This window comes from Callorhinchus milii, unplaced genomic scaffold, assembly GCF_018977255.1.
Source record: "Callorhinchus milii isolate IMCB2004 unplaced genomic scaffold, IMCB_Cmil_1.0 Scaffold2, whole genome shotgun sequence".
Lineage (NCBI taxonomy): Eukaryota > Metazoa > Chordata > Chondrichthyes > Chimaeriformes > Callorhinchidae > Callorhinchus > Callorhinchus milii.
Window position 1 is genome coordinate 59,899,044 of NW_024704743.1, and position 71,374 is coordinate 59,970,417.

Consider the following 71,374-nt stretch of genomic DNA (forward strand, 5'->3'; position numbering starts at 1 on the left):
AAGAAACTATAAGCATGTATATTGTTTGTTTCATTTCTTTTTACACTCAAACAAACACCACAAACACCAACAATAATAATTTGCATTTATTTAGCGCCCTTCACACAAGTTAACATATTGGAGCAATTTATAGAGACACTGAGCCAGCAGGGAGGGACTATGTGTGTGTGTGGGGGGTGGTGGGGTGGGGTTGTGGTGCCGGTGGTAGGGGTGACTATAGGCATGGTTGAAGAGGAAGCTTTTTAGGTAATTTAGGAGACAGAGAGGAGTATATGAGAGTGGTTCCTAAGGTTGGGGGCATAATGACTGAAGGCTCGGCCATTGATGTTGGTGTGGAGCAACAGGCCCAAGTTTGCTGAATCGAGTGAGCCGAAAAGTGAAGTAGAAGATCACCTAGGTATGGAGGTGCAAGACCTTGAATTTAATCTACTGGGGAGCCAGTGGAGCCTAGCAAGGATGGGGGTGAAAAGCATATGACGTTTTGTGTGGGTAAGGATATAGGCAGCAGAGTTTTGCATGAGCTGGTTGCACATTGATTCTGTGAGTTGGAGAGAGTGGCAAGGAAAGTTAAGGATGTCAGTGCTGGAAGCAGGGAGGCATTGATGGGAACTGAGGAGAATGTCTTCTGTCTTGTCCAGGTTAAACTGAAGGAAGTTGAAGTTCATCCAGACCTTGATGTCTGTCAGAAAAGCGATCAGAACATCAGTATACCTGGAATCAAGGGCAGAAGTAGAGAGATAGATTTGTGTGTCATCTGCACACATGTCGAAACTAACCCTATGTTTGTGGATGATGTTGCCAAGGGGGAGCATGTAGATGAGGCAAAGGAGGCAACTGAGGATAGAGCCCTGAGCTACCCATGGTGACCTTGTGATGACAAGAGGAAAATCCATTGGAAGAAACAAAGTGGAAGTGATGGGAGGATTGGGACCAGAAAGCAGGGTGCTACCGAGGTGGATGAGAGAGGAAAGGCAATCAAAGAGGATGGAGTGGTTGCCAGTGTTGCAGGCAGCGTGGAGAGAATGAGGTAGCTAAGGGGGCACAGGGAGCCCTGGTTACAGGGAGAGAGAGAGAACATCAATTGTGACTGACAAAGGCTGTCTCATTGCTGTGAGCAGGACAGAAATTGCATTATAGGGGCTCAAGTGGAGGGTGATGTGAGGAGCAATGATATATTTCTGAACTTTGGATAGGAAGAACAGGTTGGAGATAAACAAGTAGCTGGAGAGTTTTGAAGAATGGGGTGATGACAACAACTTTGAATGTGATGGGCCAATCCCAGAATATAGGGATAGGTTGACAGCATCTACAAGCAGAGGAGACAATTGAGTAATCTTCAGATGAGTGGGAAACGGTCAAGGAAGCAGATGGTATGTTTCTTGTGGGAGATAAGGCAAAGAGCATTGAAGAAGAAATTGGGCCAAAAGTGTGCAAGGTAGAGGCAGTGGGAGGGAGCATGGGTGGAGTTTGGGACAGATGGATTTTGTTGATTTTGTTCACAATGAAGCCCATAACCTCTTTGCATTTGGAGGCAGAGGTAAGGATGAAGGGAACTTGCGTAGATGAGGTGATTGGCTGTGGAAAATTACCTTGCCTTGGTCTCCAGGATGTATGTGGAGTAGAATGAGGTTTTCTCTTTAGAGTTGCTCAAACCAGATTTAATGAATGACCAAAGGCTGGATTTAGCCTAGGTGCATTTGAGTGTGCACGTTTGGGATTGGAGATGGCTGATATAACTGGGGGAATGGCTAAGGACAATAAAATATTTGTTTCCCTTGTAAATCTACTTCCTTTTTCTCGACATTACTAATTTTCTTCCCTATAAAACACTCGCTTTCTGTTGTGCGAATCAAAGAAGTCTGACGAAACTCAGTGACCATAATGGTAACACTTAGCCTCAGTGAATGAAAATTCAGTGCTGAAAACAGAGGCATCAAACTGAATGGGAAAGTTGTTGACCAAGTTTGAACAAAATGAACGTGCATCTTTATAACCACTGAATATAAATGTATATTTTAAAGAACAAATGACTAAGAAGCTCCCATTATCTAAATTATCTTCATAGACACCACACATATTTCTTATTCGTGTATTTCAGGAGTGGGAGAGGATATTCTTTGCTCATCTGGTAAGGATTGGTGAATTTGTTAGCCATGGAACAATCATACTCATAATTTCTTCCAAAACCTTTATGAATGCACAACCTTGTAAAACACTGTTAGGTATCGAGAATCCTAAATGTAGTCCAGAATACAGAATTTTCTATAACTATTTATAAATTGGATTAGAAATTCCTGCCTATTCTGATGAAGAGGAATAGCTGTAAAATTAATCTATTTCTCTTTCTGATGTTAATCCACCTGCTGTGCATTTGCATCACTTTCTGTTTTTATTTTAACATTTCACAAACTTTACTGCAACCAACGCTGGTTAAAAGTTTCAAATTGATAATCAACAAAATATTCTTCCTATATTTCCTCAATAACCAATTTATACTGTACTTAAATGCGGCATAAATTTCAGAAGGTCGTTTTACCAGGAAATTGCTTCATACTATAAGTACAGATAGTGCATATTGATTTGGTAGCCACTCTAGAAATAGCTTGCCCAAAAATGTCCACGCTTAATTTTTTTAATGTTCTTCAAGAACTGGTTCTGCAGACTGTCGGGTTAAGAATATTTAATAAATGAACATTGTCAAATCCTTCTGTTTACTTCATTGCACATCCTCAGAATTCTCACAATGGCCAGTGAATGAACAATAAACAAACATGTTGTTCCTTACTCTTAATCCTCTTAGAAAGCATTGCAAATCACTTCCAGTAGTATAGGTTAGCACAATTAACAAAAGCAACATTTCACTTTCTTGAATTTGGTGATGTTTTGATCTTAAATACTAGAACTTGTTTTCTCCTCAATTGTAATGTAACTCTTTTTGCATTTCCATCCATAATCCTGGGACATAAGGGTCTTCAGGGTGTGGAGAAGAGGCAGGGAAATGGGATGAAAAGATCTGCCAATATCTAATAAACTGCTGGAGCAGGCTCGACAGACTGAATGATTTCCCCCTATTCCTATGTTGTAAAGACAAAGTTGTATTCTCCTTCCAGTTGAGTACTATTAGGGGAAATGAGGGGAATGGAGTTCATTTTTGACAATGTGAAATGGTACATTTTGAAAGGATAGGTAATGAAATTATGCAGGTCTCTGGTCAGGTCACGCCTACAACAACAACAACAACTTGCATTTATATAGCGCCCTTCATGGTTAGAGTACGACATACAGTTTTGGTTGCCACGACATAAGATGACAGCCCAGGCACTAGCGACAATGCAGAGAAGAGCAATAAAGTTATTAGAGGAGTAAACTATGAGCAATGATTAAACAAGTTAGGGCTCTTCAGTGTTAAAATAAGTCATCTCAAAGGACGACTTTGAGGAATATAACATTTTAAATGGAATTGAAAAATTAAACCCAGAACAAAACTTATGAATGTACTGATACAGAAACACAACAAGAGGACACGGGTTTAGAATTGCAAAAAGCAATTCCAAGACAGACACCAGGAAATATCCCTTTTCTCAGAGGATACAAGGAATGGTAGTTAAGGCCTGAACATTGGACTCATTTGAAAAACAGCTTGATTCTGTTCTGCGAAGACTCCAAAGAAAGTATAATGAAAGGTTAAGATCCAATGGGTCAATGGGCCTTCTTCATCTGAACCAATTTTGTGAGTATACTTACTTCCCCGGACCAAACTCCATACCCACATCTCATCAGTTCTGGCCAGGCTCCACTGGCTCCCCATGACCGAACGGATCGACTTCAAGATCCTCACTCGCATTCAAATTCATTCACTCCCTGCACCTCCCTACCCCTCCAACCTTCTCACTCCCCAATCCACCACCCGGCGCCTCTGCTCAACTGACACCGGCCTCCTGCTCGTCCCTTGAACACTCCTCCCCACCATCGGAGGTTGCGCTTTCAATCACTATGCCTTGAAACTCTGGAAAGCTCTCCCTCAGACCCTCTACCTTACCCCTCTCTCCCTTTTTCAAGTCCCGAAACAAAATTTTCCTCTTGAACTGTGCTTATGGCCACCTCCCACCGCCACCCCACCACCCGGCTCAGAGTCAGTCTCCGCCACTGTTAAGCGTTCTGAGACTCTTCCCTGCGTGGATGGCGCTATACAAGTACAAGTTGTTGTTATTGTTATACAGGAGACCTGCATTAAAAGTGAATTCATGTTCTAACAAGTTACTTGATAATAGGGTTGACCAAAAATTCTAAATAATAATAATAATAAACCTTGCATTGGATATAGCAAATTGAGATGTCTCAAGCACTTCCTGGAATACACTGTAAAGTGAGTTGACTGTATATTTTGTAAGCAAAACACAGTAACCAATCGCACACAGCAGTGTCCCACAAACAGTAGTGGAATGAATGATCAAATTATTTTTATTTATTTTGAAGGAATTATTACCCCTGGAAAAGCGATCCGCCTTTCAACTAACAACCAGGTTCCTACTTACTGCTAGGTAAACAGAGGCATGTGGAGTAAGGAAACTTGCCCAACATTTCATCCTGCCCAGGAATTAAACCTAGGTCCTCTTGTTTGCGAGGTGAGTGCTCTAACCACTGAGCTACAGGACTCCACAAGTTAATGTAGTGAAGGTGTCAGTTCATGTTGATAGTTGGTTCCATGAGTTCCAGATGCACTCTAGTTCTTCAGTCTATTGCTAATTCATCTAGTAAATGAATTGAGCTCAGCTGTGCTACCGTCCTCTCCCCCCTCCATTTGTCAAATTGACACTCAGCATACTGACTCACACATCCAGTTAATCACGTGGGTCAGATCTGGAGGACTGCCACGCTTGTGGAGCTGTGGCCCCAACAGAAGTTATTGTCCTCAGGAGAATAAGAGAGAAAAATGGACAGACAAAATAAATTTGAAAAATTTGGACTCAAGTGGCAAATAATCCAGAACAATCTTTTGGTACTTTGATGGTGTCCACAGTGAGGAACTGGTCCTATTATCAGTCCATAGGAGAGGACAGCACTAGGCACATCCATCCTGACAAGCATTTGAATCTCATCAAATTGGCAGGACGGTGAGGTGGGATTGTCAGAGCTGGGAGTAAAGTAGGCCAGCAGTAAATCTATAAACTGACTGAAAATTGAAATATGCTTGTTTGCAACTTGGCCTTATCCTGTAATATTAGATTGTAACAATCATGAATGCATGCCTCATTAAAATCAGGCATGATATCGTTTTTCTTAATAATGAGAAAAGATGGAGTATATCAGTATGTCAGATTTATGCTCTATTGTTGGCTGCTAGTTCCTAAGATCAATAAACAATTGAAGAGTAATATCCACGTGCTTTTTAATTGCAGCAGCACATCCCAAAATAACTACTTAATTATGATGGTATTTTTAGTAAGGAAAGCCTCTGCTTAGTTCTTCAATGGATTCAACAGGAAGGCGATTGTTTATCTAGCCACACTGACACCCAGCTATTTTTGCACCTCAGCTCCAGCTCAAGCAGTGGAAATAATATTCTTGTTGATGTCCATTTAATTTGTTGCCTGTTCTCCCAACCTCTTCAAATCGCACTTTTAACAGAATTAGATTATTTTAGTGATTGCGTGTGTCCGGGTTGGTTGGGTTGGGGGGGGAGGGTGGAGGATGGTGAGGGGAGGATTACACTACCTATCACTAAATGAAATGAACCTATTTTACAGCTAGGGGTCTCTGAGATGAACAATACAACACAAGCCAACCCTATATTCCTTCAGCAGATGTTGAGAAGTCCAGACGTTAGACATTGCTTCACAGACTTTGCAAGGATATGTATGAAAAAATTGTTTTTCTTAACATTTTATCACATTGTAAATCTAAAAGTGATCAACAAATAATTACTGTCAAGTGTAGTGACTGCCCTTTTGTAAACAAATGTGGCAGCCATTTGCTCCACAGCCATGTGTGCTCTGGGACACTATCCCGCATGAAGATCGTTTTATAAATGGAAGTTTTTGTTGCTGCTGTTGTTGTTGAATGATTAATTTGTATTAAGGATTTGCCTAGGACACCAGGTAAAGTTTTGTATTCTTTCTGAAGTGTCATAGGATCTTGGAAAACCATCTGAACAGACAGGTAGGATGTTGTCTTAATTTTTCAGCTGAAAGACAACACCTTCAACAATGCAATTCACCCTCAATTACACTCGAATCTCATCCTCGACTATGAGCTCAAAACCCAATTTGATATTGAACAAACAATCTTCTGACTCAGAGGTGAGAGTATTACTAACTAAACCAAGTTGACATCTTCACAAAGATAACCTCTGGGCTAGGTGATCCCTTCACTTTCCAGTTCTTGAACATCCAAAAGAAAATCTTATCCAGCTATATTCTGATTTGGCAAATCAATAGAAATCCATCTGGTTTGAGAGACCTTAGGGGCTATTCTTCTTCATTCAATAAGTGTCGTCAATCTTTTGACATGCGCTTAAAATACCCCCAACACTGTCCTTAAGTCTTTTTTCCAGACTGGATTTGATCATCTTCTGTTGGGCTCCATCCAGACTAGATAAGAGTACCTTCAGGGGAGCTGTCTATGAGCATTGGACAACTCTATCCAGCCTGAACTGGCAGAAACACACCAGCATTTAGCCAGATTGAATCAATATAGGTCAGTATAGGTCTCTTTGACAGTGCCTTCAGCTCCCCTCTCGACTCTCTACCCCTCCTCGCTCCCTCCCTTCCCTCCCCTCACCCTGACCATTTCCCCCTTGCTCGGGTCCTGACTCAACTGTACAGCGCCTTGGGGCGTCCTCCTGACGTGAAAGGCGCTCAATAAATGGAACCTTATTGTTGTTGTTGTAGGAGAAGGGGAGAGAAACATAGTACATAACTGTACATAACTGATCAGAAATTGATATAAAATTGGCATCTCTTTCATTGAGGCCCACAAGGATCGCTGGTTTGGCAAATTAAAAAAATTGCATTGGAAAGAGAGTTTGATTCGAAGTTCAGGTACATTGTTGGACTGAATAGGGAATTTTGCTGTAATATTAATTGTTACAATAACCACTGATCAAGATGAGAAGGAGGGGTTCAGAGAAAAGACAACAAGTGGTTTAGAAGACACATAGAGAGAATACAAGGTGAACGGATTTACCAAGGGAGCTCCACAGAGTTAGGTATAGTGAGTGAAATTTTGGCCATCAAGATGGGTATCCACCAATGGCAGTAGAAATTTCTTCCATTTCCCTACACTGATATCTCTCATTCTGAAAAAGGGATTGAAAAAATCTTGAAAAGGAAAATTTCAGCATAATTCAGTCAGCATAGAAAATATCACCTAGGTGAAGCAAGTCTTGTGCAGGGAAACACATATATGCAACACTAACCCAAAATAACTATTTTTGATTTAAAGTCTTGGGTCAGAGCCAAGTCCTGGCAAGTTTCAGCATTGTGTACATGGAATTCCCTGCAGAAAATGCATTTTGTAAACAAAGGGGCTTTTCTGGCTGATACAATTCCTTTTTCAACTTTAAGAGTAAAACAAACCACTAAAAGTGTAAATTTAACTTAAGTCAGCTCAATTTTACTCTTGTTGATGCATTGTCCCTTGTTGGCTAACCCTTCATTCAAAGAGCACTAGTCACTTTAAACCTAAAGCCATTTGGTTTCAGTCCTCAACAACAACTTGCATTTATATAGTGCCCTTCTTGTGGGGTAGCGTCCTGGAGCACTTGACCTCAGACCTCAATACTCTGAGCTCAAAGGTTAATGAAACAACTGTACATGCTCTGCAAAGCTAGAATATATCTGGCCTAAACACAAAATATTGCAGATGCTGAAAATCTGAAACAAAAACAGAAAGAGCTGGGAAAATTCAGCCAGTCAGGCAGCATCTATGGAGAAAAGAAAGTGAGTCAACGTTTTGGGTCCACGACCCTTCGTCAGAACATATCTGGCCGATCTTGAAAGGGGAAAATAAAAGAAGTAATAATTTTGCCTGCCTGTATGTGCGACTGACTTAACAACAACAAAATTACATTTGTATAGCCCCTTTCACGTCAGCAGGACGTCCAAAGGCACTGGACAATCAGTGTTTCGGACCCGAGCTGGGGCTCAGGAAAGGAGAGTGGAAAGCAGTGGGGAAACAAGGGTGACCAAAGGCATGATCGAAGAGGAGGGTCTTGAGACGGGTCTTGAAGGGAGGCAAGGGAGGGGGCGAAGCAGAGGGACTGTGGGATGGAAGTTGACCCCATGTCTGTGGATGATGTCACCAAGAGGAAACATACAGATATTGAAGAGGAGGGAACCAAGGACAAAGCCCTGAGGAATGCCGCACAAGATGGTACGGGAGCTAGAGGAGAAGCCATTTGTGGAGAGCAAGTGGAGACTGTGTGAGAGGTAGGATCAGAACCGTTCAAGGACAGACCCATGAAGGTTGAGGTGAGAGGAGGGGTGGTGTAGGAGGATAGCGTGGTCAACAGTATCGAAGGCAGCAGAGAGGTCAAGGAGGGCAAGGAGGCAGAGGAAGCCCTGGTCGCAGATGAGCAAAATGTCATTTGTCACTTTAACCAAAGCTGGTTCTGTGTTGTGGGCGGCACAACTTGATTCATGTGGATTTACCAAAAAGGGAGAAAACAGCAAAGTTCAGCAGTCCGATGAATCGAAGGAAGGTTATTATTTATAATAACTTAATTATTTAGAATATTAGCAATAATCCTTGCATTTAATATAATGCCTTTCACATGAGGAGCATGTCTCAAAGTGCTTCACTGGATTTGCTGTAAAGTGTTGTGACTGTGTCATTTGAAGGCAAACACAGCAGCCAATTTGCAAACGGTATTGTCCCACAAATAGCCACAAAATGAATGATCAATTTAGGCAGGTAGGGACATTTGGTCAAAATAGGAAATATAGTGAGAAAGTGCCTCAAAGATCTGTGCTTGGGCCCCTCCTGTTCCAAGTCTATATGAACAAGCCAGATTCACAAACTCAGTGCACAGTGAAAAAAATTCTCGAAATATTGGCAACAATGGCCAAGAAGAATATAATTGATTGAGACTAATGTGTAGTTTAGTGAATACTGTATTTGGATTTGAAAACAATGCAAATATTCAAAACTACCTGAAGCAATGGCATTATACTGTAGAGATTACCTCACAAAATTACAACAGTTTGCATTTATATAATGTCATATCTAAAACACATGCCGCAAAGCATTTTAGAAAATATAATTGCTAATATTGCTAAGAAATGGAGTGCAAACTGTTGTGTACACAAATGTGTCAGCTAATCAGTGCCAGCAATATCCCATTAACAACAATACAATAAACAGCTGATTAATATGAATTTGGAGTATTTGGCACTGTACAAAAAGAGAAGGGAGTTTCTCCTGGTGTCCTGGCCTACAATTCCCCTGATAAAAATCCCCCTGTTTTGTAGGACATTGTTGTGCACAAATTGTCTGCTGCATTCCCCTACAAAATCCATAGACGTTTACAATGTTACAGTAAACAGTAATCCTGCACTTTGAGACATCTCAACTATGTGATAAGGTACTAAATCAAATGAAAGGTTTATTATTTTATACATTCCATACATTTTATTCTGAGATGTCTCTTTTCAAGACAATCTGAGGGCTCATTAACATTGGTGATCAGCCCCATTGCTCTTCCCATTGTTTCTAAAACCTGGATGTTAATGATGACAAAACCAAATGCAATAATCCAGGGGTGGCTTGACCAGACCACAGTATCCTTGAGCATCATTTCTGGCGATCTGAAATCCACTGATTGTAGCCCAGCAATGTGGCCCAGCCTTTTTGCCTTGTTTATTGCTGCCTCACATTGTTTGGACATGGTGAGTGAAGAAGGAACTCACACCACTGATGTGAGTTGATTCAACTTCCCCCTTAAAGTTGAAGTCGTAGCTCTCTTTCAACTTCCCCCTTGACTAGCTCTGTCCTGCACATGGAATATATGTGCCTCTTATTTTTACTTCACCTTACAATATCCATACTGAACTCCAATTGCCAGTGATTAACTCAACAATCCTTTTGAACTATTTTTGTAAGATCTTGACTCCTTCCTCCACTTCCACTGTTCATCTTAGTTGATGTAAATATACCTACCATGCCCTAAGTATGTGAATTTAGGTAACGTATGCATACTTGGATCAGGACAGTTCCTAGCACATAGCCCTGAAGCACCCTCTCAATATCTTTCCTATTTTGACCTCTCTTCCCTTACTAAGTAAAGAGACATGAACATGATGCAAATAGAACTTGTACTTCATCCAAATGTTTTTTGAAGTACTTGGCACAAGGCAAACCACATGCATGCAATAAGGCAAAATGGACTCAGAGGATAAACTTGCCAATTCTTCAGTAGAAAAAATCTGGAACAAGAGGTAGTGATTGCCAAGAAAACACTAACAATAGCTTAAAGGAAAATGCAGTATTTTTTTCGGTACAAAGAGCTTGCCGGATCAAGTCATGGCTCTGTTATTCCCTTCAGATATTGGATGTTCAATGCCAGGAAAGTTCATCTCCTTTCTTCTGAATCTTCCTTCTCTTCTTTTTAGGCAGAGAGAAACATTTTGAAATGAAGTTTACAACTGGGCAGAGGAGGATATAGCTGAATTGTAAATGTGTATCATTTTTCAAAATGTACCTTTACACTGTGCATGACTTGATCCTATTGATTAAAAAAAGTTTCATTCAATTTTGTGTTTCATTCCCCAAATCTAACATCCTCTCCTCAGGGGGAGGAATGAGGAATGAAACACTTTTCCATTCCAGTGTTAGTATCAAGCACTTTCAGGTCCCATGGTCCCAGAAAGCTTTGATGTAAAGCCCCTCAGCTCTCCTTAAATCATATGTCTTAGCCTTAGCCTCAGTAGAGCACATTCCACCGTGGCAGTGAGACATTTTCTGTTTCTAGCTTTGACAACCAGGCTCTATGAGTGAGGCTGCCGATTTTACCCTGAAGTAAGGCAATTTTGTGCAATGGGTCCGTTAGGATTGAGTTGAGATAGAATCCATCACTCAATTTCACTCAAGACCCTTAAAGCTAGCAAACAGAAGGGTTTGTCATCCTATTAGTCCCTGGATTCAAAAACTAAGCCGTAAAGGTAAAAATCCTGTCTCAGCATGCCACCCAATCACCAACACTTATTTATTTTTAACCACAATAACGTTTAAAACATGTTGATTTTGACTGAGATTCCTGAATTGAATAATCTAATTGGGAGATTGCTTCCTTTCATGTCACATTGACTCCAGGAATTCCACTCCCAAACTAGATTACACTGGAGAGACATTTCCCGTACGTCAAACACGGCGACTTCTGGTCTGTCTTATTCAGGGATCCCATTTGAAATCCCTGTTTTACACCCCAATATTATTTTAATCAAATGTAAAGTAAAACACTGATAAAACCAAGTAGTGGAGTAAAAGTTGTGGAGTATTCGGGTGACCATATTTTGTAAACCAAATTCGGGAACACATGTATAACAAATTGAACCCCAATTGCTGATGCTGGCAGTACTGGAGAAGATTGCTGGATTAATGATAATTAATAGCTGCATTTCTCCGATGAGTGTTTCTGTTTTAGAATGTTATTTCTCAGTTTGTTGCTAAACTCAAAACAGGGCAAATTTGGCTAAGGACATAATACCTCAACCGGGGCAATCATCAGCCTATATTATAACACTTTGATGTGATAGTCATTGCATTAGAACTAAGAATTCCCCACCACCAATATTAATAATTATCACATTGAACACTCAGTATTTCCTTTCCTTTTTTTAGAACTAACAACACTTTCTCTTTTTTAAAAAAAACTTTAACTGGGATATCAAACGTTTTCTTTCTGGTCTGTTTTGAACCTATTTCCCTTTGTTAACCACCAATGGAAATTTAGTCACCCTCACTAAAAGGCAAATTGAGAAGTTCTCAGCTATTAATCTGTTTAATTTACATGATTTCGTCAAATTTTTCATTGCACGCCTTAACTTCACCATCTCCAGCAACATGTTAGTGGTATGGTTTATAACTTTGCATGTTTAATGGATAGATACCATCCACACATCCACTTGTGTGACTCTTCTTAAGCTAATCTTGAAGCAAAGAATTATTGAACAAAATCATTGTGCAATTTTTTTAAAAATCTACTTTACATTTAGAAGCACTTGTTGTATCTTACTAATGTGAAATAGTGCTAATTCCCTTCACCACCAATCAAACATTATAATATTATAATTATTATATGAGCAACAATAAAAACAGAAAATGGATTTATTTGGGGGCAGTGAATGGTGCAGATTCTCTGGGGCAGCAATCCATTGTAACAATCTTTACATCTGGTCTAGCACATTTCAAAGCGCTTCACCCTATATACTGTAAAGTTGAGTGACTGTGTTTTTGTGGAAAACATGGCAGCCAATTTACTCACAGCAATGTCCCATGTGAGACAGAAATAGTGCGGGCAAAATTGCCAGATCAGTTGAGTTCAGAACCCCAGAAGTGAAGTGGCACAGTACTTTGGTCAGGACATACTCAGAGTGCTTTTGCAGTTCTAGTCACTACAACATAAAGGAAATTTCCAGGCTATAGAAGGAGTGCATAGGAGAGTAACAAAGATGATCCCCAGTGTAAGAGGAATGAGATATGAGCAACGATTAGACAAGTTAACGCTCTTCAGCCTTGAAGGGAGCGAGGTGAAGGGAATGTGGGATGGAGTTCCAGAGTGTGGGGGCTGAGAGGCTGAAGGCCCGATTACCAATGGTGGGGAGAGCTGGGCGGGGGATATGGAGCAGGCCGGAGCCTGCTGAGCAGAGGGAGCGGACAGGTTGATAAGGTCTTAGCAGGTCGAAGAGGTAGCAGGGGGCAAGGTCATGGAGCGCCTTGAAGGTGAGGATGAAGATTTTGAACTCAATCCTCTAAGGGATGCGGAGCCAGTGGAACCGGGTGAGGGTGGGTGTGATGGGGTCACGGAGCCGGGAGGACATGAGCTGCAGGGTTCTGGATGATCTGCAGCTTGTGGAGGGAAGAGTTGTGAAGGCCGACAAGCAGGGTGTTGGCATGGATGTGGGGGAGAAAGGACAGTTGAGGGTCGAACAAAATGCCTAAGTTACTGACTGGCTTGGTGAGGTGGAGTGTGCAACTATGGATGCTGATGATGCCAGTGCCTGAGGTGCTGAGGCACTGGCGTGAGCCAATCAGGAGGGCCTTGGTCTTGCTTATGTTCAATTGTAGAAAGTTAGCCCTCATCCAGTACTTGATATCTGACAGGCAGTCTGTCAGGACAGCAGTGATCCTGGAGTCAAGGGTGGAGGCAGAGATAGAGTTGGGTGTCATCCACATACATATGGAAATTGACCCCATGTCTGCGGATGATGACACCAAGAGGGAGCATGTACAGGTTGAAGAGGAGAGGACCGAGGACAGAGCCCTGAGGAACACCACACAGGACGGTGCGGGGGCTGGAGGAGAAGCCATTTGTGGAGACAAACTGGAGCCGGTGTGAGAGATAGGATCTGAAACAGCCAAGGACAGAACCTTGAAGGTTGAGGTGAGAGGAGAGGCCGTGGAGGAGGATAGAGTGGTCCACAGTGTCAAAGGCAGCAGAGAGGTTGAGAAGTACGAGGAGACAGAAGGACATAATGTCATTTGTCACCTTGACCAGGGCTGTTTCCAGGAGGGGTTCATAAAGGGGATGGCAGGAGAGAAAGGAGTGAAGCTGGGAAACAACAACTCTTTCAAGGACCTTGGAAAAGAAAGGGAGGTCAGAGACTCAAAACTTAGTGAGAGGTAAATAAGATTTTAAATGGGATTGAAAAAGTAAACCCAAAATACTTTCAGATATGCTGAGACAGCAGAACAAAACTGCACAGATTCAGGGTAGCAAAGGCCAGTTTCAGGGCAGATACCCAGAAGTACTCCTCTACCCAGAGGGTAACTAACCACTGGAACAAGTCACCTAGAAGGTGGTTGAGACCAGAATGATGGTTCCATTTAAGAACAGCGTGATATTGTGATGGGAGAATGGGAGGGTATTCAATCTGCAAGGATGAGATCAAATGGGCCGAAGGGCCTTCTTCATCTAAACCAATCTTGTGATCGTGTGATCTTGCAATTAAAATGTCTAAGGCTGCTGCAATTAAGACTGAAGTGACCTTCCCGGTTAAATTAGAACATGGGGTCCAGCACGATTCACTTCACCGCAGTGGTACTCATTCCTGTGTTAAACTGTGCTTTTAGGGAAGATTTGGCACCATGTTTGTATCAAATCAATGTGAAAAATACAGTATATGTAATGCATGAAACTGCGGTAACATGTCAGTTTTTAGATAAATTGACTTGATTATTTTTAATACAGCATTTCATTTTTCATTTTACATCCAGGGATCAAATGAAACAGTAGCAAGCATGTGTTGGCTACCTGCCAAATCGCCAGTACAGTGGAAGGCTGCCTTTCCAAACCCACTAGGACACCAGCATGAAGGGATAGGTGACAAGGTCGGATAATTCAACATATGCAATTTCCGAAAGTAAAGAGCAGTATAAAAGCCCCAGTCACAGTAACATCACACTAAAACAACTGGTTTTGATTAAATCAATGGGGTGTGCAGTATAATACACTAGTAGTACTGTATGTGTATCCCTGAAGGCATGTTGTGTGTGGGAGCATTTCATATTTAAAAAATGGGTGCACTATATATACTGACTCTGATATGATTGAGGTGGATAAATGATCGAGGTGGGCATGTGACAGTCGGATATTTGGCGTCTCACTGTAGCTAAAATGGACTAACTGTTGAACATAATAACAGCTAAACTGGGGTTAACAGCCATAAAGTAACTACAAAAAGTGACAACTCTGAGGGGCATAAATTTCTAAGTGCATATAGTGCAAATGCCATGGACTGAGTATGGTGTCTAAAGCAAGTTAGTTGATTGCTGCTCACTGCCACATTCACAGCAAGTAACGTTGTAAAATGGATAGTTGGTAGTGATTAAGCTACTTTTAATTAATATAGATATTGTACAATACAAAGTAATTTAATTATTTCAAATAATATGCAAACAGTACAGATTACGGCAGAAATATTCAACCAATATACACAGCACAAAACCATTCAATGAACAGAGATAATTATCTGATACCACAAAATCATCACTCGAGCCAAATCCCTCTTTGGTTTCACTGACTAACTGACAATGAGTCTGGACATCTGTGGGAAAACGTTTGATGTATCTATAAGTATTCGAATACATTAATGCTCAGAGACAAAAACTGATGTGTGATAATCGCTCAGAGTTAAACTGGTATCCGTGAGCCACACTAAAATGCTATTCTTCATGGCTGGCAGCTTCAATGGCTTCGAGCCAGACTTGGACCTAACTAATAGTGCCCAATTCAGTAGGCGTCACATCCACTTGTTGCCTTTAGTTGTCAGCTGGCTTGACCGTAATATTCACCAGCGTGATAATAATAATCCTTACATTTCGAATAACGACTTTCACATTGACAGGACTTCACAGGATGTACAGTAAAGGGGAGTGGCCATGCTTTTTGTGTGCATTTTGTGTGATAAGCGTCACATGATAGATTTTCATCCAATTTTAGATTGTGTGCCAACCTGCACACTTTCCACCTCCTTGCAACCTCAATGAAATGTTCAAATCAATACTTGCAATACTTGCACAATGTTCTATTTGAGAACATTCTACCAAGGCTCAATACCATGAAACACCTTACTTCTCTCGCATTTCCTTCAACTTGCAACTTTCAAAATCGCAAGATCAGAATCACTTAACCACTGCTTCAATTATCTTATTTTCTCACTTTTTCTCTGGTAACGCTCGGTGGAGTCCTGTACTATGGGCCATGGTCCTTTGATAAGGTGTTTCACTATAGAAATGTACATTTTTAAAGCAGTTGTGAAAAATTATACAAGTTATTTTCATTACATCCAATAAAAGCGTAAATTTGCAGTAAAATGGTGAAGAATAGATCACATTCAGTAAAGTATTGTACTATGGAAAAAAATCACAGTAATCACTAACCATTAACAATGAATTATTAAAACTTGCAACTGTCTGTAGGCTGTGAAGTTATAGTGATTCTGGATGTATTTGTTCCTGAATCTCTTCCAACTTTTAAAATGTAAAAGGTAACCTAAAGGAACATTTCCTTTTTAAGAATTTCACAAGTTTGAAACGAAGAAGATAAGCCTACAGTTTAGAGCCTTAACCACCCATCCCACACCCCTTTCAAGAGGGATAAGTTTGGTAAGTCACCCCTCAACCCTTGTACAATCTTGAAGCTGGAATACACATTCTGAAAACATCCCAAATTTGCTAAGTATTTCCATAGCTTTCAGCTTTGTCATGAAATCTTCATGAGGCACGGGATCAAAAGCCTTACATAAATAATAATAATAATAATAATCCTTGGGCCTTATGATGTTCCACAATCTCATAGAAAGTGCCAACATGCTCCACACACTCCTTGCAAGAACAGAATCCATGTTTCTTCCTGATGGAACCATATGTCTCTTTTGCATCTGATAAACACACTAATTACTGAAACCACCATCTAAGAGACACTAAAATCAGTGAGATTCATCGGTAATTCTTCGTCTCACTGGTGTCATCATTTGTTCTATAGAATATTGTTGTTGTGTTTAACCAGTGAAAACAATTTCCTGAAAATATTTAACCTTATTCCCTCTCTTTTTTTCAGTCTGTCTAGATAATTGAAAGGAAGCAGCAGCTGTTTAGCCCTCACTTTTATATCTATCCTCTATCTAGATCATAAAATCTAGGCTACAGCCTAACTCAATGATAGCACTCTCATCTCTGAGTCAGAAGGTTGTGGGTTCAAATCCAACGTCAGGACTTGAACTCACATAGTCTAAGATGACACTCCAATGCAGTGCTTGCCCTGTGTTGCATTGTCGGAGGTACCATCCTTCAGATGAGACATTAAACCGAGGTCCTATCTGGCTCTCAGGTGGACATTAAAGATCCTGCGGAAACAGTTCGAAAAGATAAGGGAGTTTCCCCCGGTATTCTGGCCAACAAGCTCCCAAATAAAATTGGCCATTCACTCTATGGCTGTTTGTGGGACATTGCTGTGCACAATTGAGCTGCCCACAAACAATCACTTAATTTCATTGTAATACCTGTGAAGAGCTTCGAGACGTCCTTCCGACATAATAAGGTGCTATACCAAATGCAATTATTATTATTTAATATAATTTATTATAATATACTTTGAAAAATAAATACAATATAAATTTACATTCATAGCTGCAGCTGTCTTTCACGTAGGGAGGTGCTAAACAGGCTATCTGAGCTTGGGGTGGGACCCATGAGCCAAGAGTAGGACACAAAGTAGGAAGCAATTGTCAGTATCAATTACCTACAGTTGATGATTACTCACTGTACAAATCTTCTTATATTTAAACACAGCCTATATAATTGTTGTTGCTGCAGTTGCATATAATCCAATTGAAAAGGTTCAACATTAGTTATATTTTCAGTTTTTTTTTAAAAAATGATGGAAAATGTGAGCCGACGAATTAGAAGTGAGGTCTGAGAATTGTAAGTTTATTGTAATCGAATACAACTGGACAGTTTTGGATCGGAAACCCTTATTGAAAATTCCAGCTGGATTGATCTTTATGGACGGTGGGTTTGAAATATGAGCACCTGTCATTAAAGCACAGCTATTAGCTGCAGTGCACCATGCATTACATCGACCCCTTTGCAGGGAATTCAGCTGCCTGATTATCCTCAACTGCAGCTGTGAAATCAAAAAAATGTATACGATGATTTAAATGGGCTCTGTTGGTAAAGTGTCTCCTTATTGGCCTTTGCAAGCTCACTCCTTCATATGGTTATTTTCTTTTTATTCCCATTTGGTAACAGGAGCCCTGAAGTGAAGGGGCATGTCTTTGAGTAAAAGCTTGTATCCATCTCGTGGAGTGTCTTATGATGACCTGATTTCAGTTGTGATTATCCTTCAGAGATCAAAGCAGGATTAATGTAACTCAGTACTATTTTTGTAGGACACTACAAAGCTCCATCACCTTCTTCATGTGTATACAGCAGTCCAATACACGGTACTAATCAGAGAAGAGTGAAAGGGCTGAAAATTTGAGCTTCAAGGGGCAAACTAGAATATATGTCAGTGTAGTTATTTGGAAAAAAAGCACAAAAGTAGAACATTTCAACTGAATTTCATCACATATATTTTATTTTATGCATATGGTAAAAATAAAAACTACTGTGGAGATTGATAGCCACAAATTCATGCTCCGAGTGGTTTTACAAAAAGATGTTTTTGATTTGTAATCCATCAAAGAATAAAATGATGATCCACACTGTCTAAACAAAACAATTGACTGGATTTAACTTAAAACTTAAATGTAACAGCAGCTAGTACAGTTTCAGTTAATGACATGCATGATTCACATAAACTCTTTCCATGTAATTGGGTAATCTGAAGTGAACGCATTCATACAGCTCAATGCCGTGTGGGTATGATACATGAAACAGACTTGTGCCTGAGGTATGGTGCCACTGTTCTGTGTTACTATTCCAGTTCTGATTGAGGCCTTATTCATGTTGGTACAACATTAGTGGATAATCTATAAGAATCAGGTTGACAGAAATTATTCTGTGCATCCTGTAACTAAGGCTGTTAGAAGTGTAGATTCTGGATGCTAATGCTAAATATGAGAAGGCTCAGGGGGTATTGTTAAAGTATTCAAGATCCTAAGGGACAAAGGACATGGGAACCCTAATACAGTAAAATGTTTAATATCGTCAAAAAATCTAGGACAGGGGGGAGGGGGGGCCTTGACTCAAACGCAGAAGAGGGAAAATGAACAGGCAGTGCAGATTGAATTAGTTTACATAGAAAGTGGTGAATACAATATGTGGAATAAACATTGAGCGGTGGAGCCAAATTGTATCCGAAAATTCATTATGGAGTTAGATCGTTTTTTAGTGGAAAAAATCTATCCAGGAACGTGGGATTATTAGCATGGGGGTGGACAGCCAGCTGGATCATATTGCTCCTTGCCTGTTCTGTGCATTCCTATCTTCCAATGTAAATTAGATTGTTTAACAGCAGAAAACATGGGAAACATGTGGCGAATGTGATTTTTGATCCATGGTTTATTGTTATTGTTTTATTTTCTTCTCTTTGAGGAGTGCTGCAGCCAAACAGCCAAAAATTTTACAGTGTTTCCTGATCTCATTCACCATGTTGACAGTCAGTTAATAGGACACTGACTTCTATATATAAAAGAAAACCTTGATATTTCACACAAAAGATGGCCTCCTTTCGTATAATCCTTCAGACCTCCCTGGATCAATTATTCATCATTGAGTCCGACACAAATTTTCCGAGTGAATGGAATGCCATTTTCTATTCACTTGGAACAACTGATTCTCAAAGAAACTTTTTTTTATTTTCCTCTCCCCCTGATCTTAAGAATTCTCATAGGTGGACATTAGCCATCTAACAAGCATGGGTTTAGGCTCCTTCTAATTAATTACAGTAGTTAGTAATAGGAGGAACTCATCCTGAGGGGCACAATGTGTGAACATTTCCTCCTCACTTAAGAATGAAAATGTAGTGCACGATGTGATCATTATCACCAGTGATATTGGACACATTACAAACGATGGTCATCTTATTGATAACCCCCTTAATTGATAAGTTTTCCCCTTCTGGAATGTCTCACAATATGATGAGCATCACTGATGATATGTTCAATTCCCCATTCCCCTCAGCGATAACAGAATCAGTGGAGGGAAACAATCCCACACCCAGGTTTTCGATAAAATTGTTTCACTCAAAATTGGTTGCTGTAGCCATGTTCTGAGTTTGAGCATACAGTACAATTTTCCTGTTGATATAATAATAATCCTTGCATTTGATATAATGCTTTTCACGTCTTCCAGACGTCACAAACATATGACTTATTGCTGCACTGTGTGGTGCCTTGACCCACTAAACTATCGGGGAACACTTCTTCTTTGTTAAAAAAAAATGCTGCAGGTTATTTTTCAACTGCTATATTTAATGATTTCATAATTTATTAATTTCATTGGATCTATTATTTGCAAACTAGAAAATATAATGACATATTTAAATTTGTCTTTAAATGTACATCGACATTGTATGTTAACTGCTAACTGGAGAGACATTTTTGATCATAAATGTGTCAAGTGCAGATGACGCTACTGTGAGCAAATACTGCTACCAGTTGTGGTAACCCATGTGGTTTCAGTTTGGATCAACAAGTGGAGAAATCGAAAAGCATTTTTTTCGATCAGTTGCGAAATTTCTTCTGGAATACGCAGTTAAATTCAGAATTAAAACAAAAAGAAAAGTCACGTTATTATATCACACAGTTTCACCTGGGTACATTGCCCAAATAACAGAATTGATGGATCTGTCACTATCAATTGCTCCATCTTGGTGCTACAGTGCAGTGTTGCATATGGGTGTTTTACAGAATTAAAAGAATATTCACGAGTAAGAGTCTCCAGTATTTGCACATTCATATGAAATATTACTCATTATCTAATATAGAAGCATAGAAATTATAACACAAGAGGAAAATACTCAGCTTATCAAGCCTAAACTGGAGTTTGCCTGTTCACAGGAGCTCATTACTCTAATCCCAATTCCTTGCTTTTTCTCCATGTCGTTATCCTTTTTAAAAAAGATTTTTTTTTAAGGATATTTTTCCTTTTAAAATGTTTATCCATTTCCCTTTTAAATATTGTTATGATGTCAACCTAAATAGCCACTTGTGGCAAACTCATCTGCATGAGAACATTGCATGTAACATCCTCCTTAACTCTTACAATAAAAATTCAGAATTTTGCTCTGAATTAACAAGCTATATGAATAATCTTTACTATCCTCTTCGGTATGTTGAAGAGCTCTATTAGATTGCTTTTTACCCTTATAAGTTCCAGTGAAATGAGATCCAATTTTTAAAATCAAATCTCATAACTATAATTTCCGTATCTGGCACCATCTGTGTGAACCTACGCTGTACTCTTTCCATGGTTTTGATATCCTTTTTGTGTAACTGGTTGCAAAAACTGCACAAAGCTCTCAGGCTATGGCCTAACTGCTGTCTTGTAAAAATTTAATGCCATGTTGTATAAATTTAACATCATTATTAAAAATAATATTTATATGTGATATTTCGTCTTTAAAGTTACCACATGGGCATCTCCCTCACTCAGAAACAGACATTTCAGCACAGAAGGAAACCATATGGCCTATCACGCTGGAACCTCACTGAAGCTGGCTATTAATCCCATACCGCTGCTCACTCTATTTCCTTTTAAATATCATAATTCACTCTTTCTGGTGTTTCCAATGCTGGCTACTGAAAGATGTTTACTTAGTCTTGGCTCCCAGCACTTGCCACTGATCATTGCTTTCAGAGGATGACCTGAGAGTGGAGTGTTGAAAGTTGGTTGGGCATCTGGGGGTAAGAATCCCTTTTTTCAAAAAAAATTTGGTCACTCAATCCACAACTGTCCAGTTTTGGTCTCCTTATTTAAGGAAGGATGTACTTGCCTTGGAGGGGGTGCAGTGTAGATTTACTAGGTTAGTGCCAGGGATGAAGGGGATGAGTTACGAGGATAGGCTGACCAATTTGGGCCTATATTCTCTAAAATATAGGAGAATTAGAGGGGATCTTATAGAAACCTATAAGATCATCAAAGGGCATGATAGAGTACATAGTGGGAGATTGTTTCCCCTGGTTGGAGAAACCAGGGGAAACAATCCCCTGATCGAAGGGCCGAATGGCCTACTCCTGCTCCTACATGTTATGTTATGTGACGCTGCTGTGCGCATTTGCCTGTCACCTTTCACCCACAAAAATATACAGTCAATTCACTTTACAGTATAATCTGTGAAGCACTTTGAGACATCTGGATGACGTGAAAAAGCACTATAACAAATAGAAAGATTATTATTATGTTTGCATCCCAAATTTCGGAAACATGGTAAAGATAGCCAACCCCATTAGAAGACTAATAATAATAATAATAATAATCCTTGCATTTGATATAGCGCTTTTCACGTCGGGAGGATGTCCCAAAGCGCTTCACAGAACACACTGTAAAGTGAATTGACTGTATATTTGTGGGCGAACGCGGCAGCCAATTGCGCACAGCAATGTCTCACAAACAGTCGTGGATTGAAAATGACCAATGTATTATTGTTTTGTTTTTTGGAGGGATTATTATTAGGCAATTGATGTCAAGTTAAAAATAATATGAGTTTTCAGTTTGCATCCATTACTTGAGCCTTTAAGGACATTTTGCTCTTAAAATTTAAGAGTATGCATAATTGTGGAAAATTCTTAAATTCAGTCTTAATTTGAAAGATGTTTTTCCATATTTCTTAAAAAGAACCATCTGTCAAATTAAGATTAAATTTAAGAAAATTCCACATTTATGCATAATCTCAGCATGTAAAACATAAACTGCTCTTACAGGCTAGCACTTGGTAGAATTTCAGGCTTTATTTGTTTTCAACAATTGATGCAGAGGGATATTTCAAGGAATCATAAAAAGATTACAGCACAGGAGGTCACATTGTGTCTATACTGGTGCTGGCACCCCAAGAGTGACTCTTAGATGAACATTTTAGGTTAACGCTTTATAATAATAATAATAATAATATTATAATAATAATATTATTATTATTATTAACGCTTTAGAGTATTACTTCAACGATGCTTTGCCATATAACTATGTTTATTTAGGAGTTGTTGGATACATTAACACATTGTTCTATTACTTTGAGGATCCAGATTCACATCATTTCTTCTCCTCAACTGCTGGAAGCTCCTATTTTAAATTAGTTTAAGTTGCCTCAACATAGTTAAGTACACGTGTATATAGCACACAACTGCCATCAAGACTCACTCAAAGAGGGCTTAAGGACACTGTAGTTGGTGAAAATACTGCAAAATACAACAACAACAAGATTTCATTTATAGAGCGCCTTTCACGTCGGGAGGACGTCCCAAGGCGCTGGACAGTTGGGTCAGGATCCGAGCAGGGGGGAAATAGTCAGGGTTAAGGGAGGGAAGGGAGGGAGCGAGGAGGGGGTAGCGAGTCGAGAGGGGAGCTGAAGGCACGGTTGAAGAGAAAGGTCTTCAGACCAGCCTTGAAGGAGGAAAGGGAGGAAGCAAGGCGAAGGCACTGGAGGATGGAGTTCCAGAGCCTAGTTGCTGAGAGGCTGAAGGCCCGGCCACCGATGGTAGGGCGGTTAGGGCGGGGGATGTGGAGCAGACCGGAGCCAGAGGAACGGAGGGTACGGGCAGGTAACACACAGTGAACTGCCAAAAAGACCCGAGCAAAAGCATTAGAGGTGAACTTGCAACACTAAAGCAAGCTGCAGCCATCATGCTGGTGAACGTAAGCGCTGTAGGTCTCGGAATGCAGAGTAGACCAGCTACATCCAACTGCTGGGTGGAAGTTTGATTCTAGGATTTGGAAAAAAAGTTTTTGTATAATCCCAATATGAACAATTCATGTTTACATGCAAATTGAATCAACTGACAGCTTCACTCTTTACACAGTTATCAATGGTATAAGAAATTTTGCTTTCAAACTTGTTCTGTACAACATGACCTATGGCATTCAAGATTCTGTTTCATTTTTTGAAAGAGACTAACATTTCCCTCACATCCCTCTGTTCAGTAATTAGAGAGACTTCAATCCTCCCATGCCAATATAGGCTGGGTCCATGATTGGAGTTACACGATTGAAATGCCGCTAGCCCTTAACTTGTAAACAGAGACCTGCTGGCAGTATCTCAATCTCACTCCAGATTGTCCAAATATCCAAACAACAAATCTCCCTAGGAATACATTTTCCAGTAAGTATGTTATTTTAACGAACTTTAAAACCACGGAAACATGTTTTATATGGCAAAGTGACTTTAATAGGTTACATATTTTTTTCTTTACAAGCCTTTGAATCTGCGACATATATAGACATTCTGCTACACTATGGCACTGACTATTGCTGCCACTTGCCATACTGAGGTCTCCTCCGTGTTGCTTCCAATATTACCGGCTGCGGAGCCGTTTAGATGATCGAAAATTGCACTTTTGCTTGACCAAAAGAGTTCTTACTAATTGAATGTTTTAAAACAATTTTGGTAGTCTCTATCTGGTTAAAAATGTGGTTTGTGAAGTTATGATTAGCATTAATTTGGGACTAATTCTGAATGGGAGCCAAAGGTGGTGTTCATTGCAGGCAAAACTAAAATTAGGATCGGTGGCAAACTCAACTAACATTGATCCACCCAATTGTACAACTAAACCTGTTGATAACTAAAGACAAACGTGGATCACACTTTTTGGTGATATGATAGTTATCACCTGTGATAATTGTACAAAAGCAACTTGCATTTATTTAGCATATTTCATGTAGGATGTTGTTCATATGGGATGTAGGATGAACATGGTTCATATAAATAAAAAGCACCAAGTAAGGAGGAAAGGGATGAGAATTTGAGAATGCTGACTGAATCCACAATGAAAGAGATACTTTCTATTGATGGATTTCAAAGGGAGGTAAGAAACAGCAAAGAGAGAGGGATCCAGAGATCAAGAGCATAATATATATAAAAGAAATACCAAGCTAATGATGGTAAATATATGGTATACATGCATAAGTGTGCATACAGTCCAATTCCAGTAGCACGTGGGAGACACAATCTCCCACCTACCAATTATTCGTTGTCTGCCACTCTGAACATTAATCTTTTAATCTCCTACTGAAGATTTCAACTGCTGTTAGTGATGCTTATAGAATCATAGAAATTACAATATAGGACACTGTTTGGCAGTGGTAACCAATTCCCACCTAGGTCTTGGAAGAGCCCCCATCCTCTGAGCTAATTTTGCGCCCCCCCACCCCACCACCACCCCTACTCCCAGCCCACCAGTGTCTATTGAAAACTAAATTAACATAACATAGTCCTGTAGCTCAGGGGTTTAGAGCACTCGCTTTGCCAGCGAGAGACCTGGGTTAGATTCCCAGTAGGGTGAAACCTTGGGCAAGTTTTCTTACTTCACACGCCTGATAATAATCGCTCAAAAAAACATTAATAAATTGGTCATTTTAATCCACAAATGTTTGTGGGACACTGCTGAGGAAGGGTGGTGGGGCAAAATTAGCTCAGAGGATGGGGGGTCTACCAAGACCTAGGTGGGAATGGGCAGTTGGCTGCTGCATTTCGCCGACAAATATACAGTCAATTCATTTTACAGTCTATTCTGTGAAGGGCTTTGAGACGTCTAGAAGACATGAAAAGCACTATATCAAATGTAAGGATTATTATTATTAATATATAATCATATTTACAAGGTATGCTTAGAAAAAAAATATTTGTGGGGTGTGGGTGGGGAGGGGGGGGGCAAAGTGTGGTTACTGCTCTCCCTGGGTGATGGGAAATAATAATAAAATAATAAAATTAATAATAATAATAATAGTAAATAATAAAAATGAAATTAAAAAAGAGCACCACTAAGAACTCATGGAAGAGCTACTCCTTCTTCTCCCCCATCATGGCTCTTTGCCCCATCTTGCAACTCTTCCACAGGAGCTAGCTACTCTAATCCAAATACCAAGTTACTTCTCAAAACTTTTTCTTATATACATTCTTCAAATATTTATCCCATTCCCCTTTAAATATTGTTATGGTCTGAGCCTCACTAACTATTTCTGGCAAACCATTCCATGCTCTAATGACTCTCCGACACTGGCTTTGCGAGTTGGTGTGCATCTGTGCAGTTTGATGCTGTCAGCACCTGAGGTAAGAATGCTCTGATGGGAGCCAAGCAGTAGAACCTCTGTCTTGTCAACTTTGAACTGAAAAGAGTTAGAGCTCATCCAGAACTTGATGTCTGACAAGCAATCGGTCAGAACAGCAGTGGTGCTGGAGTCAAGGGTAGGCCAAATGTAAAAATTATTATTATTATAATACAGTATATATCTCTCCCAGGAATTAGGGCATGCTTTGAGGAGCATAAATTTACAAGTCCAAAATGGGCATTATTCAATATTGTAACTTAGAAGGTCTGAAATGCTGTACTCTGTCCAGCGCCTTGGGACGTCTTCCCGACGTGAAAGGCGCTATACAACTGTAATCTTGTTGTTGTTGTTGTAGAAGGCATATGTAAAGATTCAGGTCAGCTGGATTCCAGCAGTGTTGTTCCAGTAATGCAGGCTGATATTAATCCACTGCAGTGCTTCCATACTTATGCAAGACATAAAGATGAATGACAAGAATTTGCACAGGATGCCAGGATGAAGCTCATATCCTGTAAGGTTCAAAGGTTAACAGCTGAACTGCTTTGTCCCATCAGTCATTATCTGCATCATGAAATATGCATTTGTCAGTTTTATTCAGATTAAATGATACGGCTTTGCCCATTGATTGCTAGTTGAATAATATGCAATAAATATAAAATAGAAAACTATTTAGTTTTCCTTTATATCACACAATTTAAAATAAAACTCAGATTACCTGTGGCACAGCCACATAGTTAATCAAGCTGGAGTCAACCATCTGCTGAGGAAAAAGAAAATAGTAAACCAAGTTCGCAAAAAAGAGACAAATTGCTATAAGGGATAATAAGTTTAAATGTGTTTTCCAGGACAATAACAGATCTCAAAGTGGAGATGCCATTGACATATCACTCAGATGGCAACACCTCAACCCCTTGAGGTGTTACTTCCTATATAATACACTCCAGACTGTTATCTTGTATCTAGTATCGAGTGGACATACAATTACCCTGTAATCACCTGTAGGTTTTTCTCTGTAAAACTGCAGTAATGATATCACACAGTCCTGACAAACACTGCTGTGCATGTCACAGTGTACTGCTCTCAGCTGTCATTTTTACCTCGGAAGTGTGCACTGAAAAAAAATTGAAAGAGAGTATGAAAAAACTCAATTGGTCCCGATTTTATTCATGTTTGTAATCATAAGGAAAAATCATTTTTATTATTTGAAAAGTTTTAAAAAAGTTGTAACTGTCAACAACTTTGCTCTACTAATTTATGATGCCAGTTTGTCATCACCTATCCACTGGACCTGGTCCTCTCCCCATTCTTTTTCAACTTTGTGTGATCTTGCTTTTTTGGCCTTGGCCATTTGTGTGAGTTTCTCAATAAATAAAATGTGATTTATGCTCCTCCCAAATCTGAACCTCTCGACTATATGAACGTTGAGTAATCACTCATTGTTACCCGTTGTTTTTCATTTATTTCATAATCAATTTGAATTATATTTGTATAATTCTGATCCGTTGTTCTATGGCTTGTGTCCTCCGATAATATGACAGAGAAAAAGATCAGCATTGTCTAATGGTGAATATAGTTCCAGTATAGAGGTCTAATGTCTATTTTTTCCTAAATTAATTCCTTAATACATTATCCCAATAGGACTCCCATTTATCCTGGAAACTGCTTTAGAAGTAGATTGTGACAGACTGGATGTTCTGCTGGGTACACATTATATACTCTGAGTTACATTATTAAGAAGAAATAATGGTGTCTTGGCCAACAATCCCCAGATAAAATTGGTCATTCACTTCATGGTTGTTTGTGGGACACTGCTGTGTGCAAATTGGCTGCCATGTTCACCTACAAAAGCTGCGCATTTACAGTTTCTAAAATGTGAATGGTGCTTTGTCAAATAAAAGGATTTTTAAAGATTATTAAATTAGACCACAAAATTACTCGCCGAATGATTCAATTAAAATAGATTATATAAAGAATAAGATAATCATTTCACTTTGCTTCTTGTGAATTTAACTTTAGTTCCTATAACATTAATATCTTTAATCTGGGGTAATTTTTAAAGATGGCTTTCTCAAGAATTTCTCATTGTTAAGATTGATGTTCATGACAATGCTGGTCTAATGTTTGTACTCATTTTATTTAAATAAATGTGAGCACTCCTTTAGCTACCATCTCATTTCTATTAATCTGTCTGCATATATATTTAACACCTGTATTATCTTTAAGTAAGGTAAGGATAAGCGAAACTAAAAATTAACTTGTAAATGCAATACTTGTAATTTCAAAGAAAATGTGGCTTTGTTGTCAAATTAAACGAAAATATGGGCCCTGGTGCTTTCATTTGGCCTCCGAGAGCAGACAAGAAATGTGAATGGTGTCTGGAACTCTATTGCAGAGACACAACATGAAGCTATTGGAAAGGTGTCTTAAGACCTGCTGCACCCTTCCCTGAGAACAAAGAGGTTATTAATTAGGATGCAACGGATGTATCAACTACATAACCTACAGACTGTGATTGCTGCAACATGATGCTTACCTAATCAAGTATTTTTCATTACTGATGTTCGAAGTCGTCCTGCAATATCCCTTTCCCAGATGTTTTAGGAATTTCCATTCTTATTGTTGGGGAAATTCACAGCCTTTTTGTGCGGCTGATTTGAGGTGGCAGGAGCTTTTAGCAATTGTGGTAAACTGCAATTTGCAGCCAAACGAAATGGTATTTTTTTAAAAAAAGAAAATCGCACTTAACGATATCTTTCACTGGTCAGTATTCGGAGTTAAACTGATCACAAATTTCTCAGTAAACCCAGTTGTACTGTACTCAATCTGCTCTGCATGTGTGTTGAAACTTTTAACAGCATTCCCATGGTGTTGCACTCATCTGTGATGATCATTTCAGAAACTCGTCATTTTAGTTGCGCTTTTATTTTGTTTCGTGTAGAACGAAGTACTTGGCCAACTCGCTTACTGCAAACACTATATAAACAAATAGTATTTCCGAGCCCCAGCCAGGGCAGAAGTACTGTAGTACACATATCAACGTGCCTTGCCTATTTATTCTAGCATTTTAATTTTTAGGGAAAGGTCTTAACAGTGTGTATATGAATGGAAAAGAATAAACAACTATTTAACGTTAATACACATTTAGGACATGTAAGGATTCAATGGCACATTCTGATCATTGTAGTTTCGACAGACACATGACCTTATTAAAAGTCAAACAAAATCAATTTAAGATGGAATCTTAAAAAGCTTCAATGAGTTACATACAGTACCTTTTCGACATCTTCGGGGTTTGTATTGTTCCTCTGGTAAACCATAGTAGTGTGCAGGTAAGGGCGATTAGTGTAATCTAGTGTGCTATGTGTTCACATGAATAGGTGATTCAGTGGAAAGGCAATAGTGAGAGAAGGCTGTGGCTATGTTCACATACACCAAGTTTTATTGGTATTCATATTACACCCGCTCTCATCAACAGGTCACTTCAGTGCTAAGATGTCAAACCTACTATACAGCCAGGGACAGAAAGACTGACACAAATCAAACCCAGTACAATATATTGCTTGTTTTCAATGAACCATTACGCCCAGAACTCGCTCAGAAAACGTGACCTGTATGAAAGTCATTGGGGTACCCGACATTTAGGGCTAAACGCGATCCAGATCTATAAAGCTCTACCTCGCCAGCAGTTAGAAAACGTTACTATAAGAACATCCTTCTTGGTCCTTTTCAAAACAAACTTAATCATTTTTAGGTAATGACTTGAAATGCAAATAGCATTGGCAACAGTAAAAACGGATTCAAGCGCAGCCCAAACTGTTTAAATCCTTGCAATGAATGTCCCATCCACTCATTAGTTACATGATGAACTGGGTGTCAGATGTGTGCCTTCAGCGCTTCGAACAGTGTCTGTATCAGAAGGCTCAGAGCTTGATTAACGATTTGGGTGCAGAAATAAAAAAAACATAAATTTACATTGCAGCTCTCCATTCCAGGATAGAACAACATACGCTTTCAGTCTTCAAGAGAAATTAGTTTTTTTTTTAAAAAAAGTTAAATGTATAGATAATCCACATTAGACTGCGATCCAATGTTAAATGCACAACACACACTTTGTTGTATCCTGTAAAGCTTAATCCCTGGAAGGGTCGGTATTCCGGTGGACGGCCTATTTATGTGTGTGGAGTTGTGTGCAATGAACGCTTGAAAATCTGGTTGTTTCTGCCTAAAGAGAGTCTGCTGACCCGGCGCATTTATCTGAGATTATGGAGTGCCTCTCTTAAAATTGCTTCAATCTCCCAGATCAACTATCGCATTGATTCTGATCGATTACCTCTGACAACATCCACTTCTGATCACCCTGAACTCTACGTTAAATTAAAAAAAATTAATCAAGAACTCTTTTGAGTCGAACTTGATATCGAATCAGGAACATTTATTTTAAAATATGAGCAGGCTTGAATTGTGAAATATTTCACAATTCATATATCAACACGGCATCTCAACTGTAGTGGAGATCAATCCTAAATCATTGCCAATATTTACTGTGTTTGCATTTGGGATTGTAATTCCAATCCCATGTTGGATGTGTTACTAGATAGCGGGCTGTTACTGCAGATACTGTGCTATTAGAATAGACAGTGTGCTGTTAATGGAGGTATTGTGGTATTATATTGATGAATATTGGGCCTCTCTACAGATTCTGTATAATACCAAACTTCGTTTCGAACTGCAAATAACTACTACAATATTAAATAAATTATGAAATAGAATTAATTTTAAATGGCGGTCAATGAATCCTAGTGTACAACTAATGGCCGTGTGGAAGAAAAACTGAAAGTAAGAAGGTTGCTTTTCCCTGGGCCCGAGGACGTAAAAGGATGTTGGTGGTTTGCTTGATATATTTACAGTCTGGGAGAGATACGTGAAGCGAGTGCAATAGTCTAACATATCACAGCTCTACTGATACGGTTACAACTTGGGGGGATTCCTGCCGTAGGACCTCGCTGCTCTTTGGAGCTATTGGCATCATTTGTAGTGTTCCTCAAATTGGTGGCTGACAGTGAGCAGTCACCGTGGGACAAGCTCCCAACTCACAGTGTGCACAGCTTGATGTTTCACAAGCCCATCTGGTTTGTGGCGGCGGCTAAAAGGTGAAGCTTAAAGTTACAGAAACGCTATAAAATGTGCAGCGTTGTTTCAGTTTCCTCCCAGCACATATCAAACATTAGGAGGAAACTGAAAGTGCACAGCAGAGTGTGTCCTCCTGTTTACCAAAGGATCTTCGTTCGGTGAATTCATTTGAATAGCTTTCAAGCTGCAAATGGAAATGTGGCTTGGTGCCCTCTATTTCAGCAGTGTCCTGGCAACAGTGCAATTTTCTATCATCAAGGATAAATGGCATCGAACAGTACATTCTGATATAAAAAAAGGAGAGAGAAAAAGCTTTCGACCAAGCACCCCATGATTGCTGCCCTTGCTGTCACTCACATAAAAAAAAGCAAGCGCTCTCCAAACCTGAGCCGGGTTTATTGTCCTGGATAATGATCACACCTTGTCCTGACATACCGCCGCCTCGGGAACAAACCTCGCCACCAGTCTGTCTGTCTGTCTGTCTGTCTCCCTCCGAACCCATCCGTGTCTTGTTAATAACAAATGCAAAACAACATTGTGTGTGTGTTGGGGGGAGGGGGGGGGGGGGGGAGAGAGATTGTGTGTGTGTATATGTGTGTGTTTGGGGGAGAGGGAGAGATGCCGAGTATTTCGTTCCAAATGTCACTTCGACATGTTCGAAGGTATTCTGCTTTAATTCTTCAAACTGCCTCTTCTAAAAATAAAACCCAAGATAATTACACTGACAAAACAGGGTAAAGCACCAGCAATAATTTGCTACAATTACAGCGTCCTCGCAGCCACGTCAATTAATCAGAATTAGGACAGATAGCAGCTTTGCAAACCCTGCTCTTTTTTTAAAAAAACTTTAAAACACGGACACCAATTTTTTGAATGATTAAAAAAAAAGGGGAAAATAGTCTTTCAACGCGCAAGATCACTTTTCCAGGAACTTTTCACAGACGTATAATAAAATCAATAGAAAAAAATGACGGTCAGTTTGAACGCGTGTAATTACTGCATCTGAATTGCATTTTCTTTCTGCATCCACATGTTATTCCTGTAATCTATTTGCTGACAGTTTAGTTTCTAAACCCTGCTCAAGTACACCGAGATCGACGCTAGGCTGATTTTAAATTGATCAAATTGACCTAATATTAACATATAGAGGGGTTGAAAAGGGGGAGGGTACATTTCGGCCCAAATTGTGATAAACAACACCACAATTGCATCCTTAAAATCGTATGATTTTGCCCTTCACGTTGACTTGAACTGCTCCCGAGTGCCGCCGGTTTGAATGGGAAATGTTTACCACGAGGGAGAAATGAATCCACATGGTATGTGGTTAATGAGAAATGAAACCAAACACATACTCGGATGTGCTGTTCTGTGGCAACAACAGGATGTTCGAATACATTAATAAAACACGAATTGTTCCGCGTGAAACCCGCGATTACACGTGTGACAGATTTTAAAGCGTCGCGCTTTTATGCAACGTGTTTACAGATAATCTGATTCTTTTAAAACAAGGGTTTTGCAGCTGTTTATCATCTGAACTATTTGGGATGTCTTTGACTCTCTGCCTCCCGCCACGTGTACTGAAAAATATATATCCAACCCAATGCCATGTGCTAAAATTACACCACATAATAATAATCATCATAATAATAATCCTTGCAATTGATATAGCGCCTTATCACGTATTCGAGACTGTATTTTGTGGGCGATATTTTGCTGTCTCCTAATGTATTCATTTCTTAATCATTTTAATAAATGAATACATTAGGAGACATCCAAAGTTAACTGCTATTGTTGACCAAAATATCACAATTAAAATGTTTTTTTCCCCCCTTTTGGATGGTGCGGTCTCAGTTAGATAATTTCGCAAATAGTAACATTCATTATCCATCAACTGTGAGTGAGATCGTTTGAAGTGTGTGACCGCTAAATTTCGATCCAAACCTCAAAAATGTAGCAAATAATCCGAATTATCCATTGAAACCCGAATACTTCAAAGCCTCTTGTTTAAATAGATTAATCCAATAACCGAGCTCTTTCTGAAAAGTCAATTTTCCCCATGAAATATTTAACAAATCTAGAGTTATTGAGAAGATCCTCTGAAATAGCGGATCTACGTTGATGCGTGAGTAAAAACCGTTATGTTTTCAGAAATAATCTCCCTTTCCATCCACCCCGAGTAAATGTTACATATTATCATGTGGATTCCTGAGTTGCTTCCCAGTCCTTAAATTTAAAACGCTTACGATTGTTAAATTGTTTATTTCTTCTGAATAGCGAAGCATCTGGTATTCACAAGGTGTCAGTAATCTGTAACAGAATAGGATTTCGAGTTTCCGAATAAACGGTTTATAAACAGTTTGAGGATTTCTTAAATGCTTAGAAATCAACTCACAGCGAAAAAAACCAAATTAAGGATCTCTCCAGCTTTACTACCATATCACCACGAAACCTTGAGTTTGTCAGCTTTTCAAAAAAAAATCAAACAGCTTTTCGTTTGAACCACAGCATTTGTAAATGGCAAATTAATTACGTTGCGTTTAAAATCTCACATTTTGAAGTGCAATTCAAAGATAAAAAGAGGCATTTCAGTAAATTAAGTTATTTTTTAAATAGTAATAAATGCAGAGGTGTCACTGAAAACTACTAATGGTATTCTCAAATTGGAATTTGATAATAGCAACAACAATTTATGTATAAAGTGATTTAGTTCCTTCGGATTTAAGGGTTTAATTATATATATATATATCCTCAGTTTTATTTTTATGAAGCAGTGGCATCACGAGGCTTGTACTCATCTCCTGATGAGATAACCAGATATAATATATTGGTGCGTTTCATTCTGAAGCAGTTACAGAATTCATCCGAAATCTTATTTTGTTATTTCCTTGACACTACCTCCCGGCGTGGAAATAACCGACGCCTGTATGTCTGTTCCTCGTGTGCTCTCCAGGAAAGGAAACAGTCTGCCCTCTGCTTTATCAATATCTAACACCTAAATAATGTAATCACAAAGGTACTGTAGTGGAGCTCCGGACGATATCTATTGAGTAGTAAGACTAAAGAATATGGATTATTTTTCAGTCGGTAAGTACCTCTCCAACTGGGCGTTATATTGTTTCATATATTGTAATTCTACAACTCTGTTTAACTCAAGCCATGTTTTAGAAATGTTCTGAACAGTGTTGTTCTTCATTTGATTATCTATTGACTAATATATACATATATTATCTTTATCCTTTCATCCACAAAATACACGGTCAATCCACTTTACAATACATTCTGTGAAGCGCTTTGAGGCGTCTCAATGACGCGATAAGGCGCTATATCAAATGCAAGATTTATTATATTATTTTCCTATTAGCTTCATCATTTGCCAATTTGATTATATTAATATTGCAACAGCAAAGTGTTTCCTACAGTTAATACAATAACAGTATTGTCCTGGATGTCGCAGTGGAGACTCATATTTCGATAAACCTACAACCGAATCCCACAATAATAAAACCATTCGCTATGTGTTACTCCATGTTCAGCCCTGGGATCAGGTTTGAAATCATTCTTAGTTTTCTCTACAGTGCAATCATTGTATAGCTCTTGCAACAGTGGTCTGTGTATCAGTGAAACGTTTCCTCAAACGTCCTTGTCATCCTGTATCTGTTGTGCGTGTGAAAAAATACAAACCAATCGTCAGAACTTGTTTCGGAGGCAATCTGTTCATTTTCCCCAGTGTGATGACTGCTTTGCATTTCTGACATTTGTCCGCAGTCTTATTACCAAACAGTTTTGACGACTTCCAGGACGGGTTTGAGAAAAATTGTGCTGGAAAATGTTCTGGGGATCCATTTCATCCAGACCCAGAACCAAAAACAACTACAAGGATTGTTCACACGTCAAAATCAGATTATTTCTTAGCTGGTAAAATATGGTTTTCTTCCATTTGAAAAGCAAAATGACTGGTTGGTTGTCGGATCGGTAGATACAGTAATTCAGTTATTTAGCATCAGCTTCCTTCATGGATCATTCATGTCGATATTTTTAAAAATCGTGTGCTAATATGGTGATAATGAGAGGAGTAAATAGAATATACTCGTGTCCATTATTTCAACAAACTCTAAGTCTAATATCCTTCTAATAAGAGTAAAATGTCTGTGTTTATCAATGGTTTTCCAGAGAAAACATAATGTTAAGAATTTTGTTTTGCTATTTAAAAACTAATAAATGTCATAGATTTCGATGTATATATATAGGTATATATGTGTGTGTATATATACAAAGGTTGACCAAAAAGTCCATCAACCTTGTTGTCATTACAATGGCTAATAAGTTTTAAAGAAATGATGATATATATTGTATATATTTAGATAATAGGGTAGATATCATGACGTTTTGGTCACCCTCTATATGTATACATTATATGTGTATATATAAACGCAATGTGTTTGTAGAGATGCCTTATTGTTTCTAACGTGAATCCTGATCGATAGGTATATAATACTTTATTATGAGGTTTGCATATAATAAGGTTAGTTATTACAGCTTCACAATGGGGAACTGGTTAAAAATGATTGATATCGTATCAAGGTTATCTTAATATCAGAAGAGTGTCTTAATTATATATATGCTTTCATGAATGGCGTGATATTGGATATAGCATGTATATGCTTATTAAGCCACAAAGAAATATATACAGTTAGTAAACATACACATCCAAAATAGAAATGTGCATAATATGTATCTGCACATACGGCATTGCATATTTACACCATGGTACACACATAAACTAGCTACGTGTGTATACAGAATAGAAGTATTTGAAAAACGTAAATCTAAAGATAACATTGATTCAAGCATACTATGCATTCGGTAATCGCTTATTAATTTCCATGACTAAATAGCGTGTCATGTATGGACGCATGAAAAGATTTGAAGATGCGTCCATGAGTGTGTGTACGTCATATCAAACATATACACGTGTAAGTTTGCACTGCGACAGTATAAAATAATCGAATTAACCCCAAAAAACAGCCGAATGTACCTGCCAGACACCCGGCTGTACCTGCCAGACTGTCATTGTGTACATTTTAATATTCAACTATTTTCTGTCCTCAACTACTCTGACCCATTCCTTGGCGAGTTTCAACAAATGGCCGCTGTTTTTTTGTCAATTCTGGTTCATTGGAAATCAGGACTATCAGTGAACGAGGATCAGGGCAACAAAAACAAGAACAGCATCACAAAATAAACGCAATAGTCAAAAGGAAACAACAGCAGACATCTTTCTTCTAGACAAAAGAAACAATATCAGCTGAAACCTTATCTCCAGAATGAGATGCCGCTTTCTGGCAGTGGAGAGTCAGCAATAATAATGACTGTGACACTCCAGTAACTCCAGTAATTCTGTTTTACTTTACAATCACTAAAAAGCTGTGGTCAAGCCGCTTAAATCATTTAAAAGAGCATAGCTAATGCGATTAACATTTTACCATAGCCCCGTTTACTCACTCGAAGCAGAAATAACATAATTTATTATTACGATGTCATGCTATCCATTCATTTTCAATCGATGGTATAAAAACGTCCATTCAAACATATTGCTTATTTATGATTCTGCATCCAGAAAACACTCAGATCTCTTGTGCAGTTACTTCTATTTACCTGACATGAATGACCAACGGCATGCGAGGGGTTTTCTTTATTAAATAAATTTCCAACAAAAAAAAGTGGTTTTCGGTGCCCGTCTTTCTTTGTTCATTCCGACAATATTGTACTGTGTTAGTAATATTGAAGGCACCATGGGGACGCTCATATGTGTCCTCTCGTCTCAATGTCTGCGGTCGTTTCCGTTTTGACCATTGCGTTTATTTTGTGATGCTGTTCTTGTTTTGTGTCCTAATCCTCGTTCACTGATAGTCCTGACTTCCAATTAACCCGAATTGACAGAAATCAGCGGTCATTTGGTGAAAATGACACTAACCCGACCAGTACAGTATTGGAAAAGGGTCCCTTTGACTCTTAAGATTAAGCATAGAGGCAGCAAATGTTTGCATCTCAGAAATAAATGAATGGTAACCCGGATTATCGTGTGGATGTGGATCAAATGTCCTTATTGCGTGTTAATGTGAAAGTAGTGCTATACGCAGGAGGTGGGGGAATGAATGCAAACGCACTGAAGCGGCTACAGAAGGTACAAACAGGACCCAAAGTGTAAAACAGAAACGTTACATCCGAGGCCCGCTGAACCACAGTGCTGTGTAGTAAGAGTTAAAAACAAGATTAGCGATAGAACTGTAAACCCAGGAACAAAACACACACACTCTTAAGTGCTGAATTTGTGGTTCTTGCGCTGCCACGTTAATAATACGGAATTTAAAAAGAAATAGTGATCACCTGTAGTCACCAGCGACACTTAAGCAATTATTGTCTGGTTGGCATACCAATTAGGAAGCAAACTGCATTTGTTCCTGTCAAGGGTGCTTAGATCGATCTTACCTCTTCTATCGGGTAGATGTCTATCCACATTGAACCCATCGGTTGACTTGTCTTCTGGATTTGGTTTGGTTTTATGCAAAAAAAAATACATTAACATATCGCAAGTGGAGATTTCATCTTAGGAAAGGAAGAGCAGCTTCTTGTCGCTTTGCCGACTGTGCAGAGAAAGATGCTCTGCGGTCCAGGCGAGGAGATTTGAAAGCCCGTGTAAATAATAGTTATAAAGTTCTTTTTATAGTAAAATGAGCACTGAAACTAAATGCTGCAGTTAGACAACCACTTTGATAAGAGGATAATTGATGCGACAGTAGTGTATAATTAGAGGATAATTTATGCTATATCCAGTATTTTATCCCGAATGCGGTCACAATAATCACAAGACAATTGTTGTGAAATTTATTGGAGCAATTTTAAAATAATCAAGATAAATTTTGTGCATTTTTGAGTAGGACAATTATTATCTCTCTACACACACCAACGCCTAAAATAAATACAACACAGTATTGCTGTTTTGATCAAACCAATACAATAAAGCCATTCATAATTTAAATCTAATTCCTGGAGGAATGTGCATGCAAATATTTTGCATAATTACTCCGTCTATGAATTCAAATATGCCAAACCACAATCACAATTCGCATATCTTTCAAGCACCCAGGCCTTTCTGAAACAAGATGGGTCACTGACAGTGCTGGGGTAGGTTTCCAGTCTGAAAGACACAAGCAAAAACCCTTTACTCCTTCAGTTTATTCCTCGCGCTCTTTTCGTGGTGGGTTAAATTACTTCGCGATTAAAATAAAGTATTTATTTGCAAATGACCGATCAGCTCGGGTGTCCCCACACGCTCTACAATCTGTGCGTGTATCCGCACTGTAGCATGTTAATAATATGAGTCAGCTTTTTTTATTCCAATGCCATGTGCTAGCGTTAAGAAGTAAGCTGTGGGGGTTTTTTCTCAAGAAAGAACAACAGCAAAAACACAGTCTCCTGCAACCCGGGCAAGTGTTTTAGCAATTCCTGCCTCGGATGTGTAATTGTGTTGGATCTTTGCAGAGAGAGTGGGGGGGTGGGGGTGGGGGGGGAGCAAGGTTTGGGGCTGTTGTTGGCGGGTGTGGAGGCTGTGCTGCGGGTTAACCCTGTGCTCGCCGGACCCGGGGGCTGCGGGAGGATGACGAGGAGGCGCGGAGATGACCAATCAGGAGCCGCTGCCCTTTGGAGACAAACCATTCGACTTGTGGCACATCGCACACCGTCTGCGCCGAGTCTCACAGCGGAGCCCCAACTTCAGCGGAACCCAACCTACAAACCAACCTCAACCCCAGCCCCCGCCGCCAATCCCCACACAGCCCCCTTCCTTCCTCATTTCCTTCCTTCCTTCCTTCCCTTCCTCCCTTCCCCAATAACCTGGAGCGAACGCGGCCCACGCTTTCTCCTCCGAAGACTTACCCCCTCTTCATAAAAAAAAGAGCACTTCGCCTTTAAGAGCTCCTCCAGTTGAAGTTTTATAATGACCATGACTACGATGGCTGACGGGTTGGAAGCTCCGGACTCTAAGTCTGCCTTCATGGAGTTTGGCCAGCAGTCCCAGCAGGGCTCTCCGGCCATGGCTCCCGGTCACTACCCGGTGCACTGCCTGCATTCAGGAGGACACTCACATCAGCACGACAGCTCGTACCCGGCAGCCAACACGTATAACAGATCCATGCCTTATCCCTACGTGAGTCACTCTCATCACAGCCCTTACCTGCAGTCCTACCACAGCAACAACACTGGCAACCAGACGCGCTTAGACGAGACAGGTGAGTGCACAGCTGCACTGGGAGCCATCCACACTCGGCCTTTCAGTCTTCCCTCTCGATTCAACCGCGTTACCCTCCGGTGGGGCGCACAGCACACACTGACTACCGCGTTCATGGTTTTGTGTCGCTGACTTTGTTCTTCGCCATGTTTCGATTTCGGTTTGTTTTCGACATCCTCTGCTCTGCAGATCTTTCCCTCAAACCTCCCGCTCGACTTCTGCACTCTTGCTGTATTTGGCCGGGTTCACATTGACAGTTCAGTCAGCTTTATTCGACTTATCCATATTGCCTCATTTATTTGTTGTTAACTGTGCCTGTGTGTGTGTGTGTGGGGGGGGGGGGGGGGTGGGTAAGAGTCCAAATTTTCAACAAAGAACAGTAAACCCAAAGTGGTACATCAAAACTGACATTGCTCGTTCCCTCACTTTTTTTTAAATCCGATCTGATCTCCTGTCGGTAACGTGCTCCAGGCTCTCGTCCTTTTTCGTCCATTAAATGGTATAAAGCATCAAAGTTTTTGTGATTATATGTAGTTGTTAAATTGCNTTTTTTCGGACTCGTTAGTTCTACTCTGCATGTTTCTGATTGTAGTTTGCCAGAGGGCTGAAATAATGGAACTCTGAATTTTTTGCCATGTTAGATTGTTTCAGAAGTTAGTTGTTCCTGTTTCTAAAACATCCGTCAAGATGTCTCCTTAACCCCCGAGAAACTTGCAGAGGAAGGGTATATGCGTTGAGGTGGGTTAAGGAATGAGCTGCGGATGTTTGGGGGTTCACGCAAGATATCTGCATCGTCTACAGTACATATCCTTGTTTTGCAGAGCCGCAGAAGACAACGGTGATTGAAAACGGGGAGATCCGTTTTAATGGGAAAGGAAAAAAGATCCGCAAACCTCGCACTATCTATTCAAGTCTACAGCTGCAGGCGCTAAACCACCGTTTCCAGCAGACACAGTATCTGGCTTTGCCCGAGAGGGCTGAGCTGGCCGCCTCGCTGGGACTCACACAGACACAGGTAGAGCACCCCACTCACACTGCGGACTTTAGCCTTTCTCGTGACCTATCTTAGATACGCAAAGTTACATTTGGCTGCAATACTATGAAAATCCAGTTGCATAGATGCTCTACTTTAACGAACCGACGTCGTAGAGGCTGCACGCGTTATTTTATTTTATTTTTTTACAGGCATCGCATTAAATGAAATGGCTAAGATGAAACGGACACATTAACTTGCTCAGTCCCTCTTCCCAAAGTCCAAGTGACGATTTCATAAAAACAAACGTATTTTTCAACAGGGTCTGTGTGCTATCTGTGTGTTATTATAGCAGATGCCAACTGTATCTTTAAAAGCATCATATGCCCGTAATTTCGTTACTGGGATCAACTTGGATTACATGGAAATATCTAATCACACACTTTAGATTTTCTACAACGTATTTTAACACGAATAATTTTGTGGTACTTTCTTTTTGTTGTCGTAATTAAACACACGCTCATTTCGATTCCCCCCTCGCATGTTGCTTGCAGTGAAACTAACAGCTTTGTTGCCATTTGTTTAGAAGTCATGATTTCTGCTGTACATATGGGAGATGCAGAAAATTTGTTCCGCAAGATTATAATAGTTTTAAAAAGAATCAATATAAATCCACAATGAACTTATAGTCTTTAGTGCAAACTGGTCAAGCACACAGCACATATGCAATGACCGAGTTACAACTTACACGTTTGCTTGTCTTTTGTTTATAGAGCTCGAGGTATTTATAATATGTTTAGTGAATCTCGAATATGGCCACACAACAGAAATAGAGGGTCATCTGTATTTTCTGGTCTCATAGATGTGATTGAACCTTTATAAAGATCACGTGAAGATCCACTCGGGGTTTGTCCCGTGGTTGAGCACTGGCCTTAAAATGAACGCAATTACATTCTGCTTATGTTGAAACAAAGGTTAAGAAAGGCGGCGACGGATGTCGAATAACTTTAATTACTCCTGCTGTTCAGACTATGTACGATTTAGTGCAATATTTTTAAAAGTTAGACAATAATGGCCAGTGGGTGTTCGTTTATCCCGACTGAAATATGTGCTGGCTTGTTTTAAGCCTCGGATAAACGCATACATCTGAGTGTATTGTGGCAGTAGGATTATTGAGGTCAAGATGTGTGTTCGGTTTTGATTCGCTTCTGAATTCATTTCAATTGTTTTTAGTGACTTTCTTGAATCCACAGCAGTCCTGAGCTCCAGAACAATGACAAATCTCAACATAGCAGATCAGAGGTTTTATTCCGGATTTAATAACTACTCTGGGCCAATCAAAACTCTCTCTGTGAAGTAGCTCTTCAACCTTACCAAATAAATGTGCATTATTTACCCTGGTTTCCACTCCACAAATACTTTAAGGAAAGGAATCAGTGAATTCTAATAGTTCTTCATTTCCTTAAGTATTTCTGGAGTACAAATACTTCGATATAAAATAAAAATATAAAAATACTTATTAAATCTAAACATCCAAAATGCTTATTAAATATAAACATCTAAAAATATTAGAAACTGAATTACTACAACACTCCACTTAGCTGTTCTACTAACAATAGTATAAAATACAAAAAAATGCGTTTAAGGTCAGCATACATTAACAATGAAAATCTAATGTAACTAGTCTAAAAACCACAGAACAAGTATTATTGGGCATTAGACATGTTGGCAGAAATAGCTAACGCAAGAACATTGCTCACTGATAAATTAGCTGATTTGTTTCAAATTTTCAAATATAAACATATCTAAAGTTTCCTAACTGATGTTTTATTGCAGGATATGTCTTCTATACTTGTTTTTGAATCGTCACCCAATGGCGGGGATATAAAATACAATATGCTTAAGTCGGTGCTTTGTGCTGCATTATTCACTTCGCTCTCTCTCTCTCTCTCTGTGAATAGTGTTTATCAGGATTTATTCAGTACTTGTCTTTGGCTGCGCTGCACATTTTTTCTGCTTGGTCAAACCTAAGGTTTCCAGTTCGAGACCAATAACGTTTTGCTTGTTTATTTTGGGAAGAAACTCACATAAGAAAACCAATATTGATGAGCTACTTTCCTTATTAAAATATTGAAAGAAATTCTGGTGAGAAATAAAATTTAAATATTAATTTGCGCAGCTCTGGTACTTAATAATAAAAACTAAAGAAACAAATTTCAAATATGGAGCCAGTAATTTTAAATATAGTAACCAACAGGCAATCTTGTGGAAAAGTTACAAGTTTCTGATAGCTTTGCGTTAGCTATGCTGCAGTAAACGTTTTAAAAGTATGATGATTCTGGTAACTTAATATAACTGTAATTGAAAATGAATCAGGCGCCTTTCAGATATTTCTAGATTAATACATCCAGTTTAATCCAAAACTGAAATTTCAAGTTTATTTAAACTTTGGACAACTTAAGCCGTCTCATTCTACTAGTCACCTTCATATTGTTATGTATATCTTACATCTCATTCATTCAGTTTGACATGTTTAAACAATTTTAATAAAGTTCAGTAATTTTGAGGAATGTGAGACATGTGAGTCTATTACTTTTCTGATTATCTGAATATCAAACTGGCAAATGTAAGTTAGTGAAAAGACATAGAAATGTCTCCACCCAAGGTTTCATACGTAATCATTACACATATTATTCCATTCTAGCTTTTCTAAACATTTATGATTGCAATCTAGAGAGGAAATAATTGTCTCAAATGATGTATTTTGCAACATTATTTACTTTTGAAGAATTCCCAGACACTTTTTGAAAGGGAGTGGAATTCCTTCTTTGCCAGCGAGAAAAAATACATATGTTTTTACATGCCGCGATAGACACAGTTAACTAAACGCCGTAGAGTGGTGCGTCAACACAATAATATTCCCATTACATTTATGTTTGGAAGGATCCCAAACTGGCTGTGATTGAACTGAAATTGGTTCATGCCTTTATCCCGAATGAATTAGTACAACACTCCACTTAGCTGTTCCACTAACATGTTTTTTTTTTACCTTTTCCCCCTAACTTCCCTGATTCGATGTTTGGTTCCAGATTACAGTCAGTGCCTTAATCCAACCATTTTCGACGTCAACATTGTTGACTTGGCCGACGCGAAATACTTGTTAGTAATAAAAATCGGCCATCAACATGAGAGTTAAGCCTGTGTTTTCTTTTTCGTCCTACTGTAGGTGAAGATCTGGTTCCAGAACAAACGCTCCAAGTTTAAGAAGTTACTAAAACAGGGAGGTAATCCCCACGAGAGTGACCCAGTGCCTGGATCCGCCGCTCTGTCCCCTCGTTCACCAGTCGTCCCACCCGTGTGGGATATCTCAGTTTCGACCAAAGGTGTTAACATGAACCCCAACAGCTACATGGCTGGGTATTCTCCCTGGTACTCCTCGACTCACCAGGACACCATGCAAAGGCAGATGATGTGACAATCCGAGGCCAGAAATTCTCAATGGACAGACCTCAATGGGGTGAGAGAGAACCCCATAGTTTCACAGTGCCCACATGCCCAGGGTGCCATGATGGATGGGAGATCCAGCAACTATTTTAGTTACTAAGATCCAATGTTAAAAGAGACTGACAGTCAGCGATAAAGGACGACCTGGCTGGTGACAATAGGACATTATAAAGGAGTCGCCACAGTCTCCATAGATCCATCCAATTTCAATGACCACAAAATGCCAATGCAAAGTGGAAGATTTTATGCTGATTTTTTAAAACAAAAACACAACATGGTTGGCGATGCTAAGACGCACTGGAGTCATATATAAAGACAAGCTGTATGTATATATTGTTTCATTTTTAGTTGTATATAGTTTATATGTTTTATGTCTCTTTCATACTGAGTAATAAATCACAAAAACGCCAAAATGTCTCGCAGTTTCCCCTGTTTAAACATGCATTCCTGACAATGACAATCACTAATAGGACATTTTGGCAGCGCTTAATAAAAGCTGTTTTTTGGGGGGGAGGGGCATGGTTTGTTTTCATATTGTATCCATGAATTCACAGAATCTCATTTAAATTGGGGGGGGGGGGGGGGGGGGGGTGGTGGGGGGGTCTGAAACTCCAGGTCGGGAATGTCACATATTCACAATTAATGGTCATTAAACAAATACGCCATCTGTATACCTAAAGTCTGCTGCTCTATCGCTTTGCTTTGCGCTGCTTATAAATGAAACTATTCAGCCTAATTAAAAAATGCCATTAAACCTTATGAAACATGTTGTTTTGCTCCCGCACATAAATCAATTGCTGAACAATTACTAAACCATTCCTTACTAACTCAGATTCATTTAAGATTTGCATCGCATATTATATCGCCTCTCGGTGGAAAACTGGTGACAATAATGTAAATGTATACACTAATAATGATTATTGAATTCTCGAATGAATATTAATTACAAATCCTCAAAGATAGGCCGCAGGAATCACTGGTGATTTAGTACTACAGACCCAGGTACATGCTTTATAATTGACAGCGCCTTTGACACTTGAACATTGATCAGCATTGATAAGAAACCATGTAAAGATTCCCAAATGACAGTCACTGCAGGATACACAAAACGATTATTACTTACCAACATACAGTTGCATACTTCTTACCAACCAAGGAAGTGAATTACACAGCTCTATTATCAGACAGTGTCCTGATCTCCTCTAATGGACCTACTACACCGCTCGCAATGTCGACGGATTTTTTTTCGCGAGCTGGGAACATCTAATGCAAAACCCAACACGATCAATACTTAACAAAAACCTCCAGCTGCAGCCGCGACCAATTTAAAGCTGATATTTGGGACAATTTACGGTATTATCTACGAGAAGAGCTTTAGACCATCATAGAAAGCGGTCATAATTAGGGTAATTTTTGATGTAGCCCGCTGATTACAGCGTTTTTATAGTCAAAGATAATTACATGTAATTTTCTTCCACTTTTAATACTGAAAAGCTATCTTTATTTAGATTCGGGAAGGAGGGTGAAACAAAAGAAAGCGAAAGAGAGAGAGAGAGAGAGGATAGACATTCGCGTTATCCATAAACCAATTAAAGAGGTTTCTTATATCGATTCCCTGTGAGTGTGCCAAACTTTAAAAGAACAAAAAAGAGATCAGCCAACACAAATTGCTGCCTTAAGTGTGTGTAGTTGTTACACATTTTGTTTAAATATGCAAAGCTCCTTTCTGCTTTCAATAAATGACTCATGCGTGAATTTTAAAAAGAAAAAAAGACTTTTGTGCAGATATTAAATTGAGAGATCATTTAAAAGCGTAAATGGAAAATGGTGCGAAAAAAAACCTATCAGGAGTAGATTAGTTCTCATCATTAAGGAATACATACAAATCTTAATGGGTAGAATTTTGTATACACTTTTTAAAAAATTGACTGACGCAGATTTCAGAGTTATTTAATGCTCTTTGTATTAATGTGCATCCAGACACCCCCCCTCCTCACCCGAAAACATTAGTCAAATTATCAACCAGTTTGAGGCTTATTGTATAAATACATGCAGTATTAATACAGCTCCATATGACATAGGGGAAATGCTTGCACCTGTATTTTAACACAGTGAACAGAAAATAATGAGAATGGTATAATACCGACCCATTTCCTTACAAAGCTGCTTATCTGCCAGTGCAGAGGACTCTTTAATAAATACGCTTCCCTCTATGTAATACTGTATATCTGTTTGATTCTACGCATTTTTTAAACACATAAGAATCTGTCTTGAGAAATGCTGTAGACACAAATGTCAATGCTTTGAAAATGCATAGATTAATGTGACAATATCTATCTATCTATCTATCTATCTATCTATCTATCTATCTATCTATCTATCTATCTATCTATCTATCTATCTATCTATCTATCTATCTATCTGTCTGTCTGTCTGTCTGTCTGTCTGTCTGTCGGTCTGTCGGTCTGTCGGTCTGTCGGCATTCAAATGAAAAACTTAAATAATGCATTTTCCAATAAACCGCACAGTGTAAAAGTATGGGGATATAGTTTATAAAAATGTTTCAGTTCGTTCAAGAAAATCATCTGATATCGTTTGCAGATTATGAATCAAATAGTGTCTGCATTGGCCTGAACGCGCTTTCGCCTTGAAACATAATCTTAACTTGCACTTGTCTGATAAATTGGCCGTCGATTTGCAAGGGTGAATGAATCCACGAGGCAATCTTCCGATAAAGTGGGAATTACACACACTGTGCAATCCTGCAGCTATAGTGTAGAATGTATTGCTGAGCACAGTCCTCGGCCTCCTCACAATCCTCGCCTGTGCAAACCAACTTGGAGATGCTATTTTGATGTCCTCGCGATAAGCATTAATGTTATTTGAATTTATGTTTTTATGAGACATTGGAAAGGAACCATATGGGAAATGTTCAATACTCTTTGTGGCAGCATATGTTTCACTTTCCCTCACCTCCTCAGCAAAGAACACACATTGTAACCTGTATCTATCAGTTTTGCGAATTCCAGGTTTCCATAGTGAATGTGGCCGCATTAGAATTCAAAGTTAGTCTGCAGCCAAACTAGTGATCTGCACAAAACTAATAGGTCTCGACTGCGCTTTCACTTCAACGGAGTCCGAATTACTCCTCTCGTCAATGTGCTGTCTTTCTTTTCGTGAAAAATAAGTGTCTTGCCCCCTCGTGTTTGGCCAGAGTGCTTTAAATTCACCACGGGCATGTACAGCAGGCGGCGAAAATAATAGTAGAGCTTTGATTCGGGTTGGGCGGGGGACTGGACGCGTATTTGGTTGATCCTGGCTGGCGGGCTCTGCCTGCACGGCGCACTGGCTGGGTGGGTGGGTGGGTGGGTGTTTGGGTGGGTGGCTGGGTTGGTGGGTGTTTGGGTGGGTGGCTGGGTTGGTGGGTGTTTGGGTGTGTGGGTGTTTGGGTGGGTGTGTGGGTGTTTGGGTGGGTGGCTGGGTGTTTGGGTGGGTGTGTGGGTGTTTGGGTGGGTGGCTGGGTGGGTGGGTGTGTGGGTGTTTGGGTGGGTGTGTGGGTGTTTGGGTGTGTGGGTGTTTGGGTGGGTGGGTGGGTGTTTGGGTGGGTGGCTGGGTGTTTGGGTGGGTGGCTGGGTGGGTGGGTGGGTGTTTGGGTGGGTGTGTGGGTGTTTGGGTGGGTGGCTGGGTGGGTGGGTGGGTGAAGTGAGGTGAGGTGAGCTCGCCGCTGGGTGACATTGGACAGTGTTGGGAAAGTGTAACGGACCCCGCACATCCCCCGAGTATTTCATACCCCCCCCCCCCCACCACCACCACCAAACCCCCTCCGCCATCCCCCGCTTTGGGGTCGTTTATCCATCTGGAATACTTTCACCACCTCTCAGCTCTGTCCCTGCAATGTCTGTCGGTCCCGGGGCTGATTTTTCGGTCTGTACCGGTCATTGATATACAATTGTCCTAAAATGACAAAGTCGGCTAAATCGGATGACAGACGGATAAACCGCGTGGCGTCTGTGTAAGACAGGGGGAGAATAATGCTGGACGTACATTGTTTAGGATTTAGATATTCACCAATTTCGCGCACACAAATGCATTTTGTTGGATACATTTTGGAAGGGCGCAAAAAGCGGAAGTTGTGTGTGTAACGACCACCAGACTGTCTGCCGAAGCCAGAACAAGGCTCAATCTGTCGTTTCATTTCACCTAGTGGAAAGCAGTTAGTTCAAGTCCAGCATGTTATCTGCCCTTTATCGCCTTAACATAAAGATTTTTTTTAAGGCAAAAGATTATTTAATATAACTGGCTAAATTGGCCTCTTGTTACAACCCAGACAGTTAAAATTACAAACATCTACAGTCAACCTCACAGCGCGTGAAATATTCACTGTAGTTTGTAAAAGCTTGAGATAAAACACGGAACCTGTCATCTCAGTTACATTCCGAATATAAACCACACAATGCGAAATATATCCACCAAACACGATAACCGTATTCTCACGATTATTATCCTGGTTGACTTTTTTTTACTACAATTGTGTTTACAGCATTGACTGTTGGAATAACAGTACAAGGAATCAATCAATCAATCAACCAATCACTCATCAATCAATCAATCAATCAACCAATCAATAAAAAAATAAATAATGAATGGCACATGACCTTATTTTTAATACTTATTTGCGCATTTTCCTAAGTATAGTGATTGTTAAATTCCTCATCTGTCACGCTCCTTGCATTATAAATTGCCTACCGCATAAAACATGCATCTCACATGTACCTGTATCTCTCTACAAGGTATATAGATATGAGATCGTGGAGATAGCCTTGAAACTGTCGCCTCCGAAATGCTATTACGAGATGCTCCCTATTTTCTAGGGTTGTCTGCAGCCAGATATGTGCAATGACTGTGCCTCGGGCATAACAGACCAAATTGGATCGTGTTTGTGGTTTCCAGAAACTGAGCTCACTTTTATCAGAAATATTCCCCCACCCCCCCCCCCCCCCCACCCGTTGAACCGACGGATCTCACTCCTTATTCCTCTAAGCAGAAAGTAGCTGCACCTACGAACTATCGACGTCAAGAAAGAAGCTCACAAAATCGAAGGCTTCTCTGTGCTCTGCAGAAATGGTTGCAGAAAATATGCTGTAGTTCTTACGCGTTCATAACCAACACCTTAAAAAAGATGCATAAACACCCGATAGTGACTAAATATCTAGTCTATATAATAGCATACGGAGAAGTCCAAAGAAAAATGCAAATTTTTTTTAAAAATAAAGTGTGCATAAAAACATACCTGAAACGGCCGCTCGAAGTACCTCATATACCGTTCCAATAGAGATCACTGCCAACACGGTGTATAAGTGATTGGGAAATCTTTTTTTGCTGTGTATCAGGGCAGAAGCTTTAGCTCCTCCGGTTGAGTGAGCATATCCAGGTGTGAAATTATTTGTACACCCCGCCATCTCTTATATTGCCAGCAAAATTAGCTGTTATTACCGCCAGTGTTTAGCGATGGTTAGGTTGATAAAACTGCAGTAATCAAGAACCGGCGCATCTTTGCAAATTATAGGTAATTGGAAATGTCCAGATTATGATAATAGCATCTTAATCCAGACTGGGGATAATTACTCCCAGTATTACATCGCTGCAACTGTCCAGTTGGGCTAATTTCGCCATTATTTGTACAGAGCAGATGGCTGCTGAGTGGAAAATTCGCAATGTTAATTCTAAGGGCGCTCAGCGGGTGAAATTGTAGTAGCAAGGCAGAAATAAACATGAAACGTGAATGAAATGCACCAGTGTAATCCATGTAGCGGCAGAGAAGTGCGAGTTCACGGTGTCGGATAATACCAGTGAGCTGGGACATGCCCTAATCATAGTGATAACAATTGCATTTGTTTGAATTAATAATATGTTTGGAAGGCTGTGTTGAAATGGGCACATCTCTTTGTCATTGCGGTTCCCAGAGCAGAAGCCATACGCAGTAATCTGGAGAGAAGCTCGTGTTGAACAGTACAGTATTAGAATTAAGGAATATGTACAGCACTATATTGCCTCGGGGACATTTATATGTTCACTTTAACAGGGCGTAGAATTGAATAATTTTCCACAATGCAAAAGACTGAAATGCAATTCTCACTAAAACTAAAATTTATTCGCAATTCTTGAACTTCAGAAATTCTTGCAACGCGAGATCCACGTGAGAGACTGACTGACCTTTTATGTTTAATGCGGGGCCTGTTGGATTTGTTTTGGAAGCTGCTAGTCTGAATGCACTGCGCCTTTCATATGCTTTGCGGAAAGATGGGGGGCCATTTGTCCCAATGCTCAATATTCTGTGTGGACGGTCAATGTACTGTGAACAGTGGAGTATGTTATTATTGTATTATGACTTTGACGCAGTCTTGGTGTCAGAATCTCTCCCTCTAAGATTTTAGACACCGACCTTCCCGCAGCACACAATTCTCACTGATAAATCCGCCGTTTAAGGACCGTATTTGAGTACTGTGGGCAAAACTCTGGTTTTAAAAATCCCATGTCTACTCAACGTTTTTTAAAAAAATAAGCTTTGGTATCTCAAGGTGTTGTTTAGCGGTGAGGGGCTGCGGAGAGGTGGAGGGGTGGGTGGGGGGGGGGCATTGGAGAATGATAGACAAAGAGAAAGGCGGTGAGGTGGCAGAGGGAAAGTGGAAGCAAAGATGAAGTAAAACAGATATGAATGGAAGGAAAAGGGGGAATAATAAACGGAATTCAGCGCTTGTTGGAGAATTTAGCAATTTGGTATTCTTTCTCCACAAGGAGTTAAGGGTATAATGAATCAATTGCTCGTATCTCTGAGCTCTTCTTTTCCGTGTACTGTAGTGGCACTTCAACGCGTGTATTGTTGATCATTTTATTTGCCACAGGTATTAACAATCATTTTCAACTCTTATTTCACAGAGAAGCTAGTTATAATTACAGGCATATTGGTTTAAAGAGGTAGCTGGGGGGCAAATAATCCCCTGCATACCATTTCATGGTTTAATTCTCAAAAAAGAAATTTGCCAGCCGCAAATGTGCAATACCTTTCATATAGGACATGCTTTTCACAGTCAATGTACCCATTTTGTGGATAATGCTTGGAAAGCAATATGAAATCAATGCGCCGCCCCCACCCCAACGATTTGCTAAGTGGAGACTTTGGCCATGAGTGGGTTAATGTTGCCCAGTCTTTTATCGCTACTCTTTGCTTATTCTGCCCCACTGCTTCCGTACATTTGTTGTCAGTGTTTAATGAAATATGACCAAAGTTATTAGATGGATCTGCGCGCCCCAGAATGTGCAAAAACGCTGTAATTCTTAAGTACTTAAGCCTTGCAATTCATACAGATCTCGGTTTAAGGGCTGTTGTCTATTGTATCAAGTTACAGGGAAACGGGGTTTCGATTTGACATGCAACTTGACAATTAAAAAGGGGGTTCTGGTATGACAGCTTTAATGCCTCAATTGCTGAACGGATTGAATAACGTCAACAAGTAGAATATTACCCGTGGCTTTTTTTTTAAAGCAACTGCATAGTAGTAAACGATGAGCCAAATTATTTCCAATTTCACTGGTTTGGGAACCAGTAAATAGTCTATAACCTAATACACGGCAGTGTTGTTTCGGTGTCACTTGATTGCGTTACGTGTGCCTGATTTCACAGCAGTTTTATTTGTGTATTTGGATCGGATTTTAAAGACGACGAAAGTATTGTTACATAGAAAAATATGTTTTCTGAAAAGAAAAGGTTCTGTGGCACTTTGCCCCTGTGTTTTCCAGTGTAACTAAAAACAGTCTTAATCCCAAATCGGATTTGTCTCCTCAGAAAATGCATATTTTCAATTGTTGAATTTACCTAAAACAATGTTAACAGTTAAACTGAATTCGAAACGCGAGTAAGTAAGAAATATTTTGACGTGCGCGCATAACAGAGCCTTACGTAATTTTGGCACACTTTTGTGATACGTATTTACAGCCACTTTTTTTAAAAAAAAGAAAGTAGGAGCGTTCATGTGGACGTCCTCCCGACGTGAAAGGCGCTATACAAATCGTGCATGTTGTTGTGGTGGTGGTGGTGGTTCTGTGTGTGTATGTGTGCGTGTGTGTCATATGTGTTTTGTGTATGTGTGGCATATGCACAGTTTCAGACCTTGGAGTTGCAGTATATGTTTGCGTGAGGAGTGGTTGCGTTCTTTATGTGTGTGTGTGGATTGTATTTGCATTGATGTCGTGGGGTGTACTTGTGCCTCTCTCCCTCCCTCCCGCCTCCCTGCCATCTCTGCTCTGCCTGTCTGCACGATTGGCGGACGGAGCTCAACGTGTTATTTTTAGATTTTTTTTTCTCTGCTGCAGCAGAATGCATCTGTGTGTATGTTGAGGTGGGCTCTGGCCGGGAATGGTCCGGCTCTGGAGCCGGGCTGCCCCTCCCCCCCCCCACCCCACCCCCACACCCCCCACAGGAATGCGGCTCTCTGTGATCTCGGCGGCCGCCCCCTTGGATCCTTTCTGCCACTCAAAGCTGCTAATTGTGGGCAACACAAAGAGCGAGAGAGTCTGCGGTGAGGCTGCCAGCCAGACACCGGGAGAGCCAGCTACCAGAAACCCCAACACAGCCAAGCCCAGCCCCGTCCCACCGAGAAGACTCAAATGCACCCCCTCCCCCCCCCCACCCCGGACTGGGTGAAGCCCTTTTGCAAGCTTTTTCCTGTAGAGTCAGACGGGAAAGCGTTTGAGATAGGTACGCGATTGCTCACGTTTAAGCCTCCAATTCACACCCCCTCTGCTTTACAACGCTGCCCCGCGGTTACCAATCCTGGAGCGATGTTCACCAATTTTATTGTGCAATCATTTAACTTCAGTTGGCCCGCAGCTGGATCTCGCCATATGTATTGTGGCACTTTACCGGATCCGATCTTTTGCTTGTTACCGTAAATCAAATGTCATCCTCGACAAACAGGAACCTACCCAGATATCAGGTATCATTTCCCATGTGCGCTGACATGGCAACGTATTAGGTAATTCACATAGATACAGTCAGTCACAATATTCAGTACACACGATTAATATAGTTTCGCTGTAAGTTTGGTTAACGTTAATCAGAATAAGCACTGCACTAATAACTGCTTGTAATGAGACTACACTGCAATACATTTATACAAGTCTCATTGGTAGTAAAATGTCTGCAACATCCGCTTTACAATTTACGAAGCAAACTTGAGCAATTGCACATAGACTCGGTTGCTTATTTGCCTGGATTCTGACCCACGGTAATTGCAACGTGCATCTGGTTCACGGAGAAAGTCAGCAGAGACCAATATTGCGAAGGCGAACTCCCAGTCTGTACATTTCCCCCAGTAATCACCCCACTACATGCACGCTGCTTGTTATTTTACTGTTTTACACTTGTTTAAATAGCTTGTCGTTCGGTGCGTTCAGGGGTGCTGGGATAACATTGAACATTCTTCCAGACATGTCTCTGCATTTGTACAACTTCAGCGAAGCGTATGTAATAAACATGAAGGATGTGGACGATTATACGGAACAAAGAGTCAATTGCATCAAATCCGCCCGGATCAGTGCCAAATAAAATAGCAATCTTCAATTTTAATAAAACATTCCAGTTATTAAAAAAAATCGGTTGTGCTTACAATAAATAGTTTGTATTACTTTTTTTTGTTTTACTGACTGAAACGTGAATAGATTAGCGACACAAAGGTTGCCATTCAATTGTACGTTATACAAATCGTGACCAATAAGCTATCAAAGGTAAGCCCTCAACCACCACCGCAGTTCCAGGTCAGGTTTTCCCCCAAAAGGATGCAGCAAAACAAAGCGTTATTAATTTTCCGACAAATATATATATCTCATCTTCGGAATCATCAGACCAAGGCGCATTGACCTCCCATATCTGGTCAATTAACTGCTTTCCCTTCAATGCGTTATCTCTGATAGACGTGGAGCCTGTTCAGAGACAGAGAGAAAAAATACCTTCCGCGAAATGGATGTAATATCTACTTACATATCACCACTACTTTACTCATCATGCAGCACGCATTGCAAATCCTCACAAGTGATTCTATCTCGTGTTACTTCTTGACAATACCAATGGAAATCGGCTTTTGTGTGTAACATTCATTCGGTTTCTATCAGATCGCCCTCCAACTTCCAGCATACTTCAGAAAACGCCGGTTTAAGTAAGGCGAACCAGACGTTGTATTACTGTTTGAAAAAAATAGAAATGTATTTTCACGTTTAAAATAAAAGCACATAAATGAACAACCTTAATAACAAAAGGCTCTGAGAAAAGAGACGCACTATGCACTTTTGCCCTTGTAATTCTTGCAGTGGAGTGGATCGCTGGATGTTCTTGTTCGGGAACTTTCATTTTATTTTGCCCTAAGGCATATTTGTCTTCCATGTTCATGCAAATATCACTAAAACTAGTAATTGTTCGGTCAAACACGGCAATAAATCCAGCCTCAGTTGAATTCATTCACAGCTTTTTTGCTTTTTTTAAAATCTAGGAAAACAAATGAAAAACTTCTGTCCCTAAATACAGTGTTGGCTAAAATTGTTTATGAAGAAGTTAACTTGATCACGTAAATTGTCATCTGCAACAATATCCAGTTACCAAGAGTTCCAGTTAGTCCGATTTATTGTATCAACTTTTTTTAAAAAAAACAGTCTTTTTGGCTTGGATTTTAATAAATACTGCGATTTCTTTGTTGCAAATACAAAACATATAAAACAATACTCTATGACGTCCATTTGTTTGTATCAAATTCGTCCACACATCGCTGATGTGTCATAGCAAACTATAAAATATTACGCAAACCCTATATTAAATTTAAGAGCACGGAGATGGCATACGTTCAGTTAAATGGTAACACAATGTTATCAAATAAAATATCGACAACTGTTTTGTCCGAAGTGTCAATAATTTTATTTAAACAGAATATACAGTTTAATCCCACTATCTACACGTATGTACAGTGATACATGTTACTGAAAAGTCCTGCAAAGTTGGAGGTGGTAGCTTATAAGTGAAAGGCACCTTTTTACAAGTGTCCAAGTTTGCCCTGACGTCCATTGGGGGGGGAAAAAAAGATCCTTTTCTCTCTTTGAAATGTATTGAGCTGCACGCACAGTGTATGCAAGATCAGACTCTCTGCCTTCTCATTCCCCCACTGAACAAGATGTGCATTTGTTGCATATTTCCACTGCTTGCTGGTGCAATTCAGCCCATTTAGGAACATTTTTTTTAAAAAAAGTTAATAAATAGTCCCGGATCCCAGAGCGAGTGGATGGTGTAGTGAGCTTGTAGATTGCAGATGGGAATTGATGGAACTGGGATTGGAATACCAGGAGCTGGCGTTTTCTAGGTAGGCTGCGGTAGATGGAGTGTGGTTGGGGGTCTGATGAACGTGAATACCTCTGGAAACGTTGTGAGATTCCCAAACAGCAGGGGATTGGGGAGAGTTGCAGGCCATGGGGTCACTGGAGCTCGGGCTGTGCTCTGGAGGAATCTCTCCGCTCTTTATGATCTTCTTAATCTTCGATCTTCGGTTCTGGAACCAGATTTTAACCTGAGATACAGCGAGAGAGAAAGAGAGAAGGAGAGAGAGGGAGAGAGAGAGAGAGAGAGAGAGAAACAATCGGTCAACTTTAATAAGTAATATAAAACAGCTGCAACTCGGGGTCATGGCATCGACATAGATTTTTGTAGTATTGTATTTTTTTAAATAGCTAATATTAAAACCACTCTAAAAATCACAGCACAGCGAAATGGCAAAGGAGATGGTCGCTTAAGAATTGCAGAGCGAGCCCATAAATCAATCTGCAGGGTTTTGTCGACTTGCTTTGATAAATGGATCTGTTTATCCCATTCCCGATGTGCTTTTTACTTCGGCCGTTTTGTTTGGAAATAAACTGGACCGCGATGAGTGACTTTTATTCAGATATTCAATTAAATAGTAGTTTGAAATAAACAAGCAACCTGGAATAATTAACAGCAAGTATTTCTAAAAGCCAAAAAAGCCCCCAAATTAAATGCATTGCAATGTATTTTTTAATGCAATATAAATAGTAGCGTGACAAAACGTCGATGCTGTCCCGGGCGATTTTCTTTTGAGAGGAAAAATATCTCGTTACAGAAGCTTGATTTTAATATTTGGGGGAATGATTAAATAGTTAATATTGACTTTATTGTAATATGGTGCAGTCCCCACCCCCTCGTAAATTGCCTTGAGATCCTCTAAACAGATTTTTTAAAAACTAATCGTAAAATTAAAAAAAAACACAATCGACATTCAAGGACGTTGGAAAAGAGGCAGAGAAGAGGTTTGCTCTGGTCACTCAGATGGAAGTGAAGACCGATCATATCAAAATCAGATGAACAAATTAATAGCCACGGGAATGGCGATGTTTGCAATAGACGGTTACACCGCACACACAGCAAACCGAAGAGAAACGGGGAAAACAGACAGCCTGCTGTTCGGGGCATTATTATTCACTTTTTTTTTGGAAAAAGTTCCTTATTTAGTCGTGGGTAAATATGTGGCTGCAGGATTAAATGAGGTTACAGCCTCCAAATCCAGTGTGAGTGAGATCTGTGCTGGCCGTCTGTTTGTATGTTTAGAGCCGCGCTCAGTGCTGTTGCGGAGACCCCTTCACTTTGGTGCGGTTTGCGATGGGATTTCGTGCTCTCTCTGCAGAAAGCTCTACTGATCCGGTCAGACTGTGCGATTGGTAATGCCCCCACCCCACGCTATTGCTGCTAGTACTGGACGCATCCCATCGTTAATAATAATGATAATAATAATAATAAACCTTGCATGTGATATAGCGCATTATCACGTCGTTGAGGCGTCTCAAAGCGCTTCACAGAATATACTATAAAGTGAATTGACTGTATATTTTGCGGGCGAAACGCGGAAGCCAATTACACACTGCAGTGTCCCACAGACAGTGGCGGATTGAGTGACATTATCATCATTATTATCATTATTATTATTATTACTAAAACAAATAAGCATGACAGAGACTCTGCAGCGGGCGGATCCACCGGTGTGTGTGTGTGGTGGAGTGTGTGTGTTTGGTGTACAGTTGTACTTTGCCAACTTTCTCTCTGTGTGTGTGTGTGTTTGGTGTATAGTTGTACTTTGCCAGCTTTCTCTCTCTTTCTCTGTGTGTGTGTGTGTGTGTGTTTGGTGTACAGTTGTACTTTGTGTTTGGTGTACAAAGTATGGTGTTTTTTTTTATATAGTTGTACTTTGCCAGCTGTGTGTGTGTGTGTGTGTGTGTGGTGTGTGTGGTTACCTGTGTCTGGGTGAGTCCCAGGGAGGCTGCGAGCTCGGCTCTCTCTGGCAACGCCAGGTACTGTGTCTTCTGGAAGCGCCTCTGCAGCGCTGCGAGCTGGAAACTCGAGTAGATGGTCCGCGGTTTGCGAACCTTTTTGGGTTTGCCGTTTACTATCCTCACCTCGGGCTCGGCTATTTCTTTTTCTGCAACAACAACAAAAAAAAAACCCGCCCCCGAACAAAACGAAAAAAAATAAATAAATGCACGCGTTGGTTTTTGAAGCCCGACCCTGGCCGTCACATTTAAACGCCCTCTTTTGTGGCGGTTTATCAGAAGGAAAAAAAATGCAATCGGGCGGAACGGGGAAATAGCCAGAAAAATAGACGGGATTTGCAATGGAAAAAAAAACAACAACCCTGATCTTGTAAGGTTTTCTGCGTAAAATCCGCAGCGATTTTAACCAGAAACACGGGTTGCTGTCAGTTTACGCTCATGCGATGTCTTTCTGCTCGTAAACAAACTCTTCCCTTCCGTTCAATAAAACGCCCGCGATCGCAAATGTTCCCCTCTATCCAGGTTTTAATTTGTTTTTTTTCTTATTTAAAAGAGCGAACCCGTCGCTCTCCTCCAGCACTCTCACACGGCGTGGGGTGGGGGTGGGGGTGTGGGGTGGGGGGGTGGGGGGGAAGCGCAAGATGCAGAGTTTTGATGCTTTTAATTGTAATACTTTGGAGGGGGAAATGAAACGCTTTCGGGCTTTTGAACCCAACAATTCAAAAAAAAAATACGGCAAAACTCGCGATCGCGGCCGCGCTATAGTTTGGGGGTCAAACGACTCTTTAAACGTGTTCCCCTCCAAGTTGTAGCCGTCGATCGGTGTCTCTGGTATATTGGGTTTCCAGCAGAATTTTGTCCCAAATGCCCCCACACGGCATTGATGTGGATCACACAAAGCAAAATGGCCAAAACAGCGCAGTGTCAGAGGGGTGGGAGGTCCGGATGGGATTCGCTTCTCTCGCTACACGGGAGGGGGAAGGAAAGGGAAAATAGGGGTTTGGGAAGAGATGGCCCGTGACCACGTAATACGAAAGATGGCTTCACAACATAAAGTGTCCGTGTGCACGGCGGTGGGGGTGGGGGTGGGGATGGGGGGGAGGCGCCTTACCTGGCTGGCTGCAGGGCGGCTGAGCCCTGTTGTAAGCGCCGTACTGGTGGTAATGGCTAGGGTAGCTGTATTCAGGGTAAGCCTTGGCAGAGTAATTGGCCGCAGATCCGTTCACTCCGTGGTACTGGTACTGATAGGGGTTCAGAGCTTTGCCGTAAGTCGAAGGCGAGCAGTAGCCGTGGTGGGAAGCAGCCGAGCTGTAGTATCCCGTGTCCGTGGCTGTGGACTCGGGGAGAGTGGGAGACTCCTGGGACGGGTGGTGCATACTGTGCTGAAAAGCGCCCTGGATGTCTGTCCGGATGCTGGGGACCTTGCGATCGAATACTCCTGTCATCGTCAGTCTCGGAGCTGGAGGGTATGTCGGTCGGTCGGCAGACAGACAGGCAGGAAGGCAGGAAGGCGGGCAGGCAGGCAGGCAGGGTGTGTGCGTGCTGGGAGAGTCTAGTCTATGCAGACATGACTGTGTGCTGAGGAGGCGCTGGCAGACTGTGGCTGTGGGTGCAGCGAAGGTTTGGTTAAGTCCCTAATTGCGCTGTTACGCACTGGGTGGATCTGTTCCATTGGACGGAACGCGCAGCCATCAGCAACACCCTAACCCGTTCAACCCGTTTAACACAACACCTCACACAAGCCCTTAAAAAAAACACAAAACCAACGACTGACTCAAATGAAATCTTAAAGTGTTGAATGTTTGTAAACAATTTCACTGCCATTTCAAATAACAACACTTACTGATGTTTTTTTTATTTTACCAGTGGTCCGGATTCGTAAATACGCGATTGTAATGTAATTACTCCTATGGTTACCATATCTCAAGCTCAGGGTTGGTGTCAGCACTCTCACGGATTAATTATGCACAAATTAACTATGGTGGAATATTGACGCTATGTTACTGCCATCAAATTTGGGTCGAAACAGAGCAAACAAATCCTATATACCAGAGTGTATTTTTGTTCACGGGGCGAGGGACGCAATCTCGAACAAATACACGTGTGTGTTTTTTTTTTCTGTTTTCAGCAATCCCGAGAGTGTCTGTGCACAGATATTAAATTGTGACTAACTTGTTTGCTTCTCACACAATGCAGCCCGATTGGCGGCAATTTAAATGTTAATTTAATTAATTTAATTTCATTTCATTTCAAACTGGCCATTGCTAATTCCAACAGCGCGCTGCTACTGCTGTAAAAATTAGCCTCATATGACATACCCCGCAAATACTCCCGCAAACTCCAGATAGACTTCTCGGTGTTATAATGCTCCTGCTCTGCAGTTAGCCACCAACCAATGCTAATTTATATCTTGCATATCTTGAAAGACGTCAGTGATGATCATTTTCTTTTCTTGTGTTTCACAGATTCACTGGGAATGTCTTTCCAGAACTAGAATGGCTAAGGCCTGGGATTATGCATTTATAATTCATAAACAGTAAAATAACGCACTCGCTGTGAACTCAAATATAAATGTGGAAAATATTTACACGTTGCAGTTTTGAGGTACATTGAGAGCCGAGAGGCCGGCGAGGAACCAATCTAACCTTGAGGTTTTTATTTTATTTTATTTTATTTTATTGAACCCGAATCGTGAGAGCATTTTAGAAAAATACTAAATATAATGCAGATCAGTGGGGTGTCTACCTGATCAACCAAACAAGACAAGAGACATAATACAGCGCATATACTCTATGTATGTGCCTGTCCTCGCTAAAGTCTATATGACTGATGTTGGCGTAATATCTGCCCATTTACCAAATTCCAATAAAAATAAACTGACACACAAACACACATAAACACGCACAAAACACGATTTCTCGCTTTCCAACAATGCACAGGAAATATCGAACTGGACACTTTGCTTATTTAAAAGCTGTTGGAACAGCTTTACAAAAATAAAATAAACGCTTCCTTATATTTGGATATAGTGTGATTCCGGACCAGGATTGTGCAGGTTTTCAGGTTATACCCGACTATATGGAGCATAGCGCCACCCAACGCTCGTGTTTATCACAAATAATTTCGTTGATTGTAAACCATTTTAAAATCGGGTATTCTCACAACAAAAACATTCTTCCCATGTAAACACAGAAATGCTTATTTTTGCCCCACAAAATAGCAAAAAAATGTTCACAGGCTCTTCAATTTGTGCATTGATCTTTAAAATGCCCCGCAAAATAGTTTCGAATAATTGTGTGAATTTGGTGCTCCACTTAAATGTAATGTGCCTCGAGTGTTAAACAGCATCATTTCAGACTGATTATTACCCCCACCCATCAACTATCGGCCTGACACATCCGAGCGGCAGTTTAACTTGTGAATATTAATATTAATATGCCCAAAAAAATCAAAGCAGGATTCATACACTTTGCAAAGGTAAGTTACTCGCAGTTTTTTTTTCACGAGTGAAAGGTTTTTCAAGTTTTTAAACGCATCCACGGATTCTCCCGCAATAGATTTTTAATTTAAACATTCAAAGAAAAACGCAGAGAAGGCACTTCATATTGCATTTCGCGCCCAGGTAAGAGTGGGCTGGAATGTGAACATTTAACAGGACAGAAATCTGGTCAAGTTAATCAGGCATCAGGAAGCAGTCTGGCGTTTGTGTGTTTCAAAGATCATTTTATTTGGCCTTTTGCATCTGAAACATCAGCCTCCATCGGCCAATCTCTTTAGTTTTGTGCAAATTTTAACTTACGGACACGGGATGCGAACTGAAGGAGATCATAAAACCCTCTGGAGTGGCTGTTCAAATGTTCTCACTCCTACATAAAGGCATCCCCTCGGGCACCAGGTTGTAGATTGCTTTAATTGCATAATTCGACGTTTTCTGTCCTTTTCATGAGTGAAAGGTTTTACAAATTGTGGCGGGTTAGGGGATGACTGAAAGGTCTGGAGTCGCTGCATCTGTATAACATTCTCCCCGAAAGGAGTAGCTTGGAAGTGAGAAATGCCCACGTATTAACATTTAAAATTATATTTGGAGTGGAGCACCAAATTCACCCAATTCTTTCAACTATTTTGTGGATCATTTTAAAGATCAAGGCATATATTTTTTAAAACCAGTGTTGTTTTCTTTGTGTGTTTGCGTGTGTGTGTGTGTGCGTGTGTGTGTGTGTATCTCTTTCACAGACATGTGCATCACGTTTCGCTGGTGCAGTCCTGAACCATGTTTTAAATGCTGTCAACTATTTCGACTTGCTGGGAATGGGAATGATCGTGTTGCCAGTGAAGTGCAGTGTTGGAAGTTGGTGAAAGGAACACACGGTGTAGTCAAAGTCAAGTGAAAAGTGACAAGTGACCACCACTTGTGGACAGGTCTTATTTGCACAGCAGCTTGTTAACGTTACAGACACAGCGGGTTTATCCCCAACATATGGCTCTTGACCTTTAATCTATTGAATTGATTTTTGACTTGTATCCCTATCGCTCTCTGCTTCCAACACCGGGAATTATGTGATTCCCTCATTTTGTTGCAAGATGTTATCCACGTAAAGGCTGCAAAGAAAAATAACAGTGCAGTAATACTGGAGAGAGAAGGCGTTCTTTACAGTAGGAAAGCAAACGAGACAATGCAGAGAGAGCTTTAAGTTGTGACAGCTTTAGAGGAGGGCTGATAGGTTGATACCGTGTAATTGTAGGATTCATCTGAAAAAAAATGGAAGTTAATAAACGTGCAAATTTAGTTTTCTGAATATGAAATATATCCAAATATTTGAAGATTCCCAATAAAACTAGGCATTAACTAACGTGGTAACTGAATCCAAGCTAGATATCATACTATGCAGTCACAGCTTGTCACCAGTGGCATGTCATACAAGCTTTTTATAAACGATTGATGCTGCAGTAATTCTGCCAAGTTTGCATCAATCCTATACAACTTTTGTGTTGAACTGATGCAACCCCAAGTAATGGCATGGCCAACATTTCTCCAGAATAATTATTAATTCTATCGCTCTTTGTGAAGCCTTGCTGGTGCGTGTATGTGTGTGTGGGGGTCAAAAAGATACATTTTAAAGAAGGTTTTTGAAGGTTGTGAGAGAAGAAACAGGCTGCATTACTCTAGTTACGTAGCATGTCATGCCAGTTTTCTGTAAGTTGCTTTAAGAATTGAAAATCGACTTCAAAGTTAAAACTAAATTCAACAATTTGCCAAATCCTGGATAGTCTAAAATGCTACATAGAGCAAATCTGTACCCAGGTGGAAATTTCTCCCCATGGTACAACAGTACTGCCTGCTGCAAATCACCTTTGCCTAAAACTGCATGTGAATAATTATCCAGAAATATTTTAACTTATATTTTAAAAAAACTTAAAAACAATTCAGAATCTTTGAAGTAAAACCCTATTTACGTAACAACTGCCAACATTGATTTGATTCTGAATCACCTCTTGGAAGTGAGATTAGGAGTAAGGCTCAATGTGAATCACTGCCATTGTTAATATGAAAAACCTAACACTGATTCAATACAGAAAGGTGTACTGTAACAGTGGCATAACTACAATCTGTCTGACTCCTGCTGATGCAAAGTGAGTTTTTAAAGGTTATAAATCTTAAATTAAAAAAAAGGAAGGTCTCCCTTCCGCTTTTGTTTAACGTTATGAAAGAGTTAAAAGGGCTTTTTAATAACGTTGCCAACAAGATGCTCCAGGTGTCCGATAGAACTCTTACCTCTGAGTTTGAAGGTTGTGGGTTCAAAATCGGATTGGGACTTTGAGTTCACAGTCTAGATTCACATTCCAATGTAAACTGGGGGGGTTCTGCATTGTCAGAGGTACTAACTGTTGGGTATGACCCCAATCAAGGCCCTGTCTGCCTTCTCAGGTAGATGTTAAAGATCCCATGCACTATTTGAAAAATAGGAGAGTTTCTCCTGGTGTCCTGGCTGGCAATCCCTCAGCTAAATTCATCATTTACTTCACGGCTTTTTGAGGTAAAATTGGCTGCCCTGTTCGCCTACAAATACACACTCACTAAACTCTACAGTAAATCTTGTGAAACACTTTGAAATGTTTTGATGAAGTAAAAAGGTGCTATATCAAATGCAAAAATTTTTATTCAGAATTAAAGTTATTCCAGTTTTCATAGATGTTCCATAGATGTGCTTTCTATGAATGTGCAGATCTTCTACTTGTTTTGCATTATTCCAAGTGTGAGAGTGGCGAAAGCTGGTTGTAAAACTCCAGTTTATAGCGGAAACTCACATTGCTCTACTGCAGGCACTGAGTCAAACATTTGGTAAAATTGATTAAGAGGAATGTTGGAATGATGCATCCCCAAACCATGTGTTTAATCAAAGTATCCAATCTTGTGATGATGTCAAGTTGCCAACTGACTTGTATGTACATACTTACATACTGATTATTGAATTTCTCAGTCATCTGCTCCTATAAGTTAGTTTCTGATAACCAATAACATCAGTTATATTGTGGCAGAGTTCTGATAGACTGCTTCTGATAGTCACTATTGAGTTAGAAATACACCTAAAATTGAATAGAACTACCACATAAAATTTACAGATACCATAGAACGACTTCAGCTTGTAATCTAATGAGACTTCAAATATAGTCATATAAAATGCTCCAGCTTCTCACATCATGTTTATGATATCAATTAATATGCTTAATTAAATTAATGGTATAATTATTTTAATACATCTTACACTGTATTTCTCCACTTATTGTTTGTCCAGATTTCTCCCACTTGCAAATAGTTTGAGTGATGGCGATAGAATTGAATGATAGCGACAGTAAAAGGAACTGTTGCCTTTTCAGGCAAGCTTGTGCTTATGGAGCAGTTGGATAAATAGTGTAACCTTAAATATACTGGAGAGATCCTCATCTCATGTGGGGCATTTAGAATAAGTAAGACTCTTCTCAAGGCTGAAATAGGTCAAACCTTACCTTCTCAAGGCAATTCAGAGAGCCAATGAAAAAGCAATAATCCAATAGATCAATAAATGATATATGATAATAAAGGACTTCAATGAGTTGGAAGAAAATAATAGATTCAAAGGATAAAGGAAGCAAGAGAATATTTAGAGGGAACTACAAAGTGGTTTAAAATATCAGTAATTTTTTTATTTTTAATCACTTCAAATGATTCACATTCAGGTGACGATTTTTTTGTCTTTGATTCCCCAAATAGAGTGGACAGCATCTCAACCCATACTTTCAGGTGTAGATACCAGAGGGAGAAACAGTTGGTCATAATGATTAGGATGTAATTTGAGTTTCCCCAGGTCAATCTGCTGGAAAGCCGTATTTATATTTCCTGTTCAACATTTAGCACTGCATTGTGCGGGGTGCCTCCCTTCTCATGAGATGTAAAAACAAAGTCCTATTTGCCCTTTTAGGTTTACATAAAAGATCCCATGATATTATTCAAAATGGGAAGGGTTTTTTTTGTGGTGTACTGGGCAAAAATTCTCCCTATATAATATGGTTATTTACTTCACCACTTTTTGTGAGAAACTACTGTGTGCAAATTGGCCTTGAAATACACATTCACTGCACTTCACAGTGAAAATCCTGTGAATTGCCTTGAGAAGTCTCAACAATATGATAAGACACTCTATCAAATGCAAGAACTGTTGTGATTATTATGTTCATCTTATGTGAAAGGCACTACTTTACTGTTGTTCCAATCAGGAAAACTGCACATTAGGCAACTAACCGCAATAACAGCAACAACAACTTGCACTTATATAGCGCCCTCCATGCAGGGTAGCATCTTAGAGTGTGTAACAGTGGTGGAGCCTGACTCTGAGTCGGGGGGAGGTGGCCATAAGCACGGTCGAAGAGGAAAGTTTTCAGGTGGGACTTGAAAGAGGGGAGAGAGGGGGCAAAGCGGAGGATTGAGGGAGAGTGTTCCAGAGTTTCGGGGCATAGTGGTTGAAAGCGTGACCTCCGATGGTGGGTCGGAGGATGCAAGGGATGAGCAGGAGGCCAGTGCCAGTCGAACGGAGGCGCCGGGTGGTGGATTGGAGTGTGAGGAGGTCGGAGAGGTAGGGAGGTGCCAGAGAGTGAATGGATTTGAAGGCCCAGAAATGCAGGCCCAGAGCCCCAACAACCAGCTCAAAACACTGTTTAGATTTTTAATCTAATTAAATAACTCATTAGCAATGTTAAAAATACCAGCATAAAAGTTACAATAAAATCTAAGATCAGTTCTGAGCAGAGACAACATCAATTCAGATGGTCTGCATTTATAATGTCCTGAAAGTGGGGTTCATCAAACCATTGGAAACCACTCCCCTGCGCCTTATTGTGAAGCAAAGTTCAGTTTGCTTGGGAATATTATTTGTTAGCATTTCCAAGAAAGGACTCACCCCATCAAAATAACTCAAGGGAACCCAGCCCAGGTAATCCCCTTAATTTGTTCTGTCTGCATTGAGATGCTACTATAATTAACCTGCCTGAATTACTCACCAAACTGTCTCAACTGAAATACAGCAATTTGCTTTATTTTTTGGACCTGAACGATCTATCTCTAGCAGATATGAAATATTTGGACATTTGAGGATATGGATAACATTTGTTGTCATTGTCATTTTAAAAAAATTGCTTCCACACTAAATCTTGAAGAAAGTTAAACAAAAGCTTAAAAACAACGTTTTTTTAAAAAAACAAATCAATCAAGCCACATATTAATCAACCCATGCTTTTTAAAAGTAAAGATTTGGCGTTAAGTGTGAAGAATATCTGCAGGTAAAGAGTGCGGAGCAATTGTAGAGCTCATGGACATTTCCATGAAGGTGACAATCGCATGAATTTCCAGACATTTCTTGAAAGACTTCTTACTTTTTGTGCATGTGAACCTTTGAAGTTTGTAGTTACAAAATACCTGAAAGCTGGAATTTCTCATGGTCTTAGCCTTAAATTTAAGATCTGGCAGAACTTTGAGACGTTTTTTATTTCACTTTATGTTTGCAAGTTTCGTTTAAGAGCTGCAGAAAATTGACTTCCAAATTCACACTGAATTTAACTATTTACTAAAATTCTGCATTCTCTTATTTATGAAATAAGAACTGAACTTGAAGTCACAACTGTATATGAACTAGTTCATGAGATGTATAACGACTATCAGATGTGACACTTGCAGTTGTGGGCAAACTTTTCATGATAAAAGTTTCAAGGAATATTATTACATTAACCCATAAAATTTGTTACCTCTCAATGTTTCATAACTTACGTTTTAATGTTTGTTATGATGTTAAAGCTTCCCAGTAGTTGATTATCCTTTGAGCAAAATAAATACTTCCTGGTGTCTGATGTAGAACTGGCCCTCGCAATACTAACAATATAATCCGGATGTCAGCGTGGCTCACTTAGTAGCAGTCTCGTTTCTGAGTGAGAAGCTTGTGGTTCAAGTCCCATGTCAGGCCTTTGAGCTTGTGGGAAAATGCTGTATGCAAATTGGTAGCCCTGTTTGGTTCAAAATTCATTCACTGCACATCACATTACATCATTTGAAGTGGTTTGTGAGGACCTCTTTATATGAAATGTGTTTTTATAAAATGCAAGGATTATTATTTTATGTTTTATGTAGCCTCGGAAGAGCTGAAAGTATTGTTCTGTGTTCACTTTCTTTATATCATTTATGTTTCTCTATACACGCTAGGTTTTTATTCTAACACAGTTTGTATTCAGCTTAGACATTGTTTCTTGGAAGAGTATCTCTCGCTTTCTTGTTTGCTGATATAAAGGTGCAAAATGTCAGAATGACATAATTACGGTATTAAAACAGAGTTCTAATACATAGGACAAGAAAATAGAGACTGTGATCCTTTTGTTGAGTTGCAAATCCTACCATTACTCTCATCAGTTTTTTGTCAGTCAGGCATCTGGTACATGAGGAAACCTATCACCATGTTTAATAGTAATCAAACCAGACTGAGAGTTCCACTTATGTACCCCGGTTACACATGGAAATATTCCTATGTCTGGAATGGAAATGTGTACTCTCCCCGGCGGGATGCATATTGCTTAGCTAATTCCAGAAAGTATTACGCCCACCTTGGTAAGAACCAATGCTTGGGACCACAGAGTGCGTGTTGGGGTACTGCTGGAGATTGACCAGCTAAAACCACATAGCTTGCCTTAGAGAGTGCTGGCTGGCAAGCTTTCTGATACTTGTCCAGCTAGGACTCCCGTGCCCATTAGGGCGTTGGCTTGAGGGTGAATAGGAGCTGAGTGGGATGACTCCCTGCATCCAGTATCCTTATCAGAATCCCCTCATGAACTACTCTCAACTCATTAAAGGAAGCAAATTTTATTTGAAAAGTTGAACTACTCTGTGTTCATAACAAGTGAAAACAAAATACACATCAGTTACTTTAAAAGAACTATTTTATTCCAAGGTAAACAACTTAATCTTGATTTCTGTATATCTTCTGATACAAAGTTTTTTTGATTTGAGGCTCTGTTTTCATACTCCAACAAACAGAGCCACAAATCAAAAAAACTTTTTTGTACAGCTTTATTACAGCAGATGAAAGAAGTACAACAGCGCCTCTTGGAGATAGAGTTGGGAATTGTGCCACTTCTCAACTACATCTTAGTACGGTAACAATTTCGTATTAGCTCCTGTACTGTCTTCGTGTCTTCCATTTATACCACACATTCAAAATATAATTTTTGATGTTTTTGACAGGTTTTGAAACCATGAGGACTATTTCTGTGGTTTCAGATTGTATTGCATGTTTCTAATTACGCCATCAAATCTATCAAAGCAAACCTATCAACTGAGGTTCAACTTGGATGAGCTGATAAAACTAATGATTTAAAACAAATATGCGATACAAATATGTCTGGCGAAGCAACAAAATATAATAAATTTAAACGAATTTCTAGGTCAGACTTGCTATTCTATTCACAATAGAGAAATACATTGCAGTTTTATAATGCTTTATTACATCAAAACATCTCCAAGTGATTTGCAGTAATTGCTACAAGTGTAATGACTGTGTTTTGTAGGCAAACTTGGTGTTCATTTTGCATTCAGCAGTGGCCCTGAAACACCCATTAATTTGAATGCTACTTTATCTTGAGGATTGTTGGCCAGGACTCTGACTCAACAAATAGAGCCATTTAAATAGTGTCAACTTGCTGACTCGGAGGCAAACTGAGCAAACTGACAAGTGAAATCCTTATATTTGATGTGTAAGGACATTTTGTGTCGGTTTTGAATAGAGCCGGTTCCAAGGAGATCAGCAAAGCAGTTGCTAGTAACAAAAATATATTGTTAGTGGTTAATCTGGCTCAATTAGGAGACTTGAAGGATTGGTAGTCATATCCTCAACTCTCTAAAACAACAACAGGTGGTGGTGTGAAACCTATTCTTTACACTGGTAATTACTACCTGAAACGTTGATAATAATAATTTCTGTAGCGCCATTCATGTAGGATAGTCTTGGGAGTATTTTTCTCTTTGCATCTTCTAAAGTGGTGAGAAATGTATTATTATTATTATTATTATAAGCTCCAAAGCAATTGTGCTGTGTGCTGTCTATGGTGAGTTGTGATTTGTCACGTCTACCACCAGAGGGCGAAATTGAGTCGAGATTCAGAGCTTCTCCACTAAGAGAGCTGGAGAAGCAGTAGGGGAGGGGAGTCAGTCAGTGTGGCCACACAGCCACCTGAGGGTGGTCACTTTCAGACTGGTCATCTGGGAGCGTGGTGCGGGTTGTGGTTCAGTGCCTGGCAGTAGAAAGGGAGAAAACCTAAAAACGCACTATAAAAAAGGCTCTTAAGAAAATGTGTTGGTTTCTTTTGTATTGATCCTGTACACAGATCTTGCGTTCATGAGCTGTATGTAGAATGTGTTTTTTTCATTAAAAAAATAGATGTTGTACTCAGTTCAGTTCTGATAGACTAATACACATATTGTTCACAGGTCTGAGGATCAAAAGCATTTTCTGCTATTAAATTGAAGTTTTACTTATTTTAAAAAAAAGATCTTTATTTAACAACACTTTCCCTCTGGACGTACTTACCTTAAGACAGTCTGTCCACTTCATCATGTTTTATTCTGGATTTTCACTCCTTTCTTAAAAGATTTGGCTGAGGGTTGGCATTTCTAACCTTTGACTTGCACTACTTGAAAGCCTTTCTTTTCGTTATGTTACAACATTGTTTTTCCTTTATAATTTCTTTTCAATAATTTAATTAGCTGTAACATTAGCTTCACATGGAATAATGGGTCTTCTGGAATGAACTACAGATGCATGTTGAGTCCTGAATTAGATTGAGGCCAGAATCTACCCTTCATGCACGTCTACTTCCAAAGTTAATGCAGGACCTCACATGTGTCTGTAGCTCAAATCCAGTATTAATTCATTATTCTGCAATGTTGTCCAACAGCTCCTTTTTTCACTTGTCACTTTTAGGAAAATGAGGTAGATTCATATCACGGTGTTTTGATATACAGGCGTGGCAACTGTGAACAATAAGCGTGTGCGTGATCTGAAACACAAATTTGCAAGAAAATATAACTTTTATCTTTATATGTTTGTGTGGTTATTCCAAGAATATATTTTTAAAAACACAAAACAATAAAAGGGCACCTACACTTTCACTTCTGCTTATCTGTTATTTAGATGTTTATCTTGGTCTATCTCCTTATCGATCTATCAATCTGTATGTGTATGTCTGGTTGAGCCTGTTCTATTTAGATTCTTGGTCGATCTGTTCATCCATCCATTCATGCATCCATTTGACGTTCTACTTGAGTATCACAACCATAAAGAAAAGGATAATAGAGACTTCAGTGTTAAGGTAAATATTCTCCCACCTGTTGCCACTTGAGAAGGCCTAAATAAAAGGACTTGTCTGTATGCACCATGTGTGCAGTAACCCTGGTACTATCACGGTGCACATGTTTCCATTAATGAGAATAGCACAACTAACAAATAATAAATAATAATAATCATCCTTACATTCGATATTGCACCTTTTGCGTCGTTGAGACATCTCAAAGCACTTCACAGAATATACCGTAAAGTGAATCGACTATTTTGTGAGTCAAACCTAGCAGCCAATTGCGCACAGCAGTAGCCCACAAATGGTCATAGATTTTTTTGGGGGTGGTAAAGATTATTACCAGACAAAACGATCCACCAGTTGACTAACAACTGGGTTGCTGCAAACTTCTAGGTAAACACATGAGTGAGGCAAGGAAACATGCCAAACGTTTCGCCCCACCTGCGAATCGAACCCAGATCCTCTCACTTGCGAGGCGAGTGCTCTAATCAATATTCTGCAGGACATCACAAGACTCGGCAAACGGTTTCAAAGCAACAGCACCACCACTTATAATATATCCTGCATACAATAGCAACAATCATCTTAGCTAAAATTGTACTTTTGTACTCAATAGGCTGATAACACAATTATCCTCTATGTTTGCTACTTGGCAAGAAGAAGGAAATAGTGTTCCATAGGTAGGGTGGGACAAGACCATGGAGGAATTTAAAAGTGTGGACAAAGATCTTGAACTTGATCCTCTGGGAAATGGGGAGCCAATGGAGCCGGGTAAGGATGGGAATGATAGGCTGAGCATAATAAAAGTACTGATAAGGTTCTCGGCGGCCTGTGGGGAGAGGTAGAGCAGAGGTAGGCAATGTCGTGGAGGTAGGGGGTGATAGCTGAACAGGTCAAGGCATCGATGAGGGGTTAAAAGAACATTTAAGAGTCGAACAAGACACCAAGGTTCCACATTTGGCTCCGTGAGATTTAGAGGGCATCCATGTAGATTGATGATGCCAGTACTTGAGGTGAGAAAGTTATCCCAGAATAATTTAGTCATACAGGTATTATAAGAGAACTTAATCCATAAATGATAAAGCAATACTGGAACACATCATGTGAGTTTTTTTTAATGAATTAACTAGTCAGTTAGTTACTGATTACCCCCTTGTGTTAAATTAAAGCTTACATTCATACAGTTCAGATATATGTGTCTAATGATTTCCAGATACCCAATATGTATATGTATTGGTGCCTGTGCCGGAGTTTATTAACGGAGAGACTAATCTTTCTTCTGGTAAAATGTTTGCTTGAATAGCACTGGTGGGGGAAATCAGTTC

At 39.9% G+C, this 71,374-nt stretch overlaps 2 protein-coding genes across 2 annotated transcripts; one reads left to right on the forward strand and one right to left on the reverse strand.

Annotated features, from left to right (window-relative positions):
• Positions 1-38,887: 38,887 nt before the first annotated feature.
• dlx6a (distal-less homeobox 6a) lies at positions 38,888-44,306 on the forward strand. The gene is made up of 3 exons (XM_007904752.2): positions 38,888-39,338; positions 40,159-40,352; positions 43,537-44,306. Exons 1-3 carry the CDS (start codon positions 39,047-39,049, stop codon positions 43,783-43,785), a joined length of 735 nt encoding a protein of 244 aa, XP_007902943.1. The 5' UTR covers positions 38,888-39,046; the 3' UTR covers positions 43,786-44,306.
• Positions 44,307-54,758: 10,452 nt separating this feature from the next.
• On the reverse strand, positions 54,759-58,777 carry dlx5a (distal-less homeobox 5a). Its single transcript, XM_007904751.2, has 3 exons — positions 58,297-58,777; positions 57,150-57,334; positions 54,759-55,417 (listed from the first exon to the last, which is right to left on the reverse strand). Exons 1-3 carry the CDS (start codon positions 58,628-58,630, stop codon positions 55,103-55,105), a joined length of 834 nt encoding a protein of 277 aa, XP_007902942.1. The 5' UTR covers positions 58,631-58,777; the 3' UTR covers positions 54,759-55,102.
• Positions 58,778-71,374: the final 12,597 nt, after the last annotated feature.

Bases quoted from the DNA above. Each gene is read 5' to 3' on its own strand.
- dlx6a (XM_007904752.2), top strand. From the start codon at position 39,047: ATGACCATGACTACGATGGCTGACGGGTTGGAAGCTCCGGACTCTAAG. The intron at 39,339-40,158 runs GTGAGTGCACAG...CTTGTTTTGCAG, and splicing joins GACGCGCTTAGACGAGACAG to AGCCGCAGAAGACAACGGTG. The intron at 40,353-43,536 runs GTAGAGCACCCC...GTCCTACTGTAG, and splicing joins TGGGACTCACACAGACACAG to GTGAAGATCTGGTTCCAGAA.
- dlx5a (XM_007904751.2), bottom strand. From the start codon at position 58,630: ATGACAGGAGTATTCGATCGCAAGGTCCCCAGCATCCGGACAGACATC. The intron at 57,335-58,296 runs GTAAGGCGCCTC...TTGTTGTTGCAG, and splicing joins GCCGCCCTGCAGCCAGCCAG to AAAAAGAAATAGCCGAGCCC. The intron at 55,418-57,149 runs GTAACCACACAC...GCTGTATCTCAG, and splicing joins TGGGACTCACCCAGACACAG to GTTAAAATCTGGTTCCAGAA.